The sequence below is a fragment of the Panthera leo genome, chromosome B1 (genome assembly GCF_018350215.1).
Source record: "Panthera leo isolate Ple1 chromosome B1, P.leo_Ple1_pat1.1, whole genome shotgun sequence".
Taxonomy (NCBI): Eukaryota; Metazoa; Chordata; class Mammalia; order Carnivora; family Felidae; genus Panthera; species Panthera leo.
In genome coordinates this window covers 72,666,133-72,738,221 of record NC_056682.1, presented here as the reverse complement: position 1 = coordinate 72,738,221, position 72,089 = coordinate 72,666,133, and the positions used below count along the sequence as shown (strand labels likewise).

The 72,089-nt window shown below is 35.8% G+C and overlaps 1 protein-coding gene across 10 annotated transcripts; it reads left to right on the top strand.

The window, feature by feature from the left end:
• The first annotated feature begins 15,497 nt into the window (after positions 1–15,497).
• On the top strand, positions 15,498–64,461 carry RBM46 (RNA binding motif protein 46). Of its 10 annotated transcripts, none has more exons than XR_006201666.1 (6): positions 15,644–16,173; positions 29,733–29,894; positions 33,069–33,536; positions 34,079–34,861; positions 51,601–51,674; positions 63,540–63,616. XR_006201666.1 is itself a non-coding variant. In XM_042935240.1 (6 exons), the coding sequence occupies exons 2-5, from the start codon at positions 29,744–29,746 to the stop codon at positions 55,249–55,251; spliced, it is 1,458 nt and encodes a 485-aa protein (XP_042791174.1). In that variant the 5' UTR covers positions 15,644–16,173; positions 29,733–29,743; the 3' UTR covers positions 55,252–55,255; positions 63,540–63,617. The 10 variants fall into 10 exon arrangements, 8 of the variants coding, with proteins under 8 accessions (XP_042791172.1, XP_042791174.1, XP_042791178.1 ...); XR_006201665.1 differs by lacking the exon at positions 63,540–63,616 and adding an exon at positions 55,196–55,231; XM_042935240.1 differs by lacking the exon at positions 51,601–51,674 and adding an exon at positions 55,196–55,255 and having other exon boundaries at positions 63,540–63,617.
• Positions 64,462–72,089: the final 7,628 nt, after the last annotated feature.

The following is a 72,089-nucleotide window of genomic DNA, read 5'->3' as shown; positions in this document are numbered from 1 at the left end:
CAATTCTTTCTGTTAATGTTTACCGAAGGGATTCCCTTTCCTCAGTTCCTGCACAGCAACTTGGCTCTCAGAAGCCGAACAGCTATTTGGCTCCCCAGGGCCCAACCAGTGGGGTTCTGGGGTGCTGCATGAGGTTCCTATGCTGGCAGAGCGTCAGGCCCCAAGGTCCACAGATGGTTGTTTAGTTGGTCTGCCCGTTCCAATGACCTTTTGGAAATCCCAGCAGTGGCCAGGCTGGCCTGGCTTCCAGCAACTGGATGTGCTGGCTCTTTTAGAGCAAAGACTTCATGAAGAGAAAGGGCTACTGCGAGTGAAAAGCTTTTTATGTAGAATCTGGGTAATACAAAAAGTTTGGAAGCAGCCAGGGAAGGGAGGAGGGAGGGAAAATGAAAGTGGAGCCTTAACACAGAGGCCATGAATGTGAACCACAGCTTGTATCATAAACGAACACCTCTTATTCTAAAATCAGAACCTAGGAAAGCAAAAATAACTGTTGAGTTGTAATTAGCAATCAGATTAATAACTCTGGGATTTTACAGCGTTCAAGATGCCACCTGAGAGAAAGATTCAATTATGGTCAGTCTCTGGGGTGTGTGTATGTGTGTTCAGGGTTTGTTCTAAATACTTGGAAATAATAATCCATATATGATAATATGACAATACTTAGCCACCTAAATTTTTTTTATTAACAGTCGCACCCCATTTTCCAGCATTCTTAATAAATGCCAGTTCTCTTTTTAAGGTATACGTTTCGTTAGACCTGATTGCCTCCATTAAATGGACTGCTTCTTTTTTTTAAACCTCAGTATCATCCATTTCTATTTTTTCCTTTGTTCTGATTTCCTATAGTGTGGTTCCCTAATGCATACTCCACTGGTCACTTGCATCAGGATCACTAAGGAAACCTGTTAAAATTTCAGATTCCTGGGCACACCTGGGTGGCTCAGTTGGTTAAGCAGCTGACTTTGGCTCGGGGCATGCTCTCGCAGTCCGGGAGTTCGAGCCCCACGTCAGGCTCTGTGCTGACAGCTCAGAGCCTAGGGCCTGCTTTGGATTCTGTGTCTCCCTATCTCTGCCCTCCCTCTCTTTCTCTCTCTCTCTCTCTCTCTCTTTCTCTCTCTCAAAAATAAACATTAAAAAAATTGCAGATTCTTGGACAACATTCCACATACAGTGGAGCAGGGATTACTAGCTGGTGATCACAACAGCATTGTTTCTTTCCCTTTTAGTAACATGATCCTTACTCAGTTGGGGCTAGCAAAACACCTATTTAAATACTACATAAGAAATGTAGCCAAGAAGGCTGCCTTTTCCATGTGACAATGTTCTGACCAATCTACTGAAGACAGATGTGTTCGTGCAGGAATACCAGCAAGGCACCTTGAAAGGAAAGGAGTGCCCTTTTTCTTTCCCCATTTCTCTTGCTGCCAGCCTGGAAGTGAACATAATGGTTAGAGTGCCAACAACCCTTCTGGGTCATGAGGTGACTCTGTGGATGGAAGCCAGGCACGTAAAGTGGTAAGGCAAGAAGAAAGAACTATGAGTCCCTGTGGTGACACCATATCAGATATGTACAGTGTTCCTCCAGAGAAAGTAAAATGTTAATTTATTCAGGAAGTTGGAGTTATTTTAGAATGTTCTGTTCTATGCAGCTGACCTCATTGCAATTGCTAAATTTGCTGGTTCAAAAATCTCGATAGGGATCTTGAAAATACACATTTTTAACAACTCCCTAAGACAATTCTTAAACACAATCAAATTTAGGAACTACTGCCATGATAGTTTTACAATTATATCTTAGGCCAGCCAGAGACCGGTTATACCTTTATACCTTTGCTTCGATTGTTCGGGGTTTGGTACTCTGACAAACAAACATGGAAATGGTCCATCAAAGTCTACAGAATGAATAATTTTCTTCCTTTAGCTACCAGAGGAAACATTTCTTCACTGTGGACAGTCTTTAGAAACACTTAGAAGGTAAACCTTGTTCCAGGGCTTTGCAAGTCGGAAGTATACTTCTCTACTGCAACACAGTGAGCAGCAGCTTTGCAGGGACAAGTTTCTCAGCATGGTGGCTATTCTGTCTCTGGAGTCCCTTCCAGGTTTGCTAGGAGGATAGCATGAGGTCACTGGTCCCACTTAGTCCTTCAATTTTGCTAGCCTTAGGGGCAGTAAATCCAGTTCTAAATACAAAGCAGTTAAGTGCTTACCATATGGCTTTAATGATCTGTATCTTTATATGGACATACACATCATTTTATGAATAAAGTAAACTTCCAAGTTCTTAGCATTATATGTCCTTAATATTATGGTAATTAATAACTGTGATAATCACCCTAGTGAAAATGCTGGTTATTTGAATGAAAAGTTACATCTTTTGTTTAGAATGTGGTGCTCAGAAGTCAACGATGATGCATGTTAATGACTTAGGGGATTCTTACTAAGAATTTTGATACAAATTCACCTCATGCTTCAAGACAACATTTATCCAATGTTTCTAAAAGGGTATAAAAAATCCACCTCTCTGTTTTTATATCCATATTTCCATAACACTGAGTCTATCAGCTTACCCAAGTTATTGTCTTTTCTTTTGGCTCTGTGAGTACTGGAATATGCTACTAAGAGCTAGTTCCAGAGATTCCATAATTATTATCATTGGGCAATGTTTGAAGACAAAGTGGCTGCTAAATTCTTATCTATACATATCAGCAACACCAAAGTTAATTAAAAAAAAAAAACCCAGACAACTAAACTTTATAAGCTTTGGTTTTCTTCCCTGTAAAATAGAGATTAAAAAAATACTGTTTTTTTCATCAAATTGCAGTGAAGAATAAGTAAGATAATACATTTAAAGCTCTGAGCACAGTACCAAAACAAAGTAAGTGCTCAATAAAAGTTTGTTGTAATTGGTAAATTTTCCTTCTATCAAATGATTCAGCCTCATTCTGTGTTTCTGACTAGATGATAAAATATCTGTGAAACTTTATTAAAGACATTTTCTTAAACTTATTCTCTGAAGTTTTTAATAAAACGGAAAAGCAAAATCACTTTCCTCAAATGTAACCATTTTCCAGAACCTGGTTCTAACATTTCCAAAATTAATAATAGAATGGCAGCCTATGTTCCTGGGAGGACACGGGAAAAACTTTGGAAAGAGATAGTGTCATATCATTTCATTCATTCAAATTCTACTGGGAGGAATAGAACCTTCTACTCCGACGCTGTGATGCAGAAATATGGCAGCACCAACCAGGGCACCTAATGGGAGGATTGTATCAGTCAGGGAGGTACTGGCTGTGGTGTAGAGTAGACAGCAACAGAGTTGGTCCTGGAGTTATCCCTGCTTCCTCCTTTACTCTGTAAGCACTGGGAGTTTATAACCAGAAGCCTCTCTGGCCTCTGCCAGATGTCAACTCCATATATTCATCAGCAAGGGTACAATACAGGGACCCGGCCTCCGTTCACATTACTAATGAAGAATGCCAATGTGACTAAGACCTTACAAGGAACACTGTAGCATTGAACTACACTGAACTAGCTGTCGTGGATGAAATTACATAAATGAGACTATTCCAGAATGAAAGAAAGATGAAATGTCCCCTGAGTGAAGGAGCTCATAGAGAGCTGAACAAAATGGATGAGAAAAAAAAATCCATACCTACACACATTATGATAAAATTTAAGGTCAAAGAAACAAATTATAAATGCTTCTTCAAAGAGAGAATCGTATACCTTCAAAAGAACAAGATTAATTGACATCAGACTTCTTCACGATAACACTGGATTCAAGAAGAAAATGAAGTACTATTTCAAGGTGTTGAGTAAGAGAACTGAGAAAGTAAAATTTTATATACAGCAAAACTATTATTTAAATATGATGGAGCAAGAATGATAGTGTCAGGCATTCAAGTCTCAGACTGTTTTCAAAGGCCAACTTTGAAAAGACTATTGGAGGAAATATTCTAAGAAAAAAAATTAATCTAACCCGTCATTATGAGATATATGGGAATTATGATTGAATAAATAACTTACTAAATAATTTATAAGAAAAGAAGTTGTGTGTCTGTGCACATGTATACGTGCACACACGTGTGACAATCCAGAGTGAAAATTCCATGTAACAGCAACAAGTCATGTGTGTGATTTGGTTGGGAGAGCAGGTAAAAAAAAAGGAGCTGAGAGAGTTTTAGAGTCCTTGTCTTAATCAGAGAAAAAAAATACAAATGTTGTTAAGTATAGGTCTTAGTAAGTCAGGCATATAGAATGTATAACTTTCATATCAACAGAAAAATAATCTATAACAGAAGTTGGAAAAGGGAAGGAATAAAAGAACCCCATCCTTTTCTTCTCCATTGTGTTAAATCCCTACTTCCCTTATTAATTTCATCATGTACAAATTGACAACCTCATTAGGAGTTAACAATTGGTCATATACTAAATTTGGTTATTCCCTCATTTTAGATAAAATCAGGCTAAATTACACTCTGGAAAACAGTGCGGAGGTTCCTCAAAAAATTAAAAATAGAACTACCTTACAACTCATCAATTGCACTGCTAGGTATTTATCCAAAGGATACAGGAGTGCTGATTTGAAGGGGGCACATGCACCCTAATGTTTATAGCAGCACTATCGACAATAGCCAAAGTATGGAAAGAGCCCGAACATCCATCAACTGATGAATGGATAAAGAAGATATGGTATATATACAGACAATGGAATATTACTCGGTGATCAAAAATAATGAAATCTTGCCATTTGCAACAATGTGGATGCAACTAGAGCGTATTATGCTAAGTGAAATAAATCAGAGAAAGACAAATATATGATTTCAGTCACACATGAAATTTATGATATAAAACAGATGAACATAAGGGAAGGGAAGCAAAAATAATATAAAAACAGAGAGGGAGACAAACTATAAGAGACTTTTTTTTATAAATTAAAAAACATTTTTTTAATGTTTATTTTATTTAATGTTCATTTTCGAGAGACAGAGAGACACAGCGTGAGTGGGGGAGGGGCAGAGAGAGGGAGACACGGAATCTGAAGCAGGCTCCAGGCTCTGAGCTGTCAGCCTAGAGCCCGACACAGGCGGGGCTCGAACCCACCAACTGTGAGATCATGACCTGAGCTGAAGTTGGATGTGTAACCGACTGAACAACCCAGAAGCTTCCATAAGAGACTCTTAGAACTTTTTTTTAAAAATTAATTTATTTTTGAAAGAGAGGGAAAGACAGCATGCACAAGTGGGGTAGAAAGAGAGAGACAGGGAGAGAGAGAGAGAGAGAGAGACGGAATCCCGAGCAGGCTCCACACTCTCAGTGCAGAGCCCAATGCAGGGTTCTAACCCACAAGTTGTGAGATCATGACCTGAGCCAAAGTCAGACGCTTAACTGACTGAGCCACCCAGGTGCTCCAAGAGACTCTTAAGCACAGAGAACAAACTGAGGGTTGCTGGAGGGGCTGTGGGTGGGGGGTGGGCTAAAAGGCGATGGGCAATAAGGAGGACACTTGTTGGGATGAGCACTGGGTGTTATATGTAAGCGATGAATCACGAAACTCTATTCCTGAAAAAAAAATTTTTAATTTCATTAAAAAAAATGAGGCTCAATTATATACCAATAGACCTTACAACCTCATTAATTCAGAGCAACACTTTGTATTCCGTGACACTATTGACAAAGATGGTTGAGGTTTAATGCCACTTGAATTTGAGAAAACTGGTAATGTATTCAAGATTCCAGATTACAAAAGAGAATATTTAAATTACTTGAGACAATCATTTTAAGGATCTCAAGTACTTCTCAAGCTACTCACACCCATTTACTTGCAAATACACTCAGGTAAATTACTCTTATTTGTCCATTAAGTCTGTTCTCAAAACAATTATTTCAGTCAGTATTTTATGCTCAAGTTTCTGTTGAAAATAATAAATGTTTATTGCAAGTCTGCACATATAGAACATTTGAATTTTGCTTAAATTAAGATGAAAGTTTTTTCCTCTCTTTTGATTAACGAGGTAGATTTCTATTGTAAAGAGGAGTCCAGCATTAAATCCTTACTAAATGCAACACAAGGCTCTAGCTGACCTGCTGACCTTAGGTGACAGCATATACTCCATAGTAAGAACTATCCCCATTCATGGTGATTCTAGTTCTCAGAGTAAGCAGAATCTAGATTTGTTTTTGCACTTTACATTTATCAGGAGGGTGTGTTCCGACAAGATAAATGGTACATAATGAAGAAACAGACGGCTTACTAAAACTACACGTAACACACGTTTCTTTGGCTTATTACTAAGTTCTCTTTTTTCTGTGGCAGATGAAGGCTAATTTTACCGAGTGATTGATCTATGTAACTGCCTAGGTTACAGAATACACACAAAAGAGGGGCCAGTTTATGCCTTGATCTCTTCTCGGACAGATAGCTTCGATGAGCTCATCCTTGGTCTGAGGGGACTCCTCAAGGCACCGTGTGCTTCCTTGGCCTCAGCTCTGCTGGTCTCAGCCTAGTTGGAGATTCCTGGGGGCTGCTTCTATTATCAACTAGTGATGTGTTTGTTGCAGGAGACTCCACCTGCTCTTGGACATGCTCCCCTTCACTTACGGGTACAGGCTGTGATACAGGTGACTGCCAGTCTTAAGATTTGCAGTGTCTTCTGAGCAGCCAGCACAGAGTTCTCATTCTCCTCATCCACATAATCTCAGATATTTGAGCATTGGCAGTACGCTTTGGCTTACCTGTGTCTGGATGCTTGCCCTTGTCTAGCATCAAGCCTGGGAATGGACAGTCATGGGCTTGTAGATGATCAGGCCATCCTCGATCAGCTTTGGGATCTGCTGACTAGAGTTGGTATTGGCTATTTCTCTGGTCTTATAGGGGTCCAATCAGATCTTCTTCTCGCCATAACAGAGGATGCCGGAGGCCGGCCTCTTCTGAACCCTGTACATACTGACGGCTGCTACCACAGCACAGAGAAAAAAGTAAATTATCTGATTTTTTTAAAAATTACATTATCTTTTTTTCTTTTCACAAAAGAATTATATTACATGTTCACGATAGCAGAATAAAATATGATTTTTATTACTTTTGTTAATATTACATGAGAACATTTTACTTTTTTTAATTTAAATTTTTTAATTTTTACTTATTTTTGAGAGAGAGAGACAACGTGAGCAAGGGAGGGGGCTGAGAGAGAGGGAGACACAGAATCCAAAGCAGGCTCCAGGCTCTGAGCTGTCAGCATAGAGCTCGATGTGGGGCTCGAACTCACAGACCTCAAGATCATGCATGACCTGAGCTGAAGTCGGCCGCTTAACGGACTGAGCCACCCAGGTGGCCCATAGGACACCTCTGAACTTCTAATAAGCTACTAAGCGATGACAATTTTGAAGAAGGGATATAGTATGTGGTGTTTCTCAAATTAATTTGATAATATAATTATTTTTCCATGGAGCATTTTCTAGCTCAAGCATTGTACTGAACTCACCTAGCCCACTTTGGTCCCCAAAAATACTGCCTGTGGGAGTTCATCTGTGAGGTAGAAGAGCAGGTCCCCTGCCCAGGCCTGATGTCATTACCCAAGATGACAGGGAGGTACAAAGCAATGCTGAAAGCCAGCGCCCACGACTAAGGCCTCAGGCCACACCAAGGGAAGCCCTGGGTGTCCTTGGAGGGACTCTGAAAGTCTCTTTGCCATAAGAGGGTCCCCTTCACAAACCTGTCTGAAAGGACATGGGAGAGTCAGGGGAGTATCTGCAATCGAGCTGCTAGACGAATATCTCTGCTCCACCAGGTCAATAAAATGCTTCCGGATCTCGAAACAAAACCAGACCAAACAAAAAACAAAAAACAAAAAAACTTTTTTTTGTCTGTGAATACAAAGATAATGTTTTTGAAATAGAGGTAGCTCCGCTTAACCAACAAGAAGGCATGCAAGGTGTAGCCTGGAGAGAGGAAAGGGACAGATCTGGGGTAGATGTTACACTAGACACTCAATGTTTAATATCGGTGGTGGTTGTTGATTCTGCTGCTCAGCAAATATGCAGGTGCCCACGTTGTACCTCGTAGGCCCCTTTGTTGGTGGCACCGTGTGACCAGTCCCAGCTAATGAAATGTGGTTGAGAGGATGTGTGTCAGTTTGAAATCTGGCATTTAACTGCCCCTGTGAGATTGTCCTTTCCCTCTGCCAGGGCAGCCCGCAATGTGATATCTAGCTGTTCGCCATCAGTCTCTGTTCCTGAGTAAGGGAATGGCTGCATGGGAGTAGAACCACAGCTATTGTAGCTCAAGAGAGAAACAAACCTTTGTCATTTTGAGCTGGGATTTGTGGGATTATTTGTTATTTATCCTGTTTATCCTGACTGATACAGTGTCTTATTTCATCTAGACTACCAACATTCAAAGCAGGCAACTTTGTTGTATGTGTAATTGATATGAAAATGAAGACTTTGAGAGGCTAAATAATTTATGGCCAAGCTTACACTGCCAGAATTTGAACTGTCTCATTCCAAAGCCCATTGTATTTCCACTGCACTGCTGTGACTAAAGTATTTTGAAATATAACTCATTAGACTTACTAAGTGCTTAGAGAGCAGTAGGTGTTAGACAAATATTTGTTGAACAATGTTGCTCATGTCCCTGAACTACTCTTTCACTGATGCCTGGGGTAGGACTCTTTTATTGTGCCAGCCAAGTATACTTCAAGAGGCTAAGGAGAAGACTGGCTGTAAAATTTCCTTGGGGGGTCTTCAGGAATTTAAGATTCATGGTAATTTCAAATCCAGGGATAAATAAACAGAACAGTTTAAATTGTCCAAAAGCTAATTTTGGAGTCCCATTTCTATCTGCTTCAAAATTCTTTATCCATAACTTCTCTAAATCCTGATATTGTGAAAGTCATTTTGCTCATATTTTGAAAATCAGTACTCTAGTTTTTCCATAGAAGCAGGGAGATGGACATAATGTCTTTCTACATTTTAGTAATTTGGCAAATCACATAGGAAGTATACTTTCATTTAGTCACTTTAAGCATTCAGATTTGAGAAGAAATTAGGTGCCTCTAATTTTTAGTCCTTTATTCACTCTTTTGTGTCACTTGACAAATAATTGTTAAGGGTACTGTGCTAAGCACTGGAGAGGCAGCAAGGATAAAATAGACACAAATCTCTGCTTTCCTGGATCCTGTATTTTAGTAGGAGAGACAGATAACAGCCAGATCAAATAGAGAGAGTTAGATGGTGGAGAAAAATTAAGCAGAGATAGATACAGCTTGTGAGTGATGGGGAAGAAGGATGTAATTTACAGAGTATGGCTTTGGAGGGTCTTACGGAGAAAGGGGAATTTGAATAAAGCCATACAGCGGATGGAATAGCCAGCCAGTTGGCCAGGTGTAAGAAGCACATTCCAAGGTCATGGAACAGCAAGAGCAATGGCCTTGAGACAGCAGTTTGCCTAGTATAGTCAAGAATAATCAGGAAGTCACTGTGGCTACCGTAAAGTGAAGGCGAGGATTTTTGTCTGTCTTGTTCACCATGAATTCCCACCCTTGCAGTTAGCATTGCGCCTGGCACATAGTAGGCACTCCATAAATGTATGTTGAATAAATGAACCAATCAGTGGGCAAAGGGAATAAATGGGAGGCCTAAGAGGATTTAATTTTTATCTTATGTGTGCATGTGTATATATACTTTTTTTAATAAAAAAAGACTTAAGGCAAATATGACCAGATGTTAACAGTAATCAATTCTGAGTTGTGAGAAAGTACATTGCGCTTAATTTTTTAAAAACTTTTTAATGTTTATTTATATTTTAGAGAGAGAGAGAGAGAGAAAGCGGGGGAGTGGCAGAGAGAGAGGGAGACAGAATCTGAAGCAGGCTCCAGGCTCCAAGGTGTCAGCACAGAGCCTGACGCGGGGCTCGAACCCACAAACTGAGATCATGACCAGAGCTGAAGTCAGACACTTAACTGACTGAACCACCCAGGAGCCCCGCACTTAGTTTTTTAAATGTCTATTTTTTTTTTAATTTTTTTAACATTTTATTTATTTTTGAGACAGGGAGAGACAGAGCATGAACGGGGGAGGGTCAGAGAGAAAGGGAGACACAGACTGAAACAGGCTCCAGGCTCTGAGCTGTCAGCACAGAGCCCGACGCGGGGCTCGAACTCACGGACCGTGAGATCATGGCCTGAGCCGAAGTCGGACGCTTAACCGACTGAGCCACCCAGGCGCCCCTAAATGTCTATTTTTAAACTTCTAAAATTATAATAACAAACAAACAACCAAAAATTCTAAAAATGCCACGTAAAATCTCACATCCCACAAATGAAGTGGGTGCTACGGGGCTTGGTATTTTTACCTGCTAATTCATGTTACGCTACCTAGCTGTGAGGCGGTTGGTGTTATGACTCTTTGACAACCGTGAAAACTGAAGCTCAGAGAGGTTAAGTGAGTTGACCAAGGCCATATACAACTGGAAAAAGAAGAGCTGAACTTGGCATATAGATTTTTTGGCTCTAATTCCAGTGCTTTTTTTTTTCAATACCATCCTACATATAAGATATATATGAAACAGACTTTTCTACACATATAAACTAAGAAATATATTTAATTTGTTGCATGTAGTAAGTAAGTAGCAAGAAAAACAAACCGGTGTAAAATTTCAATAATATGAGTTGATGCTATTAATATTTGTTCTGAAAACAAAGCATTCTGAATTTACATCTTATAGTCATTCTGCTGATCATTCCTTCTTTCTTTCTATACCTCTAATTGACATATATACTATTCACCCACTTCCTAGCCCTCTAAACACATACTACAGACTTCCTCTGTCTCTTAGTTATTCTAGTACTAAAGCCCCATGTCTGGGTTACATAAGGCTGCTGGGCTGAACCAAAGAAGCAGTTCTAATCCAGTCTGGTTAGCCTGTCCCATGTGCACCGGGCAGTCCTGATGAAAATCAGAATTATACATTGTACTTGTTTCCACAGTTTACATTTACATACATTTTCCCAACAGAATAAGATCCCTTATGTATGTAATTTCTTTCTTTCTTTCTTTCAAGGGCTTAGTAAATCAGTAGTGCTATAAGATGCAGGTTGAGAGGGAAATGTATCCCACTTATTAAGAATGAGGATAGGAATGGAATAAGTAAAAGTTGGCAAAACATAAAAGGCCAGTGATCTCAAGGATGCCCTGGAGATTGTAGATCTCTATATATAAGTAGATCAATGCAAATTAAAGCAAATGCTTTATTGGAAAGATCTGATGCTTTAATTTAAAACACAGACTGCATTGTGGATTGTAATGGTATTCTACTTCCCCCTCAAGAGTGCCCTGCATTTGAGAAAATGCAAAAACGTTCTCCTAGGCAAACACAAGGAGTCCCCCTCTGCTGCTTCTGCTAAGACAATAACTGAGTTAGGTAGGCAGAGCTGGAGTCACCTTGGGAGGGTACCACACATCGAGTGTGAAGAAAGAAATGTAATACCCAAGAAACTGCTTTGCCTCACACATCCTTTATGGCCAGGTGCACTAATGTCCCAGAACCAAAGCTGACCCTGTTGTCCTCAGCCAAAATGATTTTCTTCATCGAATGTATTTATGATGGCTTTAAAAAAAAACGCTGTAGAAGTTAAGAGTACAATTTAAAAGTTTCTGTGAGAGCCAGGTTTTAAGACTGAAAGTCAGAAGAGAGAAGCTGGAGATCCAGTATTTCCACTAACTGACTCTGTGATTTTGGGGCAAGTCGTTCTGGCTCGCCCAGCCAGACAAACATGCAAGGGTGTCTGTCAGCTCTAGTTCCACTGTAATTTGTTACCTACAAAAGTTGCTCCCATGAGATAAGCTTCTCAAGTGAGAGAACACAGGAAAGAGTTCATCGCTCTCTCTTCCTAACCAAGTGTTTAAAAAAAAATTTTTTTTTTCATTTTATTTTTGAGAGACAAAGACGGAGCATGAGCCACGGGGAGGGGCAGAGGGAGAGAGAATCCTAAGCAGCCTCTACACTCAGCATCTCGGAGCTCAGTGAGGGGCTCGATCCCGTGGCCCTGGTGGGATCAGGACCTGAGCTGACATCGAGTCTGATGCTCAACCAACTGGGCCACCCGGGTGCCCCTAAGTGTTTAAGTTTTTAATCAAAAAGTTATTTTTTACATATGTTAGTTTTTCAGATGAGTGAAGTCTGTATTTTTCAAAGGGGAAAAAAGATGATTTTCTGGGATTGTCTAACACTATTTATAATATTGTAGTTGATTAAAAAAATAATAACTAGATGACTGGATCTTGATGTTAACTAATAACTAAATCCAATCAGCAAAGTTTGGCTTTACTACTGCTTCCGTCAGCACCTATATTAAGTGAGGTCTTAGTTACAGGTTTGGTCCCTCTATAGACCATTAATTATGCCCCAAAATATCTATTTCTAATTTGTTGCCTTGAAAAGATAGGTTGTTAATCACAGGAGGTACACTGAATGCATATAAAGATGGCTCGGGATGGACCATCCCCACCGCTGGGAAAAGCATCTATTCCACCTTATAACCATCTTGATGCTGACATTTACATCCCATAGTCATCAAAAGTTCAAATTAATCTGTCAAGCAGAAAGCATCAAACAAGGGTCAGTGAATTGGAATAAACCCATTTACTTTGAGATTAAAAAAATAAAAGCCCCCATACTTCTGAAAGTGTTTTTGAGATATCATTTTGAATGAAGAGTCATCAGATGAAAAGATAGTGCTTAGTTCCCAAGCTGTGTCCTGTAGAAAGATCGTTAATTCTATAAATATGCAAACCGTTGCCATGTTTTTGGTGGATCCGGGCCATCACTGCCAAATATGGAGGGAGGAATCTCTAATACTACACGGTGCTCTTTTGTATGAAACCATTGACCTTTCATTTCTCTTATTAGGACTAAATTGCACTTTAAACATTTATACAGAGTTCTCATTGCTTTTCTTCCTTTTTGGGGTTTGTATTTTACAGAAGGTATATGAAGATATTTATTCCAAAAAACTACATTTCATATGAGAAAAACCACATTTACATGATATCCAGACTATTTTAACCAACTCTAGTTTTTATATCTCTTCCAATTTTTATTGATAATTTTTTCTTCCTGCAACCCACAGTCATGTAGAGGTCCCTTTCTATTTTCTCCCTTACCAACAAGTATCCAACCTTAGGCTTCTTTTCAGTAAAAAATATGTCTATATCACTTATTTTCATTCTTTCTATTAATTTGGATCTCCTTTTCCCATAAACTTGCAAATAAACGTATAACAGACCCTAATTTGGAATTGATTCCTGAAAAGAATTCTAGTTCTAAAGGTATTTAATCTCTTTTCTATGAGCCTTTGGAAATAAAGTTAAAGGTCATTCCTTTACTTGTACATACAGAGAATATAGTTTTTATAGCATTTGAAAAATACATCTTCAAAAATACACCTTTAGAAGAAACATGACCAAAAAGGACATACAACGTAAGTGTTGCAAGCATCTTTAAATAGCACTGTCTTCATCTAAGCAAGGCTCTATGGCCTGACTAGTTCCTATTCAGAAGCCTTTGCTTGTTTTTCTTTATATGGGGGAGTGTTGGGTGGAAGGAAACAAAGAAAGCTAGAAATGTAAAATAATCCTCCAGGCTACTTACTTCCAGGAACCATCTTTTGTATCTCATAAGATAACATCTCCACCTAGTGAGGTTTTAAGGATCTTACAGCAACTCCTAGAAATTGTTTAGTTGTGTGAACTTTTCAGACTAATATGTCTTAACACGATTTCATCTAGTTTAACCTTGACACGTGTATTTAGAGTTACTGAGAAATGAGACAGCATCAACATGAAAATAAATAACGTGCGTAATCTCTTTCTGGAGAAATGCATGAGCAGTTACAAATAGTAATCAATACGATAGAACAATTATCACCTTAGCAGTTCTTGAGGTAAAGAATTGCCATGTTAAAAAAAGAAAAGGCAGCCAAATAGTTACATTCTATGTCTGATTTTCTAGTTACTTAATTTATCATTATTATTTGTGTAGGCATATATAGCCTATATACATGAGATTGGAGGTATTTATTAACAGAAGGGCAGTCTAGGAAGGTATTTGTTAAGCTTCCACTTAACATTCTCTGGGCATTATGCCACTTGTTTCTGGACACATTTTGAGACAGTATAGCCTAATGGTTATATCTGCAGGGTTCAAAGCCAAAATAAACTTACTTGCTGAACGACCTTGAACAAACTACTTAAGCTCTCTTTCTGGGTTTCCCCACCTGAAACATGCAACTACACGGGTCTAGTACCTTTGCCAAAGTTACTGCTAGAATTAAATGAACTAATATACGAAACTAGATTACAGTTGCCTCTGGCACACAAGTGCTCAATATTTGTCAACATTATTTTTAATTAATCCTCCCAATCCCCATTTTAAATTGGGGCTCAGAGAAGTTGTATCACACCCACAAAATGATAACAGGGATCTTAGCCCAGAGCTGTCCAAGTCCTTGCTAATTCCTACCGTTGGGGGAGGGGTAGTACATACGCGCGGCTTGTTAAAATTTAGTACATTTATTCGTGGAGACAACAAACTGAAATCACTAGTGTGGAAAAAAGCACCTCGAAGTTGGGTATTAGGGCACCAGTGTTATTGCGTAATCCAATGGATTATTCTGGGCGTCAAGTTCTTCATCTGTTAAAGCAGAACTATGTGATCTAGTTTCTTTCCAGTCTTACTATTCTGTGAGTCTATTAGTCTACAGAATTGGTACCTAAAGCCGTTTTTCTTTGCCATTTAAACTCAAGCTCTATCTTCAAAGGAAGCAAAATTCAAGGCGTGTATGCAGAATAACGCACAACTGTATCTAAAAGTTGGTTTTATATAAGGGTAGTAGTACCTGGTTCTTCAGCTCTGACAACGTCATCTCTCCCCAAACTGAATCAGGCCTGAATCAGGCCTACTAGGTCTCTCGATTCAGCCCATTCTCCTAGGCATTTAAACCACTTAATTTCTACATGTTCGTCCTATCTGAAAATCCTCAGCAAATTAGCCTTATACCGCCCCATCCCCCATCCCCACACTGAAAGACGTCTAAACTAGGAGTTTAAGACTTGAAAACTCCGTCAAATGAGAAGAGCCTTTAAAATGTATCTACATTTCCCCCTAAGTAAAAGGAGTATGTTAAAATCATAGTGTTTGTTTCCCCACACCCTAACAAAACACGCAGGATTTTCTTTTGGCAACACTACATGTATGCCCACCCCCTAAAACTCGCTCTCCTTTCCCAATTGGCTAAAGTGCCTGTCACTCCAAGCACTTTTACGCCCCTCCGAGAGCCTCATTCGGGTAAAAACCTTCATCCCGCCCACTCTCCACTCCCTACTCCTCCCTGAAGCTGGTCACTGATTGGTTGGGGCTCCACTCCGCGTGGGGCTGTCTAGGCCACTGCCCCGGCGCCTGTTGGGAGACAAACCAAGGCGCGAGGACGGCTCGAGCTCTTCCCGGTGGCCTCCCCCGCTACGGCGACCCCCCCCTCCCCCGCTCCGACCGATTGGTCCCCGAAACGGTGGCGGCGGTTTGTGGTCGTTGGTCCCAGGGATTTAGGACCAACATTTGAAGACCCGAAGGGGTGAGGAGGGGATGGGGACAGCGGGGTCACAACCAAACCGCTAGTAACGGCTGGAGACCCCGCCTTCCGGCCGCAAAAGGCCCAGTCCGATACACTGTTACGCCAGATACGCAGTGGGGACTCACGCCCCTCTGGAGGCAGTGTCTGCGGGATTCGCCCTCCTCACTACCCTGCCCCGTCGAGCATAGGGAGGGCTAGAGTCATTGACGCGGTTCCCCAGCCCCAGAGGGCATCTTTTGACCCGATAGCTCTTGCCGTCACAGTTTGCGCCGCGTGGTCCCAGCCGTCCAGTCCCCCAGCTCCAGTTGTCGTCGGGGGCCCCTTGGCGGCTCCTTCCGCCCCTCGGGGGCCCTGCCCTCTCTCTGCTTTATTTCCGCTCTTCCCCGACATCTTCCGGCCGCTTCCCACCTGCTGCCCTCCATGTTCTCCTAGCACTGCCTCCGTCGACCGCCACACGTCAAGGGCGTCTGGCCGTTGTGGCGCCCGCGCGTCCCCTGTAGAGCCTTTGGGACGACGTCCGGGGCGTCCCGACTGCTGGGTGAGATTTGGCAATCATGTCGTCGTTTTCATTGAGTTCTAACTGGGATGAGCCTCGAACTTTCCTCTGCCTTTGACTCTTCCTGTTTATTCCCCAAGTGCTCTCTTGTGTGTAGGGTCTTGAACAGTGGAAGGCTGTGGGTGTTTGGGAAAGATAACTGACCCCCTTCTCTCCCGCGACACGCCGCGGCAGGCAGCCATGGACGGTAGTACACGCAGTAGTACCATTTGTGTTTCCTAAAGTCAGATAGTTTTAATTACAAACCTTTTAAATATTTTCTTTGGGGGGGGGGGGGTTCTAGAAAGACCACTGAACGTGATGTCAGGAGACCTGGGATTTAATAATCCTTGCATTGATGTTAATTGTGAGATCCTTGGGGAGCCAGGACCAATTATTTGGGCACCAGTTGCCTTATATGTGAATTTAGTTAATGTTGAAGTTTCTTTAAGCTCTCTCTTTACATTCTTGACAAATAATCTATTGTCTTTATAATAGGCGACGATTCTAATATAGGCCAGTATTGTAGAGGGACTATCAGGAGGAGCTTTTTAAGACTTGGCTTCTCTTTAGAAATCTGTTCGCTTTGTGTTTGATAATGGCGTTAGAACCAGGCAGCAGGATGTGTTCAATGTATAAATAACATATTCACGTGTTGGTAGTATTTTCCTTATTTAAATAACAGGAAGATATTTTCATTTCAAGAATCACTACAATGTATATTTGAGCAGTTGGACAGACTTCCATACAGAGCCTTTCAGAATTAAAGCTCCTTAATCATCTTTAATGATATTCTTTCCAAGGTGCACATATAAAACATTCGTTTTTAAAAATTTGCACCTGTGTGCCATAATGGACATAAAGATGACTATTAGTGCTGCAATTGCTAAATATTAGCAGTGCTTTAGTTTCTGTTTAAGGCACTGCTTTAATTGCTAATTTTCATTTAAGAGGGTAGAATATTGGATTTGAACATTATTGCCAAAGATTATGATACATATCAACGTCTGAAATATAAGCATGTGTATTATTGGATCTGTTATGAGTTAAGAAATATTAATAACAATATGCCCAATTTATGGACTGATATTAAGCCTCCTATTTTTAATGGTGTCATTTTTGTTGTTAAAAAACAGACATGTCGGTTTAAGGAGGGTTTGTGAATACAAATCAAATACTTGATGTAAAATCTGTCCAGATTTGTATATTAATGCTGGGTCGTGTCTTATTTTACTACCTGATTGTTGCTAAAACGAAATCAGTGAGAGAAGAAAATGTGATATCTATGTTCAAATTATAATAGATTTTGGATGAAAGCTTATAGGAGCTTTCCTTTTCCTTTTCCTTTATGTAAGGAATATCACTGTATTATTGTGTAGTAGCATACAAGAATTTTGGTTCTATTGTAGGTATCTTTATACTAAATTCAAAGAATTTTGTGTTCAATGCAATATTTAAAAAATTGTTAATTAAATAATTAAAAAGTACTCTCTACGGTATTACTAAAAGTTGTGAAACACCCAGTACCAACACTTTTATTCATTATATATTTAACTTCTAGGAATAATGTGTCCTCATTATTTAATAAAAATAATTTAAAATGGAATTGAGCCAATCCATCTATACCCTTTCATTCTGAAATGATGTTAGACTTCTATATCCATATACTTTTGAGTAATCCTCATTTTATGTGGAAAATAAAAGTAGTGCAGTCTGTCACTAAAATGAGTTACCACTTAAAAAAACCTCCATTGACTTGGCAACCATGGTCTCAGCATTCCATACTCAATAACAATTGAACAAATCAGGAATTTAATACCACGTAATTTAAGGAATGCCATAACTAATATGCTTTCTATACAAGTGTTTTAATACTTTAAAAATTAATTTTTTTCACTATTGCAGTTTTTATTTCTATTTATTTTTAATTTTTTTTAACGTTTATTTATTTTTGAGACAGAGAGAGACAGAGCATGAACAGGGGAGGAGCAGAGAGAGAGGGAGACACAGAATCGGAAACAGGCTCCAGGCTCTGAGCTGTCAGCACAGAGCCCGACGCGGGGCTCGAACTCACGGACCGTGAGATCATGACCTGAGCCGAAGTCGGACGCTTAACTGACCAAGCCACCCAGGCGCCCCACTATTGCAGTTTTTAAAAATAAAATTTATAAAATGTTCATTTTCATTTCATAAATTTTTACAGTAATTCATAAGATGAAGGGTCAGTTTTAAGTAGTTTGAACACAGCTGACACAAATTTCTTTAGATAAGTGATTAATTTTATGTATATTTTGCTAAAATTGTGCTAGTAATTTTTTAATAGTATATTTTCTATTTTGAAAGGCAGTACAAATTTGAAAATTTTTATTTTTGTTAACTTATTACGGTTCTTAAAATTAGTGAAGATATAGTTAGCATTTAAAGCTAAAGGCTTGATTCAAATTGTTACTCGAATATCTATCCTGTGATTGGCTATGCCGTCTTGGCCTACTTAATAGCTTAGAAAATTTTTTCTTTTTAATTTTTCTTCTAATTTTACTTTTGAAACTGAGCTGGAAAGGAATCTTTGAAAGCCCAAAGTTTAGGAAAAAAGATTTATCTGTGAAAACTAGAGTTTATTTATGGTACAGCAGCTTTTAATCTGCCCTTCCCCACTATTTTTTGTATAAATTGTTTGTGTCATTCTCTTGCTTAGGACCCTCCTTCCCTTACTCAGATTCCTTGGGTCAGCAGTACTAATTGAGCCTAGAAGCTTCAGTTGGTATGACAGCTTTGTCATAATGTATAGGGCTGCTATACTTCCTTGGAGTTTTGGTAATTCTCAGATTGATTCTGGAATAGTTTAGAACAAATATTAGGCTGTTGTATGCCTGTTTTAGATTTGATTTTTAATTATCTGAGGTTCTTGATTTCTGGCCTTTTTAGAAATGTATTTTGTTAGATTAAATATGGTATTAAAGTTAGATATTTTTGATTTTTGAATTAGAGATGTGTGTATGTTACCTTTGTTTTGAAAGCTTTAAGATAAAACATATTCCTTTCTAAAGAGAGAGTGAGGTTGGTGACTCTTACACTTTCCTAATTTTAAGTTTTTAAAATATTTTGATTGAGATTTCTTTAAATGTACTAAGTCTAGCATATGTTTCTAGTCATTGTATGTTAAAAAGAGTCTTTAATGTGGGGACTGCCATTTGTTTCAACGTGACACCCTAGATAATATAATATCTTTAAAAATACAACTTTAGAGACATGAATTGACCCAAAATACATGTCTGTAAGTAATTGCAGGGGTGGTTTGCATTGCACAAATCGGCCATTTAGAGTAAGCGATGAGTTACAGAAAAACAAAACTATGCATTGATTAAATTCTACATTTTGGGTAAAATGGAAACAGAAGGTATATTTCTCAATTGTTTTATATGTAAGGCAGCATATTAAACTAGTCTTTTTTTTTTCCTCATCCTTGCAGCATGCTTAAAAAAATATAAATCTCATACTTTCCTATTCTCCACATTGTATCAACTTGATGTCTTTCTTTAGTGTAATGGGACAGTATGATGTCCTATAGGATGTTTAGGCCATTAAGGTCCCTCTGGACTAAATTCTGGAAAAGAGCCAGAGTCAGAGTTTATTGATGTCTGAAGGTTTGAGCCATAGGTCTTTTCAGTTTCTAGTTTTGTGACCTTAAGCAAGTCTATTTTAGTTGCTCTTGATTTTCTATGTATAACATTGGAGGTGGTCTACGGTCCACTTGTAATTCTAATATTTTCTTAGTAGAAAATCTTCCATGACGGTATAGTCAAAGCCAAGTAGAATAAAAACAATCCTAAAGGGAGGAAAAAGGTAGTTATATTATTTAAAATGCTTTTTGTTTGAAAAAGGGAGAGAGAATCTTAAGCAGGCTCCAAACTCCGTGTGGAGCCCAATGTGGGGCTTCATTTCATGACCCTGGAATCTCGACCTGAGTGGAAATCAAGAGTTGGGCACTCAACCGACTGAGCCACCCAGGCACCCCTAAAATGATTTTAATTTTAAAGCAATGATAGAAGGACATTGCCCTTTTTTTTTTAAAGACAAAAGGCTGAAAGTTGGTTTGGTTAATTAATCTTTATCTCATTGATGGTTCTGATTGTTAAAGAGTACCTTAACTCTTAACAGAATCTGTTAATAACAGATTTATTTATTTATTGGATTTGATGTCACGTAAGTGTGTTCCTGGAGTATAGTGTAAGGTACCCAGCTGACAGTACAGACTTCCTAATTCTGCCATTTAATAAATATGTGAAGCCAGAAAGTTAGAAGAATCTAAAAATGGTGGAAAGAGAACAGAGACAGTATCATCATAGTTCATCATAGTAATCATAGTAATCATATATATAATCATCATAGTAATGGACATAGAGGGGGGGAATTGAGGAAAAGCTGAACATCTTTTTACCTTCTTTGGAGATGGTCTTTTACAGGATAGCTTTATTATTTAAAAAAACGTTTTTTCAGTATATCACATATACTCTTCAGATGTAAATACGTTGTTAAAAATTAAAACCCCAGTGTTGTTGATAGTATGCTTCATTCAACCATCAGTATCATGCAGCTGTGTAGAACACTGATGGAATCTTTCTCTGTAATTTTGACCACCATACTTGTAAAGGAAAGAGGACAGTGAGGGAACATAGGGAACAAACTGTATCCTGTAAAGAGCAGTTAAGGCAGCATTTTCCAAATAATTTTATAGGCAGTTAATACAGGTAGCAGGGAGAATTAGGGTGTCATGTTGAAATGTTTGAGAAGCAGGAGTTAAAGTTGAAAGGTTTTAACTGAAACTTTTCATCGTCTTAAATATGCTAATGTTTGTTGTGATACTCTTAAGAGAGACGTATAGTGATTCTCAGATGTTATTTAGGTATGGAACACATTTTTGAGGCCTGTTAATAGCTCCTAGAATAGTATTCTAAGGGACATCATTTTAGAAAATGTTGGATTTAAGGAACTGGTAATGTTTAGCTTGAAGAAGAGGAGAAGAATTTTTCAAGTGCAGTTAGATGAAAGAGGCATGTTCAGTGTGGCCAGAAGGATGATATGAGGATCTATTTGTGAAAGTTACAAGGGAAGAAATTATGATCATTATAAGAAAGAGCTTTCTGAAAGAGTTAACCAAGGTTAAGTTGTTCTAGAGAATATGAGTTTCTTGTAAGAATTCAAGAATAAGGTAGGTGACTGCTTTGCACCCATATTGTAAAAGAGAATTGTATATCAGATAGGTGGTTGAATGAGATGATTTATAAGGTCTTTAATAAATTTGAAATTATTTTATTAGAGATTTTCCAAAAATGTTTGACTGATTTTTTTCCCCTCTAAGGTAATATAGTTTTAAAAAGTATCATGCTGTAGTTTTTTAAAGAAGCCATAAATATTTGAGTAGTTGTTATAATCATATTTAAAAGAATAACTATTGATCTGAAAAAACCTGGATTCAGGTACTGATTTTGCAACTTATATGGCCTCTGGCAAATCACATCGTTTTTATGAAGATCTCAGATTATTGAATATCAAAAATGAAGGTAATATAAAGTATTCCTTCAGGAGCCCAATATTTAGGCAGACAGGTTTGAATATCTACCCTACCAATTTCCTAGCACTGTAACTTTATCTTAGTCTCAGTTTATTTTTGAAATGGAATAGAATAGTACCTATCTCACAGAGTTATTGTAAGTACTAAATGAAATAATGTATATAAACTGCCTATCATCATGCAGGGTATATAAGGTGCTAAATATATGAATGCAGAAATAGACATAAAATGGAATTTCACAGATTAGGAAAGTAAAGGTAAAGGCTGTAAAGTAATTCATCCAGAGATTTCTTGACTAAGCACTAGAACTCAGGCCTTCTCTTACCCAAGTCCATTATTTTCAATTAAATCACAATGTCCCTCCCTTTCTGTCTCATTCATTGAACATTTATCACATATTAGGGAGTGTACATGGTGGTAGAGATTTGGAAATAAAAAACTAGACCCTTCTTGATATCTGGCAGAGTTTAGGGGGGGAGGTTGTAGAAGGGATTGACAGACCAGCACTCTGAGGTGTGTTCTGTGATAGTAGTATAGAGGAATGCCTAATTTAGCATTGAAAGGGAGAGTCATGGGGTGGTTTTTCTGGAAAATGTTAGGAGTGGGAAAGGCAAAGAGAGTGAGACAGGACTGTGGGAACAAGCTACACAAAGGCTGGTATGTGAGCACTTGGCACATTTGACAAATGACAAAAAGGTAAGTATTGTTGTTGACATAGAGTAAGAAATGAAGTTGGAGACGTAGGCTGGGCCAGATTAGGAAAGGACCTTTATGGCTTTTTAAAGAGTTTGGATTTTATATGTAAGGGACAATGGAAAACCCCCAAAAAGGCTTCCTGCTTTTAATACAAGTAGCATATGTTCTTGACAGTCACAGAAAAGTGAAACATTAAGGTGCTTTGACTCCTCATTCCTACTTACCAATGGTTAAGTTTTTCTAAAATTTTTGTATGCCTATAAAACGTGTGAATGTATACTTGAGTATCTTCAAACAAAACATTCAGTTGGTAAACCAGTAAATATTGTTCTCTGGCATACTTTTCTCATATATTTCTTAAATATTTTTCCATATCAGCACATGCAGATCTATGATATTCTCTAACAATTGCATAATACTATAATTTTTTAAAGATTTTTTTTAAAGTTATCTATTTTGAGAGAGAGAAAGAGCATGAGCATGCACACACATGCAATCTGGGGAGGGGTGGAGACACTGGGAGAGAGAGAGAGAATCCAAGCAGGGTCTCCATGTGCAGAGCCTGATGCAGGGCTCGATTCCACCATCCATAAGATCATGACCTGAGCTAAAACCAAGAGTCAGATGCTTAACCGACTGAGCCACCCAGGTGCCCCACTATACCATAATTTTTTAATCAGTACTCTCTGTGTAGACAACTAAATATTTTTCTAGATTTTTGCTTTTATATACAATGTTTCAGTCCACATCTTGTGCATGTATTTTTGCATACTTGTGCAACTATATCTGTAGGTTAATTTTTTAGTAATTACTGTTTGTATACATTTTAGATTTTGATAAATATTGCCAAATTTCCCTTTAAAAAGATAATTCCAATTTAATATGTACCTGCCAACAGTATATGAAGTCCTGGTAAGGATTTTTCTGTTAGACCCATCATCCAGCAAAAAATTATTGAGTATTTACTGTGCACCAAACACTGTATGGATAATAAGGAAAGTATTCAAGGCAGATGGGATCCCTGCCCTTATGCAGCCCAGAATTAAAAAGATAGAAAGTCGGCAGGTGTTTTGTTTGGTCTGTATAGTTTTTGTTACTGTTTTTATATTTGAAGTAATTTTCAGTTTGTTTTATTTTGTCTTTCTGACTATGCAGTACTCTGTTTTCAAGGAGCCGCGAGCCTCTTGTAGAGATACTGCTCCTGAAAATGAAGGCTTGAAACATAAGACACCTAACTGGATGATGATGATAATACTGTTTTCTGGGTTATAAATCCTTTGAAGGCAGCTTCTATGCTTTCACTCTCTGTACTAAATTTTGGAAGGGATGGTAAAAGCCACATGGTCCAGTAGTGCACCCTTTGCTTGAATCTCTACAGCATGTTTAGCCCATGTTTGAATACTTTCATTTGGTAGGAAGTTACCTTCCTATAGTATGTTCTATAGGTATACTGTGTACTATACCTATATAGTACACACACACACACACACACACACACACACACACACACACACGCACCCCACATCTTTGTTATCCATTCTTCTATCAGTGGGCACCTAGGTTGCTTCCTTATCGTTGTTATTATAAATAATGCTGCAGTGAACATAGAGGCATGTGTATCTTTTTAAATTAGCGTTTTTGTTTTCTTCAGGTAAATACCCAGTACTGGAATTACGGATCATACAGTAGTTCTATTTTTAAGTTTTTGAGGAACCTTCCTACTGTTTTCCACAGTGGCTGCACCAGTTTACACTTAACACCAGTTTTGCAGTTTTCGTGGTAAATTCAGCTCTTTGGTTCTCAGATTTTAAACATTGAGATTTCACATAAAAATCTGCCATTTCTGGCTTCTCTCTTTAAAATTGGAAAATGTGGCATAACTGGGCAAACAGGATTTGAAGATGGAAACAGTTTATTAGAATTGAGTAGTCATTGCCGTTTTCAGATGGTGCATAGCACTTCTTAGAGTCTTGTTTTTGGCCTTTATGTTCATTTAACATTTCTTCCCAGGGCCTTGTAGGCATTCGAGTTGGTCATTTAGTGGATACAAAAACTCACTGTGTTCAAAGCTGAACTCTGATCTTATCCCTAAAATCTGTTCTAGCTCTGCCTTCCTCATCTTTCTGCTTCTCATTGCTCTAGCGAGTACTTTGGTGTTATCCTTGACTTCTCTGTTTATCTTCCAATCCGGATCTAGTCTATCAGAAAATTCTGTTAGGTATATCTTTAAAATGTATCTCATATCAGAGACTACTTCTTTTCCCCTTCATCACCCTCTCTGGTCCATGCCACCATCATTTCTCACCTGAGTTTTAGTTGTAGTCTTCTCTTTGGTCTCCCTGCTGCCACCTTTGCTCTTCTTTTCTTTCTTTCTTTCTTTCTTTCTTTCTTTCTTTCTTTCTTTCTCTCTCTCTCTCTCTCTCTCTCTCTCTCTCTCTTTCTTTCTTTCTTTCTTTCTTTCTTTCTTTTTAAAAAAGTTTTTATTTTTAAATAATCCCTACCTGCAACGTGGGGCTCAAACTCATGACCCTGAAATCAGGAATCTTATGCTCTACCAACTGAGCCAGCCAGGCACCCCACTTCTTTTGCCTTTCCGCTGTAATAGCCAAATGATCCTTTTAAAAGGAAAGATGATAGTTCTCCTGTGTTCAAGAATCTGTGGTGGCTCTTCATTTAACCTAGAATAAAAGCCAAAGTCCTTCGTTACCTGACTTACAAGGTCTGTGTCATGTGGCAGCTTATTACCTCTCTGATTTTATCTCCTACTATTCTTATTGTCTTCCTGGCTTTGCCGTACCAATCCCCTTGCTGTACCTTTTGTGTGTCATGCACACTTCTACCTTGTACCTTTGTCCTCCTTTTTCTATTTGTGTGAAGTGCTCTTCCCAAATAACTGCATAGGTAGGTTTCTTAATTCTTTGCTCAAATGTTGCTCAAATGTTCTTATTGAGGTTAGTACTAGTTATTTATTTATTATTTATTTAAAATGTATTTATTTTATTTTGAGAGAGAGCTAGAGAGAGTACAAGTAGGGGAGGGGCAGAGTGAGAGGGAGAGAGAGAATCCCAAGCAGGTTCCATGTTGTCAGTACAGAACCTGATGTGGGGCTCGATCTCACAAACCGTGAGATCATGACCCGAGCTGAAATCAAGACTGGGTCAGTTAACCAAATGTGCCACCCAGGCGCCCCATAGCTATCCTCTTTAAAATTGCACCCTGTCTTCTGTTTTCTGTTAATCCCTTCCATGTGCCCTATCCCTGCCCCCCAAGCCCCCACATTACCTTTTAACATATATTACTTACTTATTACTTTAATTATTGCTTGTTTTCTTCCACTGGCTAACAGGCTATGCCAGGGAGGGGTTTCGCTCTTTTATTTACTGATGTATCCCAGACATAAGGAATAGTACCAGCACACAGTTGGTACTCAGCAAACATTTGTTGAACAAGTGAATGAATCTGAGTTTGCAATCCCTGGTCTGCTGTTTGTGTTTTTCTTATTATTTTATTAATTTATTAGACAATATTTTATTAGAAATTAAATTTATTTATTTTTGTATATTAAATAGTAAATACATTTATAGTGCTTATATCCAAAATACTGTTTTAAGCCCTTTCTCCATAATCCTGACAACAACACTCACTATGAGGTAGAAATTCTTATTATCTACTTTATAGGGACAAATAAACGGAAGCCAAACTTGCCCAAATTCAGAGTTAGTAAGGGGGAGAACCAGGATTTGCCTTTAAGCCATTATTTAGATACTTGAATTTGCTTTTAATTATGACACCATGCTGCCCTTTTTTAATTTTGAAAGTAGCCTTAAATATGTGTGTTGCAGATCCTTTTTCCCTGTTTATAATTTTCTGTCTTGGTTTTGTTCTTTTTGCCTTCCAAGATGATAGTTAATATTTATGTAGTAAAAAATAATACAGTAATATTTTCCTTTGAGGCTCTTTTGTTCATTTTCTAGAAAGGCCTTTTGATTCTAAGATTAAAACATAAGAGTACTCATTTTTCCCCTTAGTTTTGATTTGTATTCACAACTTAAGATGATCAGATATCACCTCAACAGCATCATGGAGATTTTGTTTGCAGGGCACGAGACTAAAGCCTGTAACAACAGTTAGGAATCTAGTACTGGTTCCAGTAACACATAATTGAGAACAGGCTGTGGGGATGGACAGGAAAAGATTGATTTCAAGGTCTGTTCAGAGGTAAAATATGCAGGTGTTTGTGACTGAATCAAAGGAAGACTCTGGGTTAACTCACATTGTGAAACTCTGTGATAGTTTGTAGGAGATGGGAGTATGTTTGTTGTGGTTTGTTTATTGGTTGAATGGAAGAATTGATGAAGATGTAAAACAGGAAGGAACTTAAACAGGTTTAGAAGTTAAAATGACATTGAGTTTTGGATATGTTGAATTCAGGATGCCTGTTGAATATCTCATTCTCAATACATTCATTAGGCAGGTTGATAAATGAATCTTAGCTTCATAAAGAAAACTGGGCTAGTAAGTTTAAGGAAATTAGGTAGATGGCAGGTAGAAACTATATGGGTCCAGGAGCTACTTTCTTGCCTCATTTTCTTCAGAATTACTCCATTGAATGCAATATAATAGCTTGGAAAGAGCTTTAAAGACTAAAAAGATTGTGTGTGTATAGTGTGTGCGATATAAATGTGTTTGTAGCTATATTCACCGCTCAGAAAACATTTTGCAACTAGGAAGGACTGTAGAAGTCACATGACTAAAGTGTATTAATTTATAATTTCTGCATATTCCACTTGCATGAAAGTCAATTTGGGTGCTTCTTCGTTTTTTGAGGGACTTTTTAAGGTAATGTTGCGGCAAAAGGTATGTCAAAATCATTTTCTTGGCAGGAGGGGATATTTAGCATCAGGCAGACCTGGAATTGAATTCTGTCTGTGCCGCTTTCTGGCTCTGTGATCTTGGATAATTTCTTTGTTAGCCTGCGTTTTTTCATCTGTGGAAATAGTATTTTCTTTTAGCAAAGTTGAGACTCTCTTTTAGTAGTTGTATAAACTAGAGGTAATGTGTAGAAATTCCATGGCTTTATAATAGGCTACTAAATAAACTGAACTTCTGAGTCTTATTCTCAGCCTGTTTCTTTCTATCTGGTGTCATACTTTTGTTCTGAAATCAGTTACTGTAAAGATAAATATCTGGATTTTAAGCTATCGTTATTCATAGATGTTAGTGATTTTAAAGGTTCCAATATATGCATAAAATTAGCATTTGTGTTAATATTCATTAAGGCTATCAGATAGGCAGTGTTATTATCCTCATTTTATTTATTTTTAAAACTTTTTTTAATGTTTATTTGAGACAGAGTGAGAGCAAGTTGTGGAGGGGCAGAGAGAGCAGAGAGAGAGAATCCCAAGCAAGCTCTGTGCTGCCAGCACAGAGTCCAACGTGGGCTTCATCTCAGAGACCATGAGATCATGACCTGAGCCGAAATCAAGAATTGGCACCTTAAATGACTGAGCCACCCGGGTGCCCTATTATTCACATTTTAAAGATGAGGAAATTAAGATACAGAAGGGCTAAGTAACTTACTGAAAATTATAGCTGGTAAGCAAAAAAGGATTTGAATCCAGGCAGTCTGGCTTCAGAGCTGTTGTGCTATATTAAGTACTAGTGAGTATAACTACAGTGACAGTTTCACTTACTTTAGAGCAGTGATTCTTTGGTGATGTCTTCTGCATTCCTATCCTCTATCCACTGTAGAGATGCAGATACTCTTCCCTAGATATGTGTCTACCATATCGCACCCCCTGCCCACACAACCTTTGAGAAAATGCACAAAATGTTTCTGAAAAAATCAAAAACAGTGTGGGTGTGTGAAAAGTTAAGATGTGCTCCTCTCTAGTATTAATCAAAACTAACCTTTATTTGGCCTTAGGTAATTCTAACAAGACTTTTACATCATTGCCTCACTGAATCCTAACAGCAACCTTGCAATAAGTTAAATCGGTACTCCCATTTAAAAAAAAATTTTTTTTTACTCTTTATTTATTAGAGAGAGACAGAGAGAGAGAGAGACAGAGAGAGACAACATGAGTGGGGGAAGGGCAGAGAGAGAGGGAGACACAGAATCCTTAGCAGGCTCCAGGCTCTGAGTTGTTGGCATAGAGCCCAATGTGGGGCTTGAACTCAGGAACTGCAAAATCATGACCTGAGCTGAAGATGGATGCTTAACTGACTGAGCCACCCAGGCGCCCCGGTACTCCCATTTTATAATAAGCAAGGAAACAATGAGCTGATCAAGTTTCCACAGCTAGAAAATGGCAGAACTAAGTGTGAAATTGAGGTGCTGGGGGTAAAAATTTCATACTTTTTGAAATGCTGTGCTACAGTGACTTAGTTTCCATTTATAATTACCAAAGTTCTGTTGAAAGCCAAAATGGCTTTCCCAGTGCATTTCCCAGACTGTGGATTTTAATTTTTGTATTTGTTCATAGTAATACCAAAGGAGAGAGACGTATAATTAAGAAACAGAAAAAAATAATCTTTAGGATCAATGTGAATTTTCTGATAACCTAACGACATTGTAATTAAGTTCATTTAAAAAAACTAAAAACACATATGGTCAGCAGAGATCTCAGGTTCTTTCTAGTTCCTGCCTACCCACCGATGTAATTCTTAAGCTGCTGCTAGTTGGAAAACACAGTAGTTCCTGTTTCTGCTCGGAGGACAAGTGGTTGTGATAACCTACGTTCTTTAGTAGCTTCTTTTAGGAACAGGGACTGGTTTGAAATTCTGTTTACTTACTCCAAGCGTCTGTTCAATTTCTGATAACTTTTGGAGTTCTTAGAGATTGCTGACAACATGAGCTATATTGGCATTAGGCTACATTTATCTGAGAATTGTAAGGCACAGTAAAATCCAGTTGGCCTGTATGATAAAATAAACCTTGGGCCATATAGATCAGCAGTGATAATGTATTCACTGATGGCAGTATATTTGTTTTGTTACTCCTTCTGCTTTCTTTTCTCTTCTCTAACCCCTTCTCATTTATTTGTGTTTTTTTCTCTTTTTTACTTTTGCCTCCCTTTGTTGTAGCTTACGCCTTCTAAAGGTACTGCTTAATTGATCAGTGACATTAAATGGAATTTCTAGCTTCTGCTGTAGAGCAGGACTTAGTGGGCAAGACCACAGTGATCATCAGATGTTAGCAGCCACACTGTTTTTGGTTTCTTGCAACCTAGAGGACTCCTTCATAGATTCCTGGTGCTCTGTCATAAACACTGTTTTTTGAATTTTGTTTTAGGAATTGCAACCATGAATGAAGAAAACATAGATGGAATAAATGGATGCAGTAAAGTCAGAACTGGTACTCAGAATGAAGCAGCATTACTTGCTTTGATGGAAAAGACTGGTTACAACATGGTTCAAGAAAATGGGCAAAGGAAATTTGGTGGTCCTCCTCCAGGTGTGGATGTATTTATGTTCAAAAAATTGTATCTTTAATGTACATTAGGTGCATATATCATTAGTATCAGTTTTTTTTCCTTATAACTGCTTTAAGACCTTAGTAATCACTTTTATAGTTGTGAGGGGAAAGAGGTATTATTATATATGTGATGCGCATATAATAATGCGTAATATTATAGGTATTATGCATGTTTGACCTTTACATTTTTTTCAACTCTGCTCTTGGTTAAGAAACAGCTGAGAAGGAAGTTGGGTGTTTTTTTTTTTTCTCAAAATTTTATTAAATTCTAGTTAGTTAACATATAGTGTAATATTGGTTTCATGAGTAGAATTTAATGATTTATCATTTACATGTAACAAACACCAAGTGCTTAACACAAGTGCCCTCCTTAATACCTATCACCTATTTAGCCCATCCTCCCCAACCTCCCCTCCAGCAACCTTCAGTTTGTTCTCTATAGTTAAGAGTCTCTTGTGGTCTGCTTCCCTCTCTTTTTTCCCCCTCCCCTATGTCCATCTGTTTTATTTCTTAAATTCTACATGTGAGTGAAATCATACGGCATTTGTTTATTTCACTTAGCATAATATGCTCTAGCTCTATCCACATCATTGCAAATGGCAAGATTTCATTCTTTTTGATGGCTGAATAATATTCCATTATATATATGCGCGCGCACACACACACACACACACACACACACACACACACACACACACCCACACACCATATCTTCTTTATCCATTCATCAGCTGATGGACATTTGGGCTCTTTCCATAATTTGGCTATCATTGACAATGCTTCTTTAAACATCGGGGTGCATGTGCCCCTTCGAATCAGTATTTTTGTATCTTTTAGGTAAGTACCCAGTAGTGCAATTGCTGGGTTGTAGGGTAGTTCTATTTTTAACTTTTGAGGAACCTCTGTACTGTTTTCCAGAGTGGATGCACTACTTTGCATTCCCATCAGCAGTGCAAGAGGGTTCCTTTTTCTTCACATCCTTGTCAACATGTGTTGTTTCCTATGTTGTTAATTTTAGCCATTCTGACAGATGTGAGGTGGTATCTCATTGTAGTTTTGATTTGTATTTCCCTGATGATTAGTGATGTTGAGCATCTTTTCATATGTCTGTTGGCCATTTGGATGTCTTCTTTAGAGAAGTGTCTGTTCATGTCTTCCACTTGTTTATTAACTGGATTATTTGTTTTTTGGGTGTTGAGTTTGATAAGCTCTTTATAGATTTTGGATACTAACCCTTTATCTGATATGTCATTTGCAAATATCTTCTTCCATTCCATAGGTTGCTTTTTGTTGATGGTTTCCTTCACTGTGCTTTTTATCTTGATGAAGTCCTAGTCATTCATTTTTGCTTTTGTTACCCTTGCCTCTGGAGACCTGTCTAGTAAGAAGTTTCTACAGCCAAAGTCACAGAGGTTATTGCCTGTGTTCTCCTTTAGGATTTTGATGGGTTTCCTGTCTCACATTTAGGTCTTTCATCCATTTTGAATTTATTTTTGTGTATAGAGTAAGAAAGTGGTCTAGTTTCATTCTTTTGTATGATGTTGTCCAGTTTTTCAAACACCATTTATTGAAGAGACTATCTTTTGTCCATCCGATATTCTTTCCTGCTTTGTTGAAGATTAGTTGACTATATAGTTGTGGGTCCATTTCTGGATTTTTTGTTCTGTTCCATTGATCTACATGTCTGTTTTTGTGCTGGTACCATACTGTCTTGATGACTACAGCTTTATAACAGAGCTTGAAGTCTGAATTGTTATACTTCAGCTTTTTCTTTTTAAGATTGCTTTGGCTATTTGGCGTTTTTTGTGGTTCTGTACAAATTTTAAGATTGTTTGTTTTAGCTCTGTGAAAAATGCTGGTGGTATTTTGATAGGGATTTTATTAAATATGTAGATTGCTTTGAGGGGCGCCTGGATGGCTCAGTCGGTTAAGCGTCCGACTTCGGCTCAGGTCATGATCTCGTGGTCTGTGAGTTCGAGCCCCGTGTTGCGCTCTGTGCTGATAGCTCAGAGCCTGGAGCCTGTTTCAGATTCTGTGTCTCTTTCTCTCTCTGACCCTTCCCTGTTCATGCTCTGTCTCTCTCTGTCTCAAAAATAAATAAATATTAAAAAATAAAAATAAAGAAAAATTGTAGATTGCTTTGGGTAGTGTGAACATTTTAACAAAATTTTTCTTCCAATCCATGAGCATGGAATGTTTTTCCATTTCTTTGTGTCCTCTTTAATTTCTTTCATAAGTGTTCTATAGTTTTCAGTGCACAGGTCTTTCATCTCTTTGCTTAGGTTTATTCCTTGGTATCTTATGGTTTTTGGTGCAATTGTAAATGGGCCTGTACCTTGATTTTTTTTTCTGCTTCTTCATTTTTGGTGTACAGAAATGCAACAGATTTCTGTATGTTGATTTTATATCCTGTGTCTTCGCTGAATTTGTGTATCAGTTCTAGCAGTGTCTTGGTGGAGTCTTTTAGGTTTTCTAGATGGGTTTATAAAGAAGTCAGGTTTGGGTTACTGGGGAAAAGAGTATTCTAGCTATTAAAGGAGAGGTCATTTGGGGAGGATTTTGAAAGAGCAGTGAGTACAGGAGTGGTGTTTATACTAGAGGCAAACCAGATGCAAACAGCTAAATAAATATGTTTTGCCTTTCTACTAGTAGCCAGTGCTGTTTCTTTGCTCAGCACCCTCCCATTAGCTTTCTATCACACTTAAAATAAAATCTTGGCCTCTAGTCAGTGGCACTGACTACCACTTGAATATTGCTTCAAGTACGTTAGTCATACAGGCCCATGTGCTCGTTGTTGTTCTAATGTATAAAGCTCTTGCTTTCTTCGTAATGATATATTCTCAAAGCTTATTCCCTCATTTCATTCAGGTCTCTGCTTTAAACCTCATGTGTTCAGAGGAGATTTACCTGACTGCTAAAAGTATCAACTCTTTTCTGGCTTTTTCTTCATAGCCTTTATCAGTTATTGTTTATGTTCTCTGTTGAATATATATGCCTTATGAGGGAAGGGTCTTCTGTTTTGTGCACTGTTGTATCCTCAACATCTAGAGTAGTACACAGTACATAGGAGGCACTGTAAATTTGTGGAATGACTGAATCATTGAATGGTGTATCAAAATATCTTATTAGAATTTGTTTATTTTTGTCTTTTAGGTTGGGAAGGTCCACCTCCACCTAGAGGCTGTGAAGTTTTTGTAGGAAAAATACCTCGTGATATGTATGAAGATGAGTTAGTTCCTGTATTTGAAAGAGCTGGAAAGATATATGAATTTCGACTTATGATGGAATTTAGTGGTGAAAACCGCGGTTATGCTTTTGTGATGTACACTACAAAAGAAGAAGCGCAATTAGCCATCAGAATTCTTAATAATTATGAGATTCGACCAGGGAAGTTTATTGGTGTGTGTGTAAGCTTGGATAATTGCAGGCTATTTATTGGAGCTATTCCTAAGGAAAAGAAGAAAGAAGAAATTTTGGATGAAATGAAGAAAGTTACAGAAGGAGTTGTAGATGTCATTGTTTATCCAAGTGCAACTGATAAGACCAAAAATCGTGGTTTTGCATTTGTTGAATATGAATCTCACAGAGCTGCTGCTATGGCTAGGAGAAAACTAATCCCAGGTAAACTTGACCTTTTAAAATTTACTTTTTCGTATTAGTCTTATTATAAATATGGAAAAATGACAGCATTTCTTAGTTCGATATTTTGAAACTGTGTAATGCCCTTAAAGAGGTATAGAGATATTTTGTATAAGGAAGTAAAATAAATGCTTCTAAAAGACAAGAAGTTGCTCCTATCTTCTAAATGACAAGAAGAGTCATTATCTATAATAATATACTAATTTACTGAATGTATACACTTTTATTGTTGTTTGATGAAAATTCAAAGGATAGTACCTATAATTCTTCTGATAAAGGTCTATTTTTGAAGTGTATTTGTTCTTTTTCTCTTAAATTTGTTCTGTTTGCTCTTAAAATGAATTCTGTAAGTTCTGGCTGGATTGCCGTAGTAAAAACTTTCATGTGACTTTCTTGTGAGAAACTAATGTTTACTACTACTGATGGGTATTTGAGTTCCTGATTCTTTGGAGAAAATTTTACTTAATAGTGTTTGACTTTTAGTTGTTTTAACTGTCTTCAGGGTAATTTATTCTCTTTTACAGGTACATTCCAACTATGGGGCCATACCATTCAGGTAGATTGGGCTGACCCAGAGAAAGAGGTTGACGAGGAAACAATGCAGAGAGTTAAAGTTCTCTATGTAAGAAATTTAATGATCTCAACTACAGAGGAAACAATTAAAGCAGAATTCAACAAATTCAAACCTGGTGCAGTTGAACGAGTAAAGAAACTTAGAGATTATGCTTTTGTTCACTTTTTCAACCGAGAAGATGCAGTGGCTGCTATGTCTGTTATGAATGGAAAATGCATTGATGGAGCAAGTATTGAGGTAACACTGGCAAAACCAGTAAATAAAGAAAGCACTTGGAGACAGCACCTTAATGGCCAGATTAGCCCTAATTCTGAAAACTTGATTGTGTTTGCTAACAAAGAAGAGAGCCACCCAAAAACTCTGGGCAAGCCACCAACTCTTCCAGCTCGTCTCAATGGTCAGCATAGCCCAAGTCCTCCTGAAATCGAAAGATGCACTTATCCATTTTTTCCTGGAATAAAGCTTACTCCAATTAGTATGTATTCTTTAAAATCCAATCATTTCAATTCTGCAGTAATGCATTTGGATTATTACTGCAACAAAAATAATTGGGCACCACCAGAATATTATTTATATTCAACAACAAGTCAAGATGGGAAAGTACTCTTGGTATATAAAATTGTTATTCCTGCTATTGCAAATGGATCCCAGAGTTATTTTATGCCTGACAAACTCTGTACTACCTTAGAAGATGCAAAGGAACTGGCAGCCCAGTTTACGCTACTTCATTTGGGTAAGTTTAAAAATACTTTAAATAATATTGTACAGTATGAAATTAGGAAATACTATTATTATAAATTATTTTGAACTCAACAGTGATATTTAACATACATTTTACTTCAGTTTTATGAATTCATGGTACATTTTGTTGAGACTTTTCTCCTGTATAATATTTCTGTATTTGGCTTTTTAAACTTTAGTTAGGGGAAAATTTGGTTTTGATTCACTTTATAGAGTTCATGATCCTATTTCATTAATTTATTGTTTTTGTAATAACTAATCCTCATTTGAAGTAATTTCTATATAACTTATAGGATGTTACTTAAACCAATTTCTAAGTAATTTGTCCCTGCATCTTTGGTGAAGTTTACACAGTAATCATTTTGGGGAGTGGGGGTAGAGATTAGTAAAATCAGACGTATTTCAGATGGGTCATGTGTAGACACAGCCTTATGCTCACCAATCTGGAAATTTGTCATTACTCATGAAAGACAAAAAGCATCACTAAGAGATGTTTATGACCGTTCTCTCTAATTTCATGCTTTTAAAAAAGTTTTTCTAAAGCCTTTGAGGGATAATTAAAAAGGCTTTGGGCCATATGGTAACAAACTATTTGGTATTGTGAAGGAAGAGATGTAATACCACTCTGGTATTTTCATATTTCTGTTTTTTATTATGTTATTCTCTCCTCTACAACCAGTTTTTCTCAGTTCTATTTTTTTTTTAAACGAAGCTATGGATTTTAGTCGGTGATTATTTTGTACCTCAAATAATATTTGATAGAAGAATAGTGGTTTCTTGAAAATAACAATAAAAAGGAAAAGTTTCCTACTAAGGATTATAATTATTTCTTGATTATAATTGTCAAACTCTTAGCTTAAAATTGATTTGTTATATGGTTGCAGAACCATACTACTGGAGCTTATATCTGTTTAAAATTGATATTATCAAATTTGTAAAGAGAAGGCAGTCTATAAAGAAAACCATTTTCAAGGGGAGAGGGAATCTTATGTATTGTTTGGATCGATTTTATACAGTGCTTATCCATTGTAGCCACTCCTATGGTATGCATATTTTTAGGAGATCCTGATGATTAGGACTTATGGTAGGGTTTCTTGGAAGGAAACTTTTCAGTAATGTCCTCAATTATTAGTTGGAAATATTTGGGAATTTTACTGTCATACAAGTGAGTAAATTCTTATGTATAATTTTCATTAATACACAAAATAGAAACCTTCCATTTTTTCTTTCAATAAGAAATTTTTTTTTTCAACTTTTTTTTTTTTTTTTTTTGATTTATTTTTGGGACAGAGAGAGACAGAGCATGAACGGGGGAGGGGCAGAGAGAGAGGGAGACACAGAATCGGAAACAGGCTCCAGGCTCCGAGCCATCAGCCCAGAGCCTGACGCGGGGCTCGAACTCACGGACCGCAAGATCGTGACCTGGCTGAAGTCGGGCGCTTAACCAACTGCGCCACCCAGGCGCCCCTCAATAAGAAATTTAAAGATAATTTTATATGGGCAGTTTAAGTTTAGTTTATCTTTATGTGGACAGCAAATAATTCAAAGTACGGTTCCTAGAGAAAAATGGATCAAATTATTTTTTTGGAGTGGAATATAGATAATTAGTTGGCTGAGCAAGATTTTCCCAGGATACTTGTGTCTGACCTAACATGGTATTACTGAAGCATATTTCTGCCCCCACTCATTTCCCTTAACAAATTTATCTTCACTGAAATTTCTAAGATACTTAAAATATCTTAGTTTATGTCAGATTTTCTGTTTAGATGTGATTTGCTCATCTTGTTATCCCATAAAGAAGATATTATATGGAACCAGAGGGTTTTCATCAGCTTTTAATTCCATTATTAACATGGTTTTTACTTGAGTCCTCAGACCATAATTAACTTGTATTGACCTTATAGTTCCCAAAGAAAACCCCTATTTAGGTATAGTATTCCCAACTTGACTATGTTATTTAGGGATAAAATTAGCTTCAGTAAATGAAATACTTAGAGGGCACAGTTTGCTTTAGTCATCTATTTCAGATTTTATCAACCTTATCTAAAAGCTACTTATAATAAAAAATTGGACGATTTGTGTTTCATATATTTTCTCAGTTTCTAATTACGATCAGAGAGAAGACCTAAGACCCAAATATAAGCCAAAACTTTTGATTAAATACTAAAGCTTGTTTGGATGCACTACACAAGGCTTGAGGCCTTGTCTGTAGGAAGTAACATAAAAATACTTACTGCAGTTGACTAAAATATGAGCGAAGATTGAGTTAGAGGCAACTGTTAGAGGAGAAGTAGGGAGAGAATTTAGGGAAGTGTAAGACTCAGAAATCAAGGGTCTAGGAATCTTTGATTAGAAAACACATGCCTGACATTTGGAGGTTGTTAAAGTAAGACAGGAACTATAGACAGCCAGGATGTTACATGTTGCTCTATGGGAAATAAGGATATAGGTTGAATATTGTTGTGGCAATATTCTGGTTTGCTTTTTACTTCTGTTAACATTGGAGCCTCTGGGCTTCAAAGAGTTGAAGCCTTTTTTGGGTAAAAATTCCTATATTTAGATATAGGAACCTTCAGAGGTTGCAAGCTTTTATTGGGCGGCTAAGGGTTGAGACCATTTGTTGTTGGTGGTGTGTTCTTAGAGGGGGAGGGGTGATATGTTGTTCATATCCTGCTAAATATTTATGTGTTTCAAGCACTGGGCTTTTCTGAGATCTTGAGAGGTTGCTATTGGTTCCTGGAGTCTCTCAAAGAGAGTTCATTGAGTATGAAATCACTTTTGGCTCTATTTTCTTAAATAATTTGAACCTACTTTTCTAGATAATGAATTTAACTACTATTTTAAGATGTTTTCTTTGTGTGTGTAGTAATTTTTTTTTTAGTTTGCTTCATTTTGCATCAATTTAATGCTATTTTTAGCATTATTATTTAGTCTTACCTTGATGATCTTTGACTATTGTATGTGATACAAAGTCATTTACCTTTTTATTTCAGACTTCTACAAGAATGTACTTTTAATATCCACATTGTTTTAGTATTACCATGCCCATTTTGAAGTTTGAAAAATAAAAGAGAAAAAAAATAGCCTTTATTTAGTTATTTAGTTAAATGATTATCATTGGTGTTAGGAAAATAGAAATTTTCTTGAAGAGTTAGCAGGCATTTAAATGAGCACTAGAAGTTAGAGAGTTTACTTCTAGTGACTATTTAGTGGTCTTACCAGAACCCCAAAAGTTCTTAATGGGTAGTACTTTAAAATCAGTTTTTCAAAAATTTTGGGTTTTTTGGTCCCATTTAAAGTAAGCTCTGTTTTAAGCAGAATACCCCTAATAGAATAAAAATTGAAATCTGGGATTAATGCCAAAATTGAACCCTCATTTTTTTCTTTTATTTTGTTTTGTTTTTTTTTTACTTCAAAATTGGAGACTATCTTCATCTTCATAATGTCATAGAATGACCTCCCTAACCTCACTGGAAACTGATCACCTAACTAACAGGATAAGAAATTAATTGTCACTTGTTTATATTTAGGAGCCTATAATAAGTGGGATACTCAGTGGGTTTAATACTTGTGGGCCAAGAGATAGATAGGTTCTATTCTACATATTTCATGTATGGAGACATCATGGGTCATTCAGAGTCACGTCTTTTTAAGTAATCATTTTCTATTTCATAATTTTGTATCTGTTTAATAATAGATTAGACTATCAGTGTGAATAATTTTGCTTTTCCTAAAACTGTGCCTCTGTTTTGAGTATGGGCCTTCCAGTTTTGCCACTGCTTTCCCTTAGAGGATTCTTTGCCACCTGGGTGTGGGATAAGCAGAAATTGAGCAAATAAAGGAAGGTCCTGGAGAGTTATAGTTTTGAAGAAAGAAAGTCCTGGAGAAAAGTTACTGGAAGAAGGGGGGTAGCCTCTGTGTGTTGGCAAATGCACTTTGTTAAATAATTTATTAACAACTGATCGAAGGCAAGGAATTTCTTGTTTCCATGTTTGTAGAACACTGACACACATGGCAATTTTACTACACAAAGCTTTCAAACAGGAGTAAAGAACCTCTGTCGCAGACCAGCTTGTGCCATTAATTTTCATTTGACTTGTGTACTGTTGTTTTGGCTATGACCGATGAAGTTTATTTTATTTTTTTAGGCAATAAAACTTTATTTCTCACTGAAGAAATTCAAAGAGCCAATTTTTCTTATATGCCTCTTTTGAGGGCTAAGTGTACTTCTGTAAGCAATCAGGAGCTAAATATAAATAAAACACGGTTTTTGGTCTTAAGGAGTCATGGTCTACTGAAGAAGGCAGAGATACAAACTCTGCATAAGTTGTTTTGAGAATACAGAGGAAGGGCATGCTTCCTACCTGATTTTGAGTTGTAGATCTTGAGGAGAGTTTATAGGCAGAGAGGGGCACATTGTGGGCAAATACCTGTTAGAAAAATAGCATGGTGGTGGGTTTAATGGCAAACAGTTGTGTATAGTGTTTGCTTTGGGGACTTCAGTCAGGTTTTAAGGATTAGAAATTGAAAAGATGTGGATATTAGTTAATTAAAATTTCATCAGTCTTGCTTTTTAAAACTTTGCAAGTTGTTTTTTTTTTTTTTTGGTACAGCTATGATGGCTTTAGTTGTTTTTCTTCTGAGCAAGTAATTTTTTCTGGATGAATCCAACCTAATTTGTGTGGACTATTTTATGTCATTTTATGGTCATCTTCATTTTGTGGCTGATTTGCATATTGTTTTTGATATTTGACTTTATAATGACATACATCATTAGAATGTTTAATTTTTTCATGGTCATGGACTGGTAAAATATTTAGATATATATATCCTAAGCATGATATAGCCATTATGTTTGCTATCCCTTCAATATCATTAAAATTAGGTTTTGATTTATGCTGTCACTTGTAACTTAGTTGAAAGTTATAAAATAGAAGGCACAGCAGGATGTGTGTTTTAATCTGAAAAATAATTGGTGCTTTTTTTCTTATGAGCTATCATTATTTCCAGATTGATGGGCAGAAAGCAAAAATAAAATTTTGATTTTAAAAATTTGTTAATAAATTGCTTTGAAACAAAGAGACACCATCTCCATTTTATTTTTAAATTTAGGAAGTAGTTTTGGGAGACACTAAATACAACATAATGGTTGTATCCTATTATAATGAAATTTATTATAAATAATTAAAATAAAAATAATACTTTTAGAAGTTATTTTTTCCAGCTTTAATTACAGACCTAACTTTGATGGCACCATTTCAAATTGATATTTTAAAGAACAAAAATAAGTTGCTGAATTTGCTCTAAAATTCACCTAGTTAAATAAGAAGTAGGATTAGCATCAACATTTATACATTAATTTATTTTCATATGACCAAATGGTGAGACGAAAATTCCATTAACTCAACTATGTGTCTTTGCCCTTTGAGTGGGCCCACTGCTCTTGAAAATACACTTCTGTTCCTCTTGAAACTACTGTATTTTCCTGAAATATCATCAATCTGGTGTTACTCGTGATTCTTACCTTATTGATACTTTTGTATTAATGAACCATAATTATCATGGTGTTAGTACTGTGAGAGAAGTGGCTTATTTAACAGAGTATTGAGTAAAAAGTACAAGAACCTGTAGCCTCAGCCACCAACAAACTGTAACCTTAGATGGCAAATAAAATCATTTACTCTTTGTGCATCTCAGTGCCTTCACTTATAAAATATCAGGGTTTTACTTGGTGAGCTTTAAGGATTCCTTTATCCCCCCAATTTATGGTTTTGTTTAAAATACAGACAAAAATCTTATGGAGGACTAAAAATAATACTTGTTTTTTTTATGTGTACCAAAGTACATTTTTGAATTCAAATAGTCTTAAAACCAAGAACTGCTTTTGCAAGAATTAACTATCCATTTAATATCCCTTCCTATATATAATTGAAAGCTTTTATCAGTCTACTTCACAGCAGAACATCTGGTGGAAAAAAAAAAAAAAAAAGGAGAGTCAGTCACCTGTTTTATTTGCATGATGACAAGTAATTGCTTTCTGGTTCTTTCCTTCCCTGAATTTGACAGTTAAATATAATCAAAACCAAGATTTTATAAAAACAACCTAATTACTTAAAAGTTTGGAAATTGGTTTTCTTTTGTAACAATCTAGGAAAATAATAATGTGTATGAAAACATACATGTGACCAGTATTTGTTCCAGTTGTTTCGTGTTATTAACTGGCTAATGTGATCTGTGATTTCATTTACTTCATACATTTATTTGATCATGTTTGATCCTTTATCCTACAATTTCTTAGTATCTTTGGTTAATACATTCCTAAAATACCTGTTCTTATACACATTTAACAGTAGCTACTGTTTTATTTTTAAACTTAACATCTGTTTTTGTCATTTAATATTTAAAAAATAATGGTTTGTAAATTTTCCCCTCTTGTATCAAATGTCACAATAAACTTTGCATGTATACTCAATTCTTAGATGTCAGCAGCAGTGTATAATTTTGCCATATGATGTCACCTAAATATATTTTTTAGTGTGGCTTTGAAAGGAAATTTAAATGTTATATTGATTTTGCTCTTCTTTATGGCTTATTTTTTTGCAGGGGTGGGTGGTTAGCATCAGTTAAATGTGTATGAGAAACTGCACTTAGTCTTCTGCCTGTCATGCCTTTGTTTATGCTTCCTATTTAAAATTTAGCAGACGATAATTGCTTATGCTGTAAGCAGTATAATTTAGTGAGTGGACTAGTGAATGGAGACAGAAGATGTTTTGGAAAATGGTTTTACTGTGATGAATTTATTCAAGTGATCATCTGTGCTTTTAACTACTTGAAAATTATTCAGTGTGGGTTGCTTCCAGGCTTTTTGGTTGGATTAAATATATCTAATTTTATTAGTTAATTTCAGATATATCATCTATTCTAGAGCAATTTATCCTCTGTTTAGAGTAATACATCTCTATGTAAGACATGGTAGGGCATTACCTCCAAAAATGGTGCGCTTACCTCTGGGGATTCAAAACAAAAGAAAACAAAATTAAAAAAACCTTTAGTCTCCCCATCTAATTAGAAGTTTTAAATCACCAGAATATTAATAAGTACTTGGATTTTCTTGCTCCTTATATTTGTAGTATTGGCCTAAAGATATGTTAGTTACATATGAGGCATTATTTATCTCATAGTAAGTGACATTTGAACTATAAAAATGACGTGTATATGGATTTTTTATACATAATGTAATTCATATTTTAAGAAAATGATTTGTCTAACTATATACCTTCCTGCATTATTTTGATTCAGTAAATACAATCTATATACCACATTACTAGTGAATTAGTGAATTCTATGATTGTATCTGTAAGTTAAAAAGTAGATAGTAATGCAATTATTAGAGAACAGTCTGTTGTAATTTTATTGCCTGATAATTTGGTGAGGGCGCTTTGAAACATCTCTTTTGTGTTTAAACTGTGTAGCTCGTTTTTATATACAACTCAAGGGATTGGCATTTGAATAAATAAACTTGAATAAGAAAATGTAAACTAGGATATACAATTCTATCTTCCTTATTCATTAGATAACTATGTTGACCTTTGCTTTTCATTTTCTTTTATTATGTTTTCTAAGAATATTATTAATAGAGATACTTTACTTTTTTATTTAACTTTTTTTTTTGTAATCCTGTTTTGTATGTAGATTTTTATAAGACTACAGAGCAAGCCCATTAACCTAATATTTTTTCTTGTTACCTTTGTTTTCAGCAGTACATGTTCCAGTCTGCTTGTTTACTGGCCAGGTTATGGGGTAAACAAATCATTTTGCAGCTTATGTGCCATATATGTGTATGGCTTTTTTTTCTTCCATTGCTATGTTAATGTTTAGTTCAAGGGTGACTAAATCCGTAGTTATGAATTTATGAAAATTATAGATTATTTTGGGCACAGGATTTATAGGATTCCAAGTGAGCCAGTATGAGTCTATGGAAAACAGGTTTAACGTTGTATTCTGCATTATAAAGTTACAATTTTTACCAAAAGTAAAAGAAATAATCAAGCCGGGATGATTCTTACCTGTGTCTACTATGTGTCTACCTGTTTCCTTGAGAGCTCACAAATCAAATTTCGTTGTGTGATCAAGAATCCCTTAGAGATTCCTTGGTATGAAATTTAGATTTATCAGGTACAGAAATAGTGATGATACCAGAGTATTGGAAAGTTACTCCTTCTCCCTTAAGAACAAGAGGAGAAAAGGACATGTTAAGCAAAAATAGGATTGCTTGCCCTATGAAAGCACTCTCCTAGCTTCTGAGGGGGTTTTCTGAATGTGATGAAAGGATTATTTTTCTTTTTTCACTTCATAAATTTTTTCCCATATGATTTACTTAGTAGTAGACTTAAGATTTTTAACTTCTTGTATTGCAGTGCATCTAAGATATCTGGGATTTTTCTGCTCTTTTTCCAGTCATCTACTTTTTATTTATATTCCAGCATTTTTAAAAATCTCACCTCTCTGATTTTTAAAAATCTTTGTACTTTTATTTACTTTTACTTATTTTTATTTATTGTAGTTTATGTGCAAACAAGGAGTTACTACATTAGTGAACATGACTTGGGAGAGAGATAGACAAACTCTTCCGTTAATTCTCTAAGGCCTCTGAAAATGGATTGTTGATGTCAACCACTCTTTAATTTGAATTGGTAAATGAGGGAATTATTTCATTACCTTAAGATTTCAGGTAATTTTTTTTCAGTTTCTTTAATATTTTATATTGAGAGTTTTTCTATGACAAGAAAAATTCTGTAGTCCACTCCCAAATATTTATATTTAGATATGGGGTATGAATAAACCAAAACTAAATATTCCAAGTATAATTGGCTTATTTATTTATATTTATCCTGAGATGCTGTTTAAATGTATAGTTCATCAGTTCAGGGAATTTATGTATCCTATTATAAAACTCAATAGGAAAAGTTGGAAACTTACCCTCAGCTCAGCTTCTTATTGGGGAGGGATGGCATTGTTTCATATTGATGGAATGCATGGACTTAAGTAGAATATTTATCTTCCCTCTGTCTTTTCTTTTTTCTTTCTTTTTTTTTTTAACTGGTAATGGATGGCTTATTCCCTTTAATCTTACCTCATTCTATGAAAGATATGGATTATTAAAAGTATGTAAAATAAAAAAGGATTCAAATTTTAAATGGAAAGAATTGAAGCAATGGGGAATTATGAATAGGAAAATAAAGCCAAGCAAAACTAAACAATTTATTGTTTAGGGATGTATGAATATGTGACAAAACCAAAGAGAAAAGCAAGGGAATGATTAACACTTAAAAAATAGGATCATGAAAAAAATTAGGATCATGATTACTTTCAGGGTTAGAAGGAGAGATTGGAAATGATGCAAGAGAGACTTCTAAGTTACTGATAATTTTCTGTTTGTAAGCCTGGGTGGTGAGTACATGTTTTTATTTTTTAAATAATGTAACCTGTACATTTATATATTACACCTTTTTCTGTTTCTATAACATTATTTAATAATTAAGTAAATAAGCTGCCAAAGAATGAAAGTTAGCTAGTCAGCCAAGAGTAAGAACTTGAATTATTTTGTCAAAACTAGAATGAGTCATTATACTATAGAGATTCTCAAATTAGTGTAATTCAGGGTAATAAAGTTGTGTAGTTTCTAGACCATATATTTTTATTCTGCTCAGACTGTATCTGAAATGTTTTCTTTTGGGCCCCAGAGTTTAATTAAACCTTGACAACTATGGAGGACCTGGAAACTCTGTAATGTGAAGTAGGACAGTGAACAACTAAAGAATTTGGGGCTATTTAGACTGTAAATACTAATATTTATAGGGGAAATATGATTGCTGTCTTTAAATGTTTGAAGAGCTGGTACATGGAAGAAAGACTTTAATATGAAGCTCCACAGGTTAGAATTAAATCTAATAGAGGAAAGTTTCAGGGAGGCAGATTATGATTTAATATAACCCAGAACTGTGTAAGTTTTTAAAGTACTAAAAACTCTGTATCACTCAGTTAAAAAAGAAAAAAAATTAATGTTTATTTTAAATGTTTATATTGCTAAATGTATGGGGAAAGGTAAGATTCTTTACTAGACTATTTTAACTCAGAATTATCTTCCTTAACAGTGCTTGGAGTGTATTAGCTTGCTGTTTTGAAGTCCTCTGAAAAATGTACTTTTTGAAACTTTGACTAAGAAAGTTTTGGCATTCTTATTCTTAAATGAATAACCCTTTTGTTTATTATTATTCACTCTTTTAGGCTTTCTTTTCTCATACTTGGTTTATTAACTGTTAATCCTGGTTAATATGTGTGTTCATTAACTAAATACTGAACACTGCTTTTATAAAGCCCTGAGGGTTTGTAGTGAATCAGACCCAGTTGCTGCCTGCCTTCATAGGGTTTACATTCCATTGAGAGAGATACTCAGTTACAGTTCTGGTAAACATTGTGAAGAGGTACAGGGTGTATGAGAAGATGTAGTTGGATGACCTGACCTAATCTGGGATGAGAAGATCAGCTAATAGTATATTGCATTTAGAAAAAATTTCAGCAAAATAAAATTCACTACTTTAAATTTTGTATAGCATATAGGCTTCATAGACTAAAAGAGCACGGCATTTGGAGCCAGATTTCCTGAGTCCATATCCCAGCTTCATTACTTATTTGGAAAAAGTTATTTTAATCTCTTTGTTCTTCAGTTTCCTCATCTATAAAATGGGAGTGTTAGGTTTTTATCTCGAAGGGTAATTGTATGTATTAAATGAATTAAAATTTTAAAAGGCCCATTATAGTGCCTTTTGTATATTAAAATGTGCCATATAAGTACTGAAAAATAATATTTATTCAGAAAACAAATCCAAGACAACAGAGTTTCCAATCACTTATGATAATAAATATTATTAGTAATAGTAATAATAGTTAAGATTCTTTGAACACTAACCATAGGTGCTATACTAAATGCCTTTATATATTATTCTGATTCTGATGCCTCTTTTAGGTAAATATTACTTTAACATCTACACTTTTTTTTGGTAACAGATGAAGAAACTTGAGTCTTTAGTAGATTAAATAATTTGCCCAGGATCCCTCAGTTAGCTAAGAGGCTGTTCTTTGTAACTTCACATGATTCTACTGAAAAACTGACCTTAGTCTAATGTTAAGCATATGAGAACAGACTGAATTCGTAGGATCTTTTCGGCCAATTATGCTTCTAAAAGTTAAAATGAATGAGATGGGTCTTTGGTCCACGCTTTACTTCCTTTTCAGAGACCATTTTATCTTATCAGCCCTTCAAGCCAGTTTATTAGACCACTTGAGTGTAGTGTGGACCTCAGAAATCTCTCAAGCCTAAATGAATCGTTCTAAATTACAAAGATCTTATAAACAGACCCTTGTTTACAAGCTAACTTTGGGATTTTTAAGCTTACTTTAGGATAAGCATTGACAACCAGTAGTACATGTTGTATCAAAGTGGTGGATGATAAAAAAAATTTTTTCCATCTATCAGATGCTAGACAGAATTTCAAATAGGCGGAGTTTGTTTCTATCTATTTCATGGTCCCCTTGTTGCTTGGTACTCTCATTTTGTTCTCTGATTATATTCAAAACATCTAAATACATGATTCATCCATATAATTTTTCACTCCACTTATATTTAACTGTGTTTTTTCATTGTTATTTCCTTGCTTAGGAACCTACCAATGGCTTGCTGTTGTGGTACCATCAGGTCCTCTGAACTCCACATTCTCTTTTTTGGAATGCTCTAATGTTTTTCCCCATCTTACCTAACCATAGACAAATACCCTTTGTTTTGATCATCTGAATTTGCCATGCTTATTGGTACTTCCAGGCTTTTCCTAGTGTCGTTCACTCTGCTTAGAATATTCTTCTACTTGCTTTCATTTACTTAACCTCTTACATTAAGCTTTTCTTAGACACAGTAACTGAGAATTGTTACTTCTTGTTCTTCATAATATTACTCAACGATTCAGTAATTTTTATATTACTATTTACTGTTATAAAATTTTTGATCCATCAGGATTATAAAGCCAAGGGACTTTGTACATACGGTTTTTTAAAATTTGTTATTATTTTTCCTGCATTTAATATTTAGCATGTCGTGCTTTTCAAATAATTGAAAATGATGTACATGCTGTAAGATTAAAAGGTAATGATTCTTAGGAAAAATAAAGTTTGCCTGTGCTTTGAGCAGAAAGTAAAAAAAGATTGGAAAATAAATGTCTTGAGTTGGTAGGTACAGAACAATTACATTATGCATGGTGGTTAACAGGACACTATAGATTTATATTTCAATTAAGTAGAAATAATCAGTATCTAGTTTTTAAAATGCTGATTAAATGAGTATTTCAAAATAGTGAAACCCTTAATATATAGGCTGAGTCATGTGGGTTATTTTATGTTAAAGATGTATATATTTTATTTATATGTATAAATGAAATTTGTATAGTGGAAGAATAGGAGATTATGATTGTAGTAGTATAGAATATACTAGATCATATTACATACAATTTTATACTTTTCATTGACCATTATGATAGCCTAAGTTCATTACACAAGCCACAGTTATATTTAGTGCCATCTATAGCATTTGTTAAGCCTCTACAAGTGGAAAATAATTGGCAATAGCTTATTGTATGTTATTTCTAAACTTGAGGTTATAATAGCTTGCATTTCTTCTTCATTCTTCTACACAGGTACAGACTAAGAAGATGGAATTCTTTCAGTTTATTTTTCTAAAGGCAGGAAAAGCCCTGAAAATTCAGGTTGCTAACATAGATGCCTTATTTGGAATATACTGGAATCCTGTGCATTTAGTTATTTTCTGTTTTGAAAAGAAATGGCAGTATGCCATATCTGAGAGTCTGAAAAACAGTTCTTCATTTTGCATACCAGTTACTATAAAATTTATTTAGAATTCATTTTCAAACTGATAACCAGTAAAATCTTCTTCAGAGATACACAGTATGCTCATATGATTAGTCTTAAGTGACTTTTAAAACTTTTCATCACATGTTTATAGAACAGTTCATATCTACAGTGTTAGGTCTTTGTGGATACAATGAAAATCAATACCTCAATTAGCAGGAGTTTTACTAGTTTATCTTTTTTGGCCTTTATTCCTACATAACAGAAGACTAAAAATAATGTATCTAATGATTGCAGTTTCATAGAAAACAAGATCCTGTCTGTGAACTTTGAGCTTTAATGTATCCTATTGACTTTCTGACATGCCTTTTCGTTTCCGTAGTTTTTCCTTGTGTCTTGATTACTGAATAATCCCTTAGCTAAATAATCACTTGTGTTATATAGCTGAAACTAAAAAAAAAAAAAAAGGAAAAAAAGAAAAAAATTCTTCTGAGGTAATTTCTTGGAATATATTTATTAACAGTCATACTTTTTCAAGGGAATGATGCTAACAAATGGCAAATTGAAGTACTAGCAGTAACCTTGTATTGACATTTACTTGAGATTCTGCTGATGGTTTTTACTTTTACTTTGAGGATTATCATCATCTTTTCTGTATATTAACAGAAATGTAATTGTCTTAGATTGACAGTTTAAATCCCAGCATTTTTCCTGTTAAATTTAACTAAAGATTAACAAAAAATTAATTGTAAAACTACAGGTGGTAGTATGTGAAAGCCTTATGGAGGGAAGTCTGAGTCCATATTTAGTAATAATTTCAATTAGCATCTCTACTGAAAATCACCATTATAGTTTTTAAATTACTCTGAATCATTTTTATTTTTTTTTGACCATAATTGTATTATAATCGGTGGTATTATTTTTTAATTGTAACTATAAATGATCAATTTCTCATATATGTATATCACTATATACACAAATGGTAACTGTTGTGATTTCCCTCCTTTTTTAACTTTATAAGTTATTACATTATGTACAAACAGAAAAGTCCACAAATTGTGACTGTGAGCTTTGTGATTTACCACAGAGGGACCATGTCTGTTTAACTACCAGATGAAGACATAAAATATCAACACCCCAAAAGGCTCCTTTGTTTGTAGCCCCACCCACACATTACCTTCTCTCTTCCCAAAGGAAACCATCCTTCTCACTTCTGTGTTTTTGAAATTTATACAACATTTTACATACTTTTTGTCTGGCTTCTTTCAACATTATGAATAAAGATTGGTCCATGTTGTGGCAGTACTGTCCATTCACTCTCACGGATTCCAGTATTCCATCAAAATGTTAGGATTTATTTGCTATTTCTTTTTTTTAATGTTTATTTATTTTTGAGATAAAGAAAGAGCACGACCAGGGGAGAGGCAGAGAGAGAGGGAGACACAGAATCCAAAGCAGGCTTCAGACTGTGATCTGTCAGCACAGAGCCTGACATGGGGCTTGAACTCACAAACTGTGAGATCATGACCTGAGCTGAAGTCAGATGCTTAACCAGCTGAGCCACCCAGGTGCTATTTCTTTCGTTGGTAGAAGTTTGAGGTGCTTTCAGTTTGGGCTATTTGAGTAACGATGCTGTGAAGATTGTTTTGTTTTGTTTTGTTTACAATTTTTTACATGTTTATTTTAGAGAGAGTGCAAGCAGGGGAGGGGCAGAGAGAGAGGGGGACAGAGGTTCTGAAGCAGGCTCTGTGCTGAGAGCAGAGAGCCTGATGTCGATGTCGGGGTCAAACTCAAGAACGGTGAGGTCATGACCTGAGCCGAAGTCAGATGCTTAACTGACTGAGCCACCCAGGTGCCCTTGTGAAGATTCTTGCATACGTTCCTGTTGAATACATCGGAGTAAAAGTGGGTCATATTTTTAAAACTTTAGTAAATAATGCCAGCTTTTCAAAGTGATTATATAAATTTACATTTCACAAGCAGTATATGGGGTTTCGGTTGTCCCACACTCTTGCCAACACTTGGTCTTTTAGTTTTTGAAAATTTTGAACATTTTCGTTAGCATATATTACTATCTCATTGAGATTATAACTTTTAAATCACTGTTTACTAATAATATTGAACATCTTTTAATAAGATAATGGGGCATTAAGGTATCCTCTTGATGAAAATGTCTTACTTTAAGTCTCTTTTCTCTGTATTTTATTGGGTTGCTTGTTTTTTTTCTTTATTAAGATACAAGCCCTTGTTGGATACATATTTTACAAATACCTTTGACGTTGGTGGCCTGAGCTAGGAGAGAGAAAAGCCATTTTCACTCAGTTTTGGTTCCCTGCCTGAGGTGCTGACCCAGTTTGTTGTCAAAAGAGTTGGTCAGAATATACAGATCCTATAGGGTTGTGTCATCCTCTCTTAGTAATTTTTACTAATTCTAGTTAGCCCTAGCTTGCTTTTATAACTTCCATGGCTTTGCCTGATCTACCTATTTTTTCTCATCAAGACATTGCAGCATTTTAGCCAGGCAGTACTTAACTCATTTGTTAGGAAAATCAAGATGTGGCTAAAGATCAGAGGCTCAATAGCAAGCTGGGTTGTAGCAGTGATGTCAGTCCATTGATTGTCTTTAGAGAGTGAAGGATGGAAAAAACAAATTCTTACTGATTAGACAAACATGATCTGCTAAAGACACGTGCTTTTGTAGAACTTACTATCTGGTGTTTTTCTGGGAAAAACCGTAACTGCTTTATTTGAAACAAAATATGCTGCATTTGAAAATAAATACCTTCTTCTACTGTGTGGCTTGCCTTTCTACTCTATTCATGGTATATACTTTGAAAAATACAGAAGTTCTTACTGTTGGTATGTTCAATTTATCAATCTTTTAAACTTAGTAGTTTCTGTCCTGCTTAAGAAAACTTTGCTTACCTCAAATTCACGAAATATTTTCTTATATTTTAGAAATTTTTTATCCTTTAAATTTAGTGTGAAGTATGTGTTCAAGTTTTATTTTGCCTTCATATGTATAATCATTTACACAGCACTATTTATTGAAAAGACTACTCTTTTCCTGTTGCTTTGCAATGCCATCATTAGTGTAAATCAAGTATGTTATGTATATGTGTGTGTATGTACACTCATGCACACCTATCTACACATACATGCCTTATCCTGGATTCTTTATTCCATTGATCTAATTTAATTTACTACATTGTTTTGGTTACATTACTGTGAAAAGTCTTAATATTTGGTATAGAGAGTATCTTTATCCTTTCTTTTCCCCTCAGTTACCTTGGCTCTTCTCAGCCCTTATATTTCCATATGAACTTTACAATTAGATTGTAAATTTATACACAGTTTATACCAAAAAGAAGTCTTACTGGGACTGTGGTTAAAATTTAATTGCTTCTATATAGATCAATTTGCAAAGAAATGACACTTTATAGTATTGGAACTTCTGATCCGTGAACATGATAGATCTCTCCATTTATTTAGGCTTTCTTTAATTTCTCCAAACATTCAATAATTTACCGTGTAAATTTCTCCTGCATCTTTTATTAGATTTATTTGTAGGTATTTAATGTTTTCCAATGCCATTGTAAAAGGTGCTTTTTAATTTTGATTTCTGATTGTTCCTGTTTGTATAAATACAATTTATTTTTTTATGTATTGAATAAAACTATTTGATTCTAATGGTTTGATCCTACATTATTTAAAATTTTCTACCTACACAGTCATGTCAGTTGCAAATGATGAACTTTTTCCTTCCTTTCTATCCTTAAACTTATCTTTTTTCTCTTGCCTTATTGCACTGGCTAGAACCGCTTGTCCAGCATTGAATACAAATGATGATAGAAGGTATCCTTTTAAACTTTCAATATTTCTTCATTAAGGTATGATGTTTATTGTAGCTTTTATTATTATTTTTATTAAAAATTTTTTTTGATGTTTATTTTTGAGAAAGAGAGACAGAGCACGAGTGGGGGAGGGGCAGAGAGAGAGGGAGACCTGGAATCCAAAACAGGCTCCAGGCTCTGGACTCAACACAAGCCCTGTGGGGTTTGAACTAGCGAACTAGGAGATCATGACCTGAGCTGAACTGAGCTCGGACACATAGATGACTGAGCCACCCAGGCGCCCCTGTTGTAGCCTTTATTAATATAAGCCCTTTGTTACATTAAGGACATTTCCTTCTATTCCTAGTTTGTTAAGAGTTCTTTTATCAAGGATGAGTTGTGTGATGAATTTTATCAAATGCTTTTTTGCATCTACTTAATTACATTATTTTTATCTCTTATTCATTTAATGTAGTGAATTGCATGGATGTTTCAATGTAACATCAACCCTGTATTTCTGAAATAGATGCAGTTTGGTAATCATACATTGTCCTTTTAATGTACTGCTAAATTTCATTTTTGATATTTAGGATTTTTACATCTGTGTTCATTAGTGAGATTGGCCCAGACCTTTCCTCCTAAAAATAGGAAGTTTTTTTTCTCTTTGATCTTAGTTTAGAGTTTTCAGCCTTTCTGTTACGGCAATATATGTATATTCAGGCTACAAATTTCCCTCATAAAGTATGGTTATAGCTACATCAGTTATGTTATGCTGCATTTTATTTTTATAATTAAAAAAAAAATTTTTTTAATGTTTGTTTATTTTTGAGACAGAGAGAGACAGAGCATGAACGGGGGAGGGTCAGAGAGAGAGGGAGACACAGAATCGGAAGCAGGCTCCAGGCTCTGAGCTGTCAGCACAGAGCCTGACGCAGGGCTCGAACTCACGGACCGTGAGATCATGACCTGAGCCGAAGTCGGACGCTTAACCGACTGAGCCACCCAGGTGCCCCTATAATTTTTTTCAAAATATTTTATTTTGATTTCTTCTTGAACATGGGTATAAAATTCTAAATACATGGAATTTTTGTAGTTACATATATATGTATGTAAACTCCAACATCCACTCTTAACTTATTGAAATCTAATACTAATTAATACTTTTACCACATTCTAGACAATGTAAGAATCTTCATATTTCTTCTTTCAGTTTGTATAGTGTCTTGGTATTTCCATATGTTTTAAATTTGTATATTTTAACCACTGCATACCTAATTATAATTGCTTTTTGTTAATATACATTTGTATTCATTTACCACTTACATATTTATCATTTCCTTTACTCTTCATTTCCTGTGAAATCTCTAAACTTCTACTATGATTGTTTCTTTATATTCTGCCCAAAGAACATTCATTATATTTCCTTTGGTGTGGATATGCTTATGACAGATTATCTCAGTTTTATTTACCTGAATATGTCTGTGATTTATCTACCTTTTCATTTATGTAAATTGTTATGTGCTGTCAAACCGTATATATGGGTACGGGTATTATACGTACCTATATATATGTATATATACATTTTTTTTTTTAGATCAGTTATTTCCTCTAGCCCTTTGAAGTTATAATTCCACTCACTGTCTTCTGGCTTCCATGGTTTCTGTTGAGAAGTCAGTGGTAATTTACTTACTGCTCCTTTTAACCATAAACCCTTCCTATCCCTGGGAAAGTTTTAATATTTTCTCTTTGTGATTTTTGGAAGTGTCATGGTGATGGACTTATACTGTTTTCTTGGTCTTTATCTTAACTGAGACCCTTCACCACTTCTGAAATCTGTAGATTAATGTTAATCATTTGTTTTAGAAAGTTCTAAGTTAATCTGTTTTCAAATACTGTTTTTGTCTCATTTTTTCTTCCTTTTTATAATGGTATTCCAATTACACCTATGTTAGACCTCTTTAGTGTATCCCATGTATGTATTCTACATTTTTCATTGTTTTGTATGGTTAGTCTGTGTATTTTCTTCAGACCTTTTGTTTGGTTCATGAATTCTTTTTTTTTTTTTTTTTGTAATCTGTGTCTAACATGCCGATAAAACCATTTATTTGGATTTATTTCTCAGTTCTAGAATTTCATTTGACTCTCTATGCTTTGTATTTTTTCTTCAATATTTTCAGTCTTTTATTTCCTTTAGCATGTTAGGCATAGTTATTAATATTCAGTTCTGAAAACTTTATCTAAATTCCCTGTAGATCAGTTACAGTTAACTGTTGTTTCTGTTGGTTTTAGGTCACATTGTTTTATCTTTGTATGACTGATTATTTTTGATTGAATGTCAGATATTTTCTATGAAAAATATAGAGGTAATTTGAAAGCTAGCATGTTGTTACGTTTACTCAGAGAAGATTTATTTTGCTTCAGAAAGATGGCCAAGGGACTGGCAATCCCAGATTGCCTTAATCCAGGCAGGGACTGGGAAGAATTGAAGTTGAATTTAGTCTCTTTAAAAGTTGGTCTACTTCTAGTTCAGTTTTATTCAGATTCTAGGCATGCCTTATCACTAGCTCTGCAGCTCTAATTTTGCCCTTTTAAAAGGCACGGAAATTTGTCTGTCTCCTGTTATCTTCCCTTGTCTGTCAGATCCCTCTTGAGTTGGTCAGTCCTTCTAGGGGAAACACACCTCCAAAAGATGTGTAAGCCACTTTGAGTTTCCTTCTTATCCAAGATAATGGTCCCATAATTCTTCACTGTCTTTCTTGGTCCTTCTCAGTGCTTTCAGATGGATATTTTTGCTTTTAATAATTACCTACATTTTCTAATTCTCACCAGGAGGGTTGATTGAAGTTATCTAATTTCATCATATAAAAATCAAGAAAATATTGTGAATTTTTTTTCTGCTGAGTACTCTTTAAGATGGCTATTTAAAAATCTGTCATTCTGTGTGAATCATCAAACATTTTCATTTGTTCATACTTCTTTGCACAGTATCTTAGCATGGAGTTGGATGTACATCCCTACCAGAAAACTTTATGGAATATAAAGAGATAACCACTAAAATGTATGAATGTCCAAAGTTGTACTATACAGATATGGTTACATTAGGCTTCAAGTAGATAAAGTTTAGCTGTTAATAGCATTTTTTTAAGCTTAGTATTATTTTGGCCATCTATATCTTTTTAAGACCGAAGGAAAGGATTTTGATATTTTTCACATTTGTTTAGGTTCTTTGGCTATCTACTTACCAGAAGTTAGGCAGTCTTATTTGTTTTTAGTCCTTTATTTTATTAGTAGAGTAGTATTTCTTGGAAAAACCAATTAATAAGGACTTAATTTGTATAGGAAGATTTTTTTTTTTTTTGGTAATGTATTAACTCAGACTTTTTGTTCAGAATACCTTTCTCTTTGTTCATCTTTGCAGACATTCAGAAATTATTTGTCACTTGTTTCTTTTGTTCTCTAATTTTATTTTCCTATTTACTGATCAGAAGGTTTTTAACTAAAGTTATCAAGGATTCCATGCACTTCCAAGATTAGGGATAACTAAAGACTCCATTCTTTTCTGTCTTCACTGCTTACAGACAGGGAACACAGTCTCTTCAGCCTGGACCTATATAGAAGAATTTGGAGAAAATAAACAGGTAAGAAAAAGTCTTTAGGAATGTTAAGTGATATATTTAGTTTTCAGAAAGTCAGTTACAAGTTATTCTTATGGTTATAAGAAGATATATTTTAAATTGTCGAATGAAAGCTTGTGAAATATTTTGATTATGATAGCTTTATTTAATTATAGATTCATTAAGCAGAGTTTTAAAAAGTTAAACTAGTTTCCATATTTCAGGACTTCTTAAAGCTTATAAACATACTAGTGTAACGTTTTGAACCACCAAACAGGATAAACAGTATTTTAATGTAGATGTAGTGGGAGTGAATGTAATATGTAGATTATTCAACATTTCTCAAACTTCTCTGAAGAATTTTTATCTATATTTTCGAACTAATAAAACCAAAATTATTTTTGATACCATTTAGAATAAAAGTTATGTTTACTAGGATTCACTCTTTAGTTTTTCCAACATTCTATTGAGAAGGAGAAGTTTTAGTAGGTTGTTAAAGGTGGTTTATAGTTTGAATAATGACTACCATTCAGACCATTCAGACTCCTTTTCACATGTTGAGGCAAAAAGAATGTTGTTGTTCCCTGAGCAGAATCCATGTACTAGTTCTGTGTTTTTGAGTAAGGTATTTCATCTTTCTGTGCCTCAATTTCCTGGTTGTTAAAGAAGAAAATAATAGTACTTATTGTAAGGCTATTATAAAGATTAAGGTAGTGCTGATGTTGTAGAGTTATTTTTGGCACTTAGTAAGTACTCAAGTATAACTTCCTAATAGAATTCACACTTCAGGTATAAGGAAATCTATTTATTATGCTTGAGGCGTATAACTTTATTTTTATAGATCTTAACATATAAATTCAAGTATGTGTTGCTATTCTCAGAAATATCTTTTCTTAAAAGTTTTTGTAGTTCAAATTTTGAATGATGAGGACTAATTTTACTGATAGAAATGAAACTTGAAAAGAGTTGCTATCTTTCCTAAGGCTTTTTTTCTTCTCTTTACTTTTGCCTAGATAGTTTTTCTAGTGAACTGCAGTTTTTGAGCCATACTGAAGCCTAGGTAAACTGTAGCTCAGATCATAATTTTCTGTCTTATCAGTTCCTTTTCTGTTAATCTTTTCCAAATGGTTTAGAAATTGTCATTAAAAGGAATTTGACAGAATCTATTAAACAGAGGTAGCAAACTGGAAGCTACAGATATGGTTTGGTCTCCTTCGTTTTTTGCAAGGAAAGCAGCTTGGTTTAATTTCAGTACAAATAGCTAGACTCCTATTTTACATTTGGTCCTCTTTGAGTTCTCTGTTTGTTTGTTACATTTTAGCCCCTGAGGGCATTTGAATTTGTGATCACTGTGTTTAACATAGTTCAAGAAGTTTTCTGTTCTGCTTTCAGTGTTTTCCTATCACATATTGGCCCCATTAAAAGTTCTTCCCAAAGTGATTTGCAAAGTTGTTCAGTGAAATGACTTTCTAAGGTCAGACAAATTTGGGAAAAACTGTGTACTATATACTGCCCTTGGAAAAATCATAATGCTTATTAGCATGTTGAAAATCATTGTAGTAGCAATCTGTGTAAGTGTTAAATCCATTTTGACTAAATTTTTTTCAAGATTTTATTTGGCTAAGGGATTCTTATTTTGAAGTCCTTGAATTGTATGGGGATATAGGTTATGAAACCCTGAAACTAACTCAAAGAAATGCTTGGGTTTTGTTTATAGCCTTATTGAGGTATAATTTACATACAATAAAATGCACATTTAAAGTGTACACTTTGGTCAGTTTTGATTTATGTCTACATCTGTGAAATGATATCATAATCAAGAAACAAACATTTCTGACATCCCTAATGTAACGTTACTCCTTCGGCCTCCTTTCCCAGGTGACCTGATTGCTGGCACTGTATATTATTAGTGTGCTTTTGCTAGAATTTCAGACCTTTGTTTTTGAAAGTTTAAGTTACAATCTTTAGATAATTTGGAATGAAAGTTTTAATTTCTTAAAAATAAAATTACAGATATCTGACAATTATGTTTATTTAAATTGTTATGTGCTGTCAAAAGTTTCACAGTAAGAATTTGAAACCCAAATTATTCTTTCAAAATTATATGGAAAAACAACCTTGTGAATTAAAAAAAAATTACTTGAATTAAAAACAAAAGCAGATGATTTTTACCCTACCCCAAAACTGAATCTGAGAAATATAATTACTCTAGTAAAAACAGAGAACTAACAAACTTATACTTTATAAGAAAGGAGTTAGAGATAATAACTTTCATTCTTATCCAGCTGCCATTACTAAGATTAGCATTCTCAAAGCCTCCTAAAAATCCTCTTAAAACAGAAGAACTGACCTAAGTTACTCTGTGAGCCTAGTCTTTCTTAGAAAAAAAACATTGGTCACTTCATGTTTCCTCTTGCTCTTTGCTGTTAGTCGCCTATAGCAAAAATTAAGTAGAGGATAAAAATAGGGTTTTTTGGTCAGAATTTAATTGCAATAAGGAAAGTAAATGAGGTAAAAATGCCAGTAAATTTGATAATAACTGTTGTATTGATAATATTAATAACTCATGTATTAGCCAAAAGTATTACTTAAAAATTTCTAGTTAATGACTTTTAAGTATGTCATAGGCTAAAAGTTGTTTAATAATTAGCAATTTTGAAAATTCCTTCCTCTGCTTCATAGTTAGCTCTTGGTATTTTTTACTAGGATGGAGAGTACAAAATAATGATAAATGTTATTTACATTATAATATAGTATTTAAAATCTCTGTTTAAACCCAGTCATGTTTTTGTGTTGCGGTATGTACAATCCTGTTAAAAAAAACGCTTTGGCAGCTAGAGTACAGTGAAAGAAAGTAACTGAGTCATTTCAGTTATGGCTGTTTGAATGTTAGAAATTGAAATAATAAAATGGTGACGTGAGGAAATTTTTAAAAACATTTTAATAAAGATCCCAAAGAAATCTAAAGAAGTGATTCAAATATGTATTAAAGGTAGGGATATGTGTTAAAGGCATGGGAGAAATGCATTTTGTAGATCAAAGTAATCAGGTGGTTCATTCTCATTCATTGCTTTTGGGAGGGTAAAACAGTATAGCTTTCTTGGAAAACAGTTTGGCAGTACCTAAAAAAGTTAAACATAAAATTACCATTTGATGGGGCACCTGGGTAGTTCAGTCAGTTGAGCTCCCAACTCTTGATTTTGGCTCAGGCCATGATCTCATGGTGGTGAGGTTGAGCCCCACGTTGGGCTCTGTGCTGACAGTGCAGAGCCTTCTTGGGAATTTTGCTCTCCCTCTCTCTCTGTCCCTATCCCTGTTCCTGTGTGCACACTGTGCTCTCTCCCTCTCTTTCTCTCTCTCACACACTCAAAATAAATAAATAAACATTGGAAAAATTACCATATGACCCAGCATATCCCATTTCTAGTTATTTACTCCAGAGAATGGAAAACATGTGTCCATACAAAATTTTGTACACATTATTATTATTATTATTAGCAGCATTATTCATAACAGCCAACAGGTAGAAACAAAGTAAATGTCCGTTGACTGATTGGATAAACAAAATGTGGTATGTTCACGCAAGAGATATAAAAATGAATGAAGTTCTCATATATACTACAACATGGATGAACCTTGAAAACGTTAGTTAAGAAGTCAGTTAAAAAAAGATGACATGAATTGTATGATCCCATTTATATCAAAAATCCAGAATAGGCAAATCAATAGAAACAGAAAAATTAGCAACTAGTGGTTGCTAGGCCTGGGGGAGAGTTTGGGGGGGTGGTGACTGCTAATAGGTACAGTTTTTGTTTAAGGTGATGAAAATCACCTTAAGGTGAGAAAGGATAGTGGTGTTGGTTGCACAACTTCGTGAATGTTTTAAAAAACACTGAATTGTACACCTAAAAAGGGTACATCAGAAAGAGGGAGTGGATGTGAAGGTAGAACTTAAATAGTTAACAAGAAGAAAAAAACAATTATGAGGAATATACTTATTAACGGAAAATTGAAGAGTGTGGTTAGAAACGAACTAAAAGAAAAAGCCAAAATAAGTATATAAGAAGACACTTTCATTGAACACAACTTAAGGTCTCTATTAAGGAATTCCTCTCTCTTTATATGAAGCAGAAAAGCAGAGAATCCATGGTGTTTGCTCAAGATGTGTAAGACAATTAAAAACAAACAAAAAAACTAGACACAAATGGAGTAAAGCAGTTTACGTCCATTGCATAGATTTTCACTGAGAAATGTACTGGTGGTATTCATCTCTTGTGTTGGACAGAGAAATGTAGTAGACCAACTTACATCGCTTACAAAAGTGGGATTGACAAGTAGGTGGTGAATGTGCCGCCAGTCTCTGCACTTGCTCCCGTGTCAGTGGCACAACAGTTACTAACTATTCACTTTCCTGCTCATTCTAGACTCAGCTTCCAAATCATTTGGAATTTGGGATCCTTTTAGCCATACTACTTGATTAGAATTGGCACGTAAGGTTAAGCCTATATGCTAGTCTTTATATAGATCAAAGTTATTCTGTGAAAATGTTTATATTCATTCAAGATATAAATACAGAATTCTAGAGGATTTGATCAAAATGCTATCTCTGTATTAGACCAAGTTACTCTCACACATTTTTTTCTTTTGTAAAGGGCCTTTTCTTCAAATGAAATTATTAGATAACATTTAGCATATAAAAAAAACAAGGGAATGCAGAGCTGTGTGGGTTGAAATGCAAGTGTCGGGCTGGGCAGGTGCAAGCTGCAGCCAGGTAGCTTAGCGCACCATCTACTGTATTTCTGTTCCCCTAGCCATGACAACCTCTTGATATACTTTCCTCAAGATTGCCAGAGTGAAAAAGTTTGGTCAAGTAGAGTAGTTTCCTAGGAATTAGGAGGCCTAATTTTTAACTTGTTTTTCTTCAACATTGGGAGTATTGAACGGTCACTTAATCAACCGTCTTTTGTCTGTGTCATTTTTCAGTGAAAAGAGGTGGTTGGAATTAGAAGCTACTGAGGACTCAACCGATCCCTGGTTTATGATTTTGAATTAGAGAATTTGATTAGTTAAAAACTTTATTAATAATAAGCAACAATAGAAAGTCAAGCCAATAAAAATGAACAAAAGGCTTGGATATATATCTTACTAAAGAACATATTCAGATGGGCACTGAATACATTATTAGTCACAAGGGAAATCCAAATTAAAACCAAAATGAGATACCATTTCACATTACTGGAATGGTCTGATTAAAAACTCTAGCAATAAATACCAAATGTTGGTGAAGATGTGGGGCAGCCTGAGCTCTCATAGTTTACTGGTGTGAATGTAAAATGGTCACACCATGGAGAATGGTGCAGCAGTATCTATTTGCCCTATGATTCAATAATTTTAATCCCAGTTATTTACCCAAAATAAATGAAAACATATATCCACAAAAAGAATTGTGGAAGAATGCTCATAGTAGCTTTATTCGTAATAGAGTTTAGAAACAGCTCAAATATTTATCTGTCAACAGGTAAATGGATAAAAAACATGGTATATACATACAACAGAATACTGATGAACAATAAAAAAGGAATAAACTACTGACATACATGACATACATGGATGAATCTTAGAAATTATATTGAGAGAAAGAAGCTGGACATAAAAAGAACTTAAAAAATACATTTTATGTGAAGTTGAAGGATAGGCAAATCTAAGCTATCGTGAGAAATCAGAAAGTGGTTGCCTCCAACAGAAGGGCTATTGATTGAAAGGGAGCACAGGGAGCTTCTGGATTGGTGGATATGTGTTAGATCTTGTTTTAGGTATTGTTTGCATAAGTTTATACAATTATCAAAACTCATTGAAATGAACACATAGGATGTATGCATTTTATTGTATGTAAATTGTACCTTAATTTAAAAAGAATATTAAGACAGTTGAGTAATTCTGAGTGTAAAACTCGTATCATTCCCTTCAGAAAGGGAAAGGGGAGTATAGATCCCAGTCTGAGGCAGAAACAGTGGGATTGAAGAGCTAAGGATGTTCATTGGGAAACAAAACCAGGGATGGGCAAGTTAAGTATGTGGTAGGAATTTTGACTCACTTATTAATTTGTTATTTCATAAAAGTCAGTGATTCTTTCTGATTTTTATTTTCTGTGATTGTGTGTTAGAGCTAAGGAAAACATGACTTTTCTAGGTTTATGTCACTAGTTACTATTTGATAATGTGTTTTCTAATCACCCAGATGTGTTTTTCTGAATATGTTTAGATTCTTACATTGCAATAAAATTTATTTTTGAAATGCTTGTAAAATCTTAACAAACATTGAAGCTTTCATTTCTTAAGCTTTGTAGTATCAGGGGGAAATTTTTTTTTCTTGGTTTATCCTATATGAATAAAGTCTTCAAAATCAACATTTAATTTTGTATTTTAGTCTCTTTAGAAATGTGAGAAGACCACAGCTGATTAGTGTGTTTTTACCTAGGAGACCATTAGGAATGCCCATTTTCAGACCTAAGTACTATGCCAGTAGCCAATTGCCTGGCTGTCTTCTTTGTGAAATGATTTCCTGAAGATACCTCTTTTATTTATATTTCAGTGAATAGGTTGCATTAACTGTTGCATGGATGTCAGCCCCAAGTGAAAGTAATTTCTCTGAAAACTACATTTTCCCTGAGAAGTCTAACAGTTAAAAGATCTGTTTTTCTAAATCATATTGTCTGTGACTGCATTGTTAAAAATTGAAAGAGCTAGTTGTATTGTAGATACATGGCTAATAAGGAATTGACTATATTTGTGTAATAATCTTTAGGAGGAGAGAATCAGAACTTTTTTTTTTTAAGCAATTGAGTTATAGGAGCATTAAGGTTTCTGTCAATACTAAATACCATACCCTTCAGGCAAAGTGGATCCTTTAAGAGAAGAAAAATAATTCTGTGATACCTACTTATCCTACTTTGGATATTAGAAAAGCAAATGGTATCAGAGTAATTCTTTATCCAATTTCAAAATGCTGAAAATATTTTGAACTGGATATTTTTAATGTATTTTTCTTCTTGGAACAGACTGCTCTTATTAATCTTATGGGTACCATTAATAAAAAATAAAAAGATTATAAAATTAATAAAGTTAAGAGTTTTATGGTGCTAGAAATTAAACCTATCTTTAACTGATTTTTGTTTTTTCCATTTTTTTTCTTAACTAGGTCCTTACTGATGTTGCTTGAGCTTACTCTCCTGCAGTTGGTCTCATTGCTGTTGGCTAAATATTAAGTCCCATGACAACATTCAGTTAATGCTCAATGTTTTAGGCCTCATCTATAATACCAGGAAAATATAGAAAAAAAACCTTATTTGTACATTGGATTACCTAATTCCTTTTCTTTCCTTCCTAGAAACACCATGACTTTTATAAATAATCATTTTATAGTCATTGTCAGACCCTTGGCTTTTACTACCCTAAAGAACATAGTTGAGTTTTTGGAAAGTACAGGATTTACCAATTTGGTCTTTAATATTCATAAACATATATAAACATTATAATTAATGAAGCAGGAAATTATTGGTGCATAAGATGAATGTTTATTGTGGAATAGTAATATTTCAAATATAATTGGTTTTTAAAAAAATAATTCGGTTTTAATTTTTGGGTTTTTCTATACTATAAGTTGATAATGGTTTCTTGAAGTTAATTTTATAAACATGATTCATTTTATTGTTTTATGGTACAAGTAGGAACTCTAATGTTAAATTGGTGTATTGAGTTAATACAAACGTTTATATTAGTATTTAAATAATGAAATATTGGTCAGTTAGTTTACACCAAATGTTTTTGCAGTCCAGGGGAGAATGCTTCGGCTGGTTTGATGCCTAATACAGTTTCAAGAAAAAATAAGCAAATATGAATTTGCTGTTTTTTATCTTTTCTCCATGGACTACCCCTTAGCATCAGAACCAAATTTAAAAGGAGCTTCATTGTGGAGCAAGAGAAATCAGAGGTTCTCTTTTTTTTTCTGTGATCAAAAAGACACAAAGCTTATAATTGAAAGATATGTAAGAAAAAGATATACAAGAATGCATTCTAGTAATATCTCTGAAGCGCTGAGTCAGTGAAAGAAACGTAATACTGGCTGATAAAACTATCAGAACTTGCAATGCAGTGAATGCTCAGTCTTTACCAGCAAAATAGTATTAGCAGGATTTCGGATGTTAGGACATTATGTTAAACTGTGATTATAGTTTTAACGCTTTGTCTCTTTGAATTAAATTTGTATCCATAAAGATGTGCAGCATAATTGTTCATGTATTTATTTACAGACTACAATTTCCGTCGCAGCTCAATAAATAGTCTTTCCCCTGTTAGTGCTACCCTCTCTTCTGCGACTCCCAGCGTGCTTCCTTATACTTCAAGGCCTTGTTCTTATCCAAGCTATCCCTTGTCACCAACAATATCACTTGCTAATGGCAGCCATGTTGGACAGCGACTATATATCTCCAATCAGGCCTCATTCTTCTGAAGAAGATATTGTAAACATGAGTATGAAAGTTTCTTTGTAAAGCATGCAAACTAAAATACTTTAGTTTCATTTTAGAATCGGGTTTACACATTTGGTTTTAAAATGATAAATATATATTTATTTCAACATAGGAAACATCAGCCGTAATTCTGAATAACCTACAGTTCTAGAACTTATAAAAATGCTAAGTTTAAAAAGTTATTCAGTGGTTACCCTTGATAAAGGTATAGCAAACTACTATTCTTTTTAAACTTTTGGGATTTTAAATACTTCTAATTCCTGAGTGGGGAATAGAACCCAGTAGTTTATGTTAAATTTTTGCATAATAATTTTGCTAAATAGCATTTCACAAATATTTAAGCACTTGCAGAGAATGGTTATACTAGATTTGATTACCAAGGATCACTATCTATATTAGATATTATAAGAATTATATAACCAGAAGCATCTAACTATTATGTAGAAAGTAATGAAGGGACAAAAGATTAAGATGCAAATTTTATGCAGTACCAAGAAAAAGCAGTATACCATTGTGGTCCTTGAAAACAACTATAAATATTTTAGTTAATTGTTATAGTAATAAATTATAATTTTGCTGTTAATGTATTTCAGGTTTTTATAGTTATGCTTCTTTTGTTTTTGACATTCACTGTATAGTTGTTTGAATAATAAGTGTTAAGGGTTTTTTAATGTTGAAATCATGTGTTGTTTAATTTTTGTACTTGAATTCAAATTCTTTGACATTAAATATGTGATGCTTCTAATACGCATGTGTTTTATTTTTGTTTATTAGTAAGCACAAAAAAATTAGCTCTCACAATCACTTTGAGCTTTTCATGGGACCAAAGCAAAGGATATTGTATACAGAAGATTGTTAGTTTGGTGAAACACAGTAACCAAAATCGTTTTCGGGAGCCAATAGACATATTTTGTTGGTAAAGCCAGTGAAGTTTCCTTCTTTTACTTAATTAATACTTAATGAATCCAGTCATTTTGAGTGTTTGACGGTTTGGTAAGGTATATTTATAATTTCTTTTCAAAAAAAATTTTTTAATGTTTATTATTTATCTTAGAGTGTGGGAGCAGGGGAGGGGCAGAGAAAGGGAGAGACATACAGAATCTGAAGTGGGCTCCAGGCTCTTAGTTGTCAGCACAGATCCCAACGTGGGGCTCAAATCCATGGACCATGAGATCATGACCTGAACTGAAGTCAGACACTTAACCAACTGAGTCACCCAGGTGCCCCTATAATGAATTTCTAATGATGGTTTACATAATTGAAAATGAAATGAAAATTTTTCTACTCTTAGATACCAACTGTTAACTCTGTTGATTAACTCATTCTATAGCTGCAGAGGACATGGAATTTGCATACACAGAATATGAAATAGTTGTAGATAATTTCTTCTCCTAGCTTAAAGTTTGTAGCAGAAGTTATATGGAAGGTTGCCTGGGTGGCTCAGTCCGTTAAGCGACCAACTCTTGATTTTGGCTCAGGTCATGATTTCGTGGTTCATGAGTTTGAGGCCCGCTGTTGGGCTCTGTGCTGACAGTGTGGACCCTGCTTGGGATTCTCTGTCTCCTTCTCTCCGTGCCCCTCCCCTGCTCACTCCCTCTCACTCTCAAATAAGTAAACATTTAAAAAAAAATAAAGAGGTTATGTGGAGAGTAAATTACAGTTGACCCTTGAACAACACAGATTTGAACTGGGCAGATTCACTTACACAAGGATTTTTTATACAGTACAGTACTGTAAATGTATTTTCTCTTATGATTTTTTTCTTTCCTCTAGCTTACTTTAGTGTAAGAATATAGTGTATAATACATGTAATACATGTGTGTTAATAGACTTTATATTACTGGTAAGGCTTCAGATAACAGTAGGCTCTTAGTTAAGTTTTGAGGGAGTCAAAGCTTATATGTGGAGTTTCAACTATGTGTTGGGGGGTCGGTTGGCACTCCTAACCTCCCATGTTGTTCAGGGGTCAACTTTAGTCTCATTTTTCTCACACTCTGTATAGAAGGCTCATTCCATATAACCATATGCAATACTTTCCAGGTTATTACTTTAGATTTTCTAATTTAAATGAACATAGATACTAAACCAAAATTAATTTTTTTCCTGACATAACTGTGAATTGTGTGGATTTTGCAACTTAATTACCATGATTTATAGGCTCATATCACTCCTTCAGCAAACATGGAATGTTTATTCAGTCAGCTACTGTGCTAATATCCTTGGGATACAGAGGTTACTCAGACTCCAAGCCAGAATAAACACATTACTATAGTTTTTCATAGAAATGTTTGTAGTGGTCCAAATCATCATAATACAAGATCCCACATTTTCATTAAAATACACACACACACACACACACACACACACACACACACACAGAGGCAATTGAGAAAGCTTACCAGCCACATAGTGTATATGGAGACCCATAGTAATATGGAAAATATGTAAGCTTTGGCTTATTTCTGCCAAGTAACAGTTCTTTGAATTTGGGCACAGTTTATTGATCTGTCTGGGTCATACTCTTCCATTTCTAAAATGGCGATCTGTACGTTATAATGTTAAAAGTAAAACATCTGACAAATAGAAGGCACTCAAAAATGGGAGGTGATATTATTTGGATATAATTATATACATCATATACTATTAATTTCAGTGTTTCATCTCTTCTCCTTCAAGCAGAAATCTAGAAAGTCAGTACATTCATGTCAAACACTCCATTTATATGTTATAAATGAGCAATTAATTTTGTTCAGACTTCATATGAAATTTCATTTAGCTTGTGAACATAGCTGCTAATTATTTTCTGCTTTAATTCTTATAGGCTGTATAAGGCCTTTGTTTCAAATAAGGACTTCCTGAGTTCGTAGACCACAAGCTGTTATTGATAAACCTCTTAGCTATTTGATATAGCTCATTGGTCAGGGAAACAGTTCTAAAGACAGTCCTTTATCACATTATCTGTGCAAGGGACCATGGCTGAGAAGTAGGTCCTATTATGTAGCCATGATCCATTTTGCATAAAATCCCTTGTAAACAGATCAAAAGGTTATGCAGAAAGTTTAGCCTTATTCTCTAGTTTAATTCTTTTACAATGGTTGCATTGGGAAAGATTTTTCTAACTATGACTCAAAATCTAGTAGTCATTCTAGAAAAGATTGATAAGTCCAATTTAAAAAATCTGCATGGTAGGGGCGCCTGGGTGGCTCGGTCGGTTAAGCGTCCGACCTCGGCTCAGGTCATGATCTCACGGCTTGTGAGTTCAAGCCCCGTGTCGGGTTCTGTTCTGACAGCTCAGAGCCTGGAGCCTGCTTCCGATTCTGTGTCTCCCTCTCTCTCTGCCCCTCTCCTGCTCATGTTCTGTCTCTCTTGTCTCAAAAATAAATAAACATTAAAAAAAAATTAAAAAAAGTCTGCATGGCAAGAAAGTACCATTCATCAAAAGACAAATGATAAATGTGAATAAGAATTGCAAGTAATTTTCACAAAAGGCTAATCTCTAATATTTCTAAATATCAAAAAGCATCCACTGAGAGAAAAATGGATAGAATGTATGAATAGGCAGAGAAAGAGACAATGTTAAGTGAAAAAGAGCAAGTTTCAGAAATATGTGTAATATAATATGTTGTATTTTGGGTATAGAGGAAGAAAACATTTGCGTGTGCTTATATTTGCATACCAAACCGTGGAAGGGTATACGAAAAACTAAGTGATTATGAGAAAGCAGATAAGATCACACTTTAAAAGTTCCCTTTACCCCAGACACAATGTGATTATCCGTTTGTCTATCTACCTACCGATCAGGTATCTTAATTTTTTTAAGTTTATTTATTTATTTTGAGAGAGAGAGAGAAAGCACAAGTCAGGGAGGGGCAGAGAGAGGGGGAGAGAATCCCAAGCAGGCTTTGCACTGTCAGCTCAGAGCCTGATGTGGGGCTTGAACCCATGAACTGTGAGATCATGACCTGAGCCTAAGTCGTACACTTAACCAACTGATCCACCCAGGCACCCCTCATCTTTTAAAAAAGTGAAAAGACATATAACTTCTCAGAGCCAAAATGAAGATCTCTAGTGAACTATAATCTGAACACAAATACATTAGGAAAAGCTACAATGATCAGTGATAAGAAGTTCGGTTTTGAGGGGCGCCTGGATGGCTCAGTCAGTTAAGCGTCTGATTCAGCTCAGGTCATGAACTCACAGTTTATGGGTTCGAGCCCCTCATCGGGCTCTGTGCTGACAGCTTGGAGCCTGGCGCCTGTTTCGGATTCTGTCTCCCTCTCTATCTGCCCCTACCCTGCTTACGCCCTCTGTCTCTCAAAAATGAATAAATGTTAAAGTTTGAAGAAGTTGGGTTTTGAGTAGGGATCCAGGACAAAACACACCCAGGTGGTAAATGCAACAATACAAGCAGCTATGCACTTCACTGCTTTTGACTCAACGGGTCCAGTGCATTTAAAATACATCACTAATTGTGTATGACGCATACTGAAGAAGACCCCTGGGATTTGGAACAAAGCCAGGTTCTCTGAGATGAATAATTTGCCTTTTGAGAAACACCCATTAGCTAATGATTAGGCCTTAATACAGACTACTGTGAACTGGGTTATTACTTGATCACCAAACTCATAAGGTTGAACATGTCCAGTCACACTGCTGTTAAGTAGAAATGGTGTATGACAGTCTCAAGTATTCTTATTGCCATGCTGCCATCCCTTAATCTCTTGTAACATGCAGGGTTTCTAAAATCAATTGCTTATGGGGAAAAAAAATTGGAACCCAGTATTCTAAGGATAATAGAAGTCTCCCACATCCAAATCTCTTTATGCATCCTCTAGAAACTATCCCGAACAGTAACAAAAGCAAATAAGACCACACAACATGATCCATACTTTCAGCATAACTAGAGAATACTACAGTTTCCAATGTTGATGTAAATAAAAATACATATGGGCATCAAATTCCAGGAGAGTTATTTTTTGAGCTGTTGCAACCCTTTACGGAGAGCAAGAGATGTGTCGAGGTACCTGGAAAACTACAAGAAAATAGGGATAGAGGGCCTCCGGGTGAAGTAGCCGGAAACCCACCCCAACTGTGAAACTGCCGAAAAAACAAACTCTGGTATGTCCACGCAAGCCTTGGAAAGGCAGTTTCTTCATTTCTCTAATATGTCATAGGAATAGATGATAAAGTAAGGCAGACGAACATAAAGTTTTAAAAGGTATTTATATAAGCAAAGTGTCTCTCCACATTTAAACATTCTTCACGACGATCTTTTATGCCATGATACCGACCTTCCAAAACCAGCAGTAGAAGCCATTCTCAGGAAGAATAGCAGTAGTGCTGTTACCAAGTGCTACTGGGCACTGGTGTCACTTCTCACCTGTCATTGGACTGAGTTCATCTTGAAGATCTCATGTACTCAATATGCAGACCCCTTATATTCATTCATTCTGCAGCAATGTATTTTATGCCTACTTATTCCTGTTGTAATTAGTGTTGGGTTTACAATGATGAGCGTACATTTGTCCCTCTTCTCTTGGAGCTCATAGAATAGGCAGCACTGAGAAGCCAATATATAAACGCTCTCTCTAGGTCAAACTTCTAGATTGCTTGGTAACAGAGATCTTACTGAGAACCCTAAGTGTCCACACCAATATCCAGTCCTCAATAAATTAGGTGAACACGAGGATTGCACAAAATCCTAGACAGCACAGACGTTAAGGTAAAACACTTCAGCTCTGAGTTGGTAACTAGGTACTCATTTACAAACGCACTCTTTAAGATGTTCTTCAACTGTAAGTAACGCTTAAAAGGAAACCTTCAGAGAACATTGGAGAGAGGAATGTAAACCAAACTGTCATCTACTGAAGGATATTTGGCCCTTGAATTGAATGCCTAGGGCATCTTACGCCAGTTCCACTTGAGAGCATCTACTCTCTGGCCTTTTAAGTTCCCCAATATAGGCACCGAAATAGTACATAGTGATTAATGATCTTAGGTGTCACATACATAATTCTGGATAATCTGGTGTGTGAACGAGCAAAAATTATTCTCTAGGCAGAGGAGGACGTGGTGTGCCAGTTAGAAAAGTAACGTGTGAAGATGGCATTGTGAGGCCGCAGAGCGCATGCAGGGAATTAGAAATTTGGAGTGGTTGGAGGGTAAACGGCAGGACTAGCAGAGGGACGAGAGCTAGGAGGGAATCTGGCGTAAGCCTGGGGAGGAAGGTAGCTGTCAGGTCATGAGGGGCCTTGTGAGCCATTTAGAGGAGCTTGTGCTTTATTCTGTAGCTCACGGGAAACCAGGTACCAAACAGCCTGCAACTGACAAAAGAATTCGCATCTCAGAAAGGCAGTTTCGAAGACAAGTTGGTGATGGTCGAGGCCTTGAAAAAGCCTGGTTAGGAAGCCATGCCAGTAATCCAGGTGATAGATGACAGCAGCCTGGGCTGTGTATGACATGGCAGTTGAGCCAGAAGGAAGACGATGTACTTAGAAGATAACTTGGGAAGTGACTGGATGTAGAAGTTGAGGAAGAGGGAAGAATCCAGGGGAAGCTTTGCTTTTCTCACTTGTAAGATCAGGTGGTATCCTGGGTACGATATTCCTGGCAATTGGCTTCACGTATGTTCTTCTTTATTCTCTCCTGTATCGTAAAAGGATGGAGGCTAGCAACTACGTTTTCCAGGATCCTTCGCACCTATGGTTCTGGACTTGATTAAGATTCTGCTCATGAACTGGGGGGGGGGGGGGGGGGGGGCGGCGCCTGAGTGGCTCAGTCGTTTAAGCATCCGACTCTTGATTGTGGCTCAGGTCATGATCTCATGGTTTGTGAGTTTGAGCACCATGTCGGGCTCTCCCTTGACAGCATGGAGCCTGCTTGCAATTCTCTCTCTCTACCTCTCTGTGTGCCCCTCCTCCACTTGTGCTCTCTCTCTCTCTCAAAATAAATAAAGAGATTCTGCTCAAGAGATGGACTCACAGGAGCTTTGGAATTTGGAAGTGAGGTAGAGGCTGTCTTCCTACTGTTGTGCTTGCTGGTGAGAAAAGTTGGATAGATGTGTGTGCTTTGAGTAGCAGATGCCCCTGTAGGTATCAGCTTTGCAGCAGGGAGGCAGTTTTGGCGGCAGCAGCTGAGGTAAGAGTATCACCAGCACCTACCTGATGTGTGAATTGCGGCTGAGCAGCGTCACTTCGAAATCTAAACTGGCCGCTGGTGGGCTCCTGACTTAGGGCTCTGTCCAGCAATTTTTGCAAGCACTCAGTTTCTTGTATTCAATCCTTTTCTGCTTGAAATATCTAGAATGGTTTCTGTTTCCCTCACTGTCTTTGGGATGGGACGGCCATCTCTACCCAATTGTTGGTTACCTTTACCACTCACTGAATATCTGAAATTGTGAACTTTTTTGTGAAAAAGTGAGCTCTAAGTTTGAAACCTGTGTAGTTCAATGCAGATGAAATGTCAAATATATCTAGGCAAAATGCTTAAAAAGCTGGAAAAGAAATACCATTAGATCCTTACCTCACATGAATTATCAAAACAAAAAACCCCGACGGAGGAACAAATAAAATGTTTAAAGCTGAATACATAAACATGTGTACTCCGAGATGGGAGAATAGTCCCAGGCAGAAAATGAACCTCGAATTGTCAGAGCATTATAGGAAACAGTCCAAGCTATTTCACCTTCTCAGCCATCTCCTTAGATATTCTTGCTCTGTAACAATCAGAGAAGCCACAGCTTATTCTCCAGACCAGAGAAAGAGAAAGTTTCCTGCTTCATTCTTCTTTTTGCTTGAGGTCTGGGAAGGAGAACACAATGAGCGTTTCCTCTTCACCTAGATTTGTTGAAATTTATACAAAATACTGCACTTCAGTGGCCATTTTCTCCAAATTGCCTTTTCTCTCAGGCACCCTTTTCAGGGCAGTTTTTTCTCCTCAGCAGAAGTAATGACCTATTTCAGGATGTATCTTTCTATCACAGCTTGGGAAATTACCTAAGTTTTCCTGCTGGGGGCAGCATCCTACCGTTTATGAGGAGAAGAAAAATGAAAATCTGCAATATCATAGCAACCTGGCTTGGTAAAAATGCGAGTGCTTTTTGAAAATAAAAAAGTTGCACATGTGTTTGCTTGATTCCTAGTCTATATTTCTTGGGTGAAGGATAACTATAACCTCATATATATATTTTTTTTTAATAAAAAAGGACTTTAAAAGAATATGTGCTATCTTAAGTCAATCTTAGTTAATATTTATTGCACACACAGTGTTTGGATGTCTAAAAGCATAACTGACCACCTACTATAATTTGTTTATATGAAGAACTGGAGAGAG

What these genes read in the sequence shown, in the direction of transcription:
- RBM46 (XM_042935238.1), top strand. Translation starts at nt 29,744, where the DNA reads ATGAATGAAGAAAACATAGATGGAATAAATGGATGCAGTAAAGTCAGA. An exon ending in TAGGAGAAAACTAATCCCAG is followed by an intron (nt 33,537 to 34,078) that starts GTAAACTTGACC and finishes TCTCTTTTACAG; the next exon opens with GTACATTCCAACTATGGGGC. An exon ending in GTTTACGCTACTTCATTTGG is followed by an intron (nt 34,862 to 63,539) that starts GTAAGTTTAAAA and finishes ATTTATTTACAG; the next exon opens with ACTACAATTTCCGTCGCAGC.